This window comes from Pelobates fuscus, chromosome 3, assembly GCF_036172605.1.
Source record: "Pelobates fuscus isolate aPelFus1 chromosome 3, aPelFus1.pri, whole genome shotgun sequence".
NCBI lineage: Eukaryota > Metazoa > Chordata > Amphibia > Anura > Pelobatidae > Pelobates > Pelobates fuscus.
In genome coordinates, this window is record NC_086319.1 from 265,339,611 (window position 1) to 265,411,699 (window position 72,089).

General features: G+C 41.8%; 1 protein-coding gene across 3 annotated transcripts; it reads left to right on the forward strand.

Annotated features, from left to right (window-relative positions):
- The first annotated feature begins 27,264 nt into the window (after window positions 1–27,264).
- Window positions 27,265–38,584, forward strand: LZTS1 (leucine zipper tumor suppressor 1). Of its 3 annotated transcripts, none has more exons than XM_063445521.1 (4): window positions 27,265–27,315; window positions 33,610–34,085; window positions 35,837–36,460; window positions 36,791–38,584. In XM_063445521.1, the coding sequence occupies exons 2-4, from the start codon at window positions 33,720–33,722 to the stop codon at window positions 37,298–37,300; spliced, it is 1,500 nt and encodes a 499-aa protein (XP_063301591.1). In that variant the 5' UTR covers window positions 27,265–27,315; window positions 33,610–33,719; the 3' UTR covers window positions 37,301–38,584. The 3 variants fall into 3 exon arrangements, with proteins under 3 accessions (XP_063301591.1, XP_063301590.1, XP_063301592.1); XM_063445520.1 differs by lacking the exon at window positions 27,265–27,315 and adding an exon at window positions 28,042–28,176; XM_063445522.1 differs by lacking the exon at window positions 27,265–27,315 and adding an exon at window positions 28,418–28,454.
- Window positions 38,585–72,089: the final 33,505 nt, after the last annotated feature.

Below are 72,089 nucleotides of genomic sequence, written 5' to 3' on the forward strand. Positions count from 1 at the left end.
AATTATTTAAAAACTCACTTGCAGACTATTAATGTCCAGTGGTGACAGTATATAAAAAAAATTAAATTGAGGGAGATGCCTACTGACTAAATCAATATATTTCTTCATTTGTTCCTAGAGTGAGTGATAAATATAAGCCTACCTAGGACACAGAGTGGCCTGTGGCATAATTCCAAACATGGTAACATAAAATTCTGCAGAGTACAGTGTATCCTTTAGGCTATGCTTTAGGCAAATGAACACAGTCAACGCAAGAAGGTTTTTAGAGCCTACAAACTATGGCAAAAGTTTCGTACCTGTCTCAGTCAGATACCAGGCACCACATAGCTGTAAGTAGTCAGTAGATGTTATTCAAACAGGAGCAGTGGTCAGTTAGCCACTTGTTAGTATTCAACAGGATGGCATGATTTATATGACAATTTCTGATATTTCCAAATGTGACTATAGTGGAAGTGAGGTATGTTTGAGTAGATGAAGTGCAGCATCATTTGAGAAGTAGCATCATCTTCAAGCCAATGAAAAAAAAAATAGCAGAAATAATTTATAATGTACTCAAGTCAGTAAACAGGGAATTGTGTTGGGAGTGACAGTTGCCATGCAATATTCAGGCCTACACAATCAAATTTAAGATTTTTGTTCAGAATTTCCAAATGAAACAACGGAGACCTTGCAGATATTAAATGTAGATAAATACTGTTAAGTTGATTTGCTAAATGGTGCTAACTCTCCAACCGATTAAATGAGTTATGCCCATATATAAATTAAAGGATCCAACATATTTACTGTTAGAACTTATAAACTGCCATCTGAGAATACCCCAGTCAGCATAGCCATTCTACTGGTGAAAATGCAATGCTCGTTTTTCTTTCTCCAATCCCTTTAGCCCTATTAACAAAATTTGACTAGAGGGTACCAAACCTCTCTGGTCTTAATAATCAAATAAAAGGGAAAGAAGGTGCCCACACTCTTACTTCTTAATACCACAAATAATAAGGCAAAAGGGTACAATATTCCCCCCTGAGTAGCTAGGGATCCCCATGCCCCTACGGCAGTAGCATATCTAAATAAATACAAATACTATTCATTTCATACTTATCTGTTTTAGTATTGTCTTCTATCTTTATCTTCACTGTCTATGTTCCATCTTTATTAAAGGGACACTATAGTCACCTGAACAACTTTAGCTTAATGAAGCAGTGTTGGTGTATAGAACATGCCCCTGCGGCCTCACTGCTCAATCCTCTGCCATTTAGGAGTTAAATCCCTTTGTTTATGAACCCTAGTCACACCTCCCTGCATGTGACTTGCACAGCCTTCCATAAACACTTCCTGTAAAGAGAGCCCTATTTAGGCTTTCTTTATTGCAAGTTCTGTTTAATTAAGATTTTCTTATCCCCTGCTATGTTAATAGCTTGCTAGACCCTGCAAGAGCCTCCTGTGTGTGATTAAAGTTCAATTTAGAGATTGAGATACAATTATTTAAGGTAAATTACATCTGTTTGAAAGTGAAACCAGTTTTTTTTTCATGCAGGCTCTGTCAATCATAGCCAGGGGAGGTGTGGCTAGGGCTGCATAAACAGAAACAAAGTGATTTAACTCCGAAATGACAGTGAGCTGAGCAGTGAAATTGCAGGGGAATGATCTATACACTAAAACTGCTTTATTTAGCTAAAGTAGTTTAGGTGACTATAGTGTTCCTTTAAGTTATCATCTTCCAAAGTAGTATTATTAAATTATCTATAAAAAGTAAGGCTGAACATTTGAATCAAAGCATTGTATAATCATAGTGAAGCACATGAAAAATTGATAGATATATATTGTATCTCAAACCTTGGAAATTTCATATGATCTTCCCTATTGTTTCTCCACAGTAATAGGGATGTCAACATACATAAGCACCTTTTCACATGTGCTGGGGATTCCCTAGGATAATACATTTCTGGCTTCAGGTTATGGAATTTAAAAAAAAAAATGTTCTATGGACTTTCCATTATAACTAGCTACTTTTCTGCTAGCGTATATTTCTGACTAAATATCAGCTACCACCAAAACCTTTATAATCTATATCATAGCAGAAAAAAGAAAATAGATTTTAAGTGGAAATCTGCCAATTATTCCACAATGTTGGAGGTCTATAACATAATCAACTTCCAATAAACCAAAGAGAAATTCTAATGAATTTCCGTTTATATCTATACAAAAATATCAGTTCATCAGAAAACCATAGGAAAACTTTGCTAAAATGGACTAGAATTTTGGAGCAGTTCATTGTATCACGGCATAATACCTTTTGGCATTATTATCACCTGGATATGTTCCTTCTTCATGTAATCCAAGATAAAGTTTGAAGCCTTCAATGGCTGTTATTACATGTAAAAACACACACACATTACAACAACCGATCTACCAAGTATCAAACGTCAATTTGTAAATGAAGCACAAGACAGCCCGCAGGTTGTTACATAGCTTGTGGGCATGCAATTCCTGCATATTAAGATTACATATGAGACCTGTCAGAGATAAACTCTATGCCCAGGGCCTGTTCTGCAGATGATAATTCCTAAGACATTGTACAAATTAACTACTGACATTAATATGAATCTTCTAAAAGAGCCCTAGATTCTGTACCATCCCATGTCCTACTTTCATATACGTCAGTGCTGGGAGGAAGAGAACAGGAAGCTGTGGTCCATGTAGATGGTGTCCCTATCATGAAATCTCTTATGCCTACACAACTGAAAGTTCACATTCTTTTTGCTGCTGTCTGGGTGAACCTACAGATGAGCTTTAGCTGAAATTGAGGAACTACATTATTCAGAGTACCAAGGGGTCATTTCTAAGGTTGTCACTATATACGGTAGCTGCAATGGATATTAACAACATAAATAATTTTTTTTACCGGCTGACCACCAATAACATCTGCTCACAAATACATCTGCTCACAAAGCACAAAAACACAAACTGAGAAAGCTGTTACAATAGCAACCACACCTTGCCCGTAAAAAAAGGCTTACCCGGAACACGATAGAGTTAGGAATACAAATCTGTATTTGTATCTGTCCCTACTGGTAGGACAAATCACCCCATCTGGGTGCAAAATAAATAAATAAACAAAGATTTACTCCCGTTGTTCCAGTGCAGAGACTCCCTCTGCACTGTTTAGCCAGGGCCGGCGCCACCTGTAAGACGACCTAGGCAGCCATCTAGGGCGCACCTTAGCAGGGGGCGCCGGATCCCTGTGTCTGGAGTCCCTGCTGCGGCTCCTCATGCTGCACCGCCTGAGCGCTTAAGCAAGCTCCAGGCGGCGCAGCACTGCTGTGTGAGGGCGGCCGGGTTTGAGTGACCGGCAAGAGGGAGGCACAGAGCGCTCCGTCCTGCCGGTCTCTCAATGTAGCGTGGGATTGTAGGGGGGAGTAAGGACCATGAGGGGAGGGGGGTTAAGGACCATGAGGGGAGGGGGGTAAGGACCATGAGTGGAGGGGGGGTAAGGACCATGAGTGGAGGGGGGTAAGGACCATGAGGGGAGGGGGGGTAAGGACCATTAGGGGAGAGGGGGTAAGGACCATGAAGGGAGGGGGGTAAGGACCATTAGGGGAGAGGGGAGGGGGGGTAAGGACCATTAGGGGAAGGGGGGTTAAGGGCCACTAGGGGAGAGGGGAGGGGGGGTGTAAGGACCACTAGTGGAGAGGGGGGGAGTAAGGACCACTAGTGGAGGGGGGTGTAAGGACCACTAGGGGAGGGGAGGGGGGAGTAAGGACCACTAGGGGAGTGTGTGTGTGTCTGTTAGTGTGTCTGTTAGTGTGTGTGTGTCAGTGTGTGTTTGTGTCTGTTAGTGTGTGTGTGTGTGTGTCTGTTAGTGTGTGTGTCTGTTAGTGTGTGTGTCTGTGTCTGTTAGTGTGTGTGTCTGTTAGTGTGTGTTTGCCTGTGAGTGTGTGTGTATGTTAGTTTGTGTCTGCTAGTGAGTGAGTGTGTTTGTCAGTTAGTGAGTGTGAGTGTGTCTGTTAGTGTGTGTGTGTTTCTGTTAGCGAGTGTGTGTGTGTGTATTTAGAATGCGGGGCGGGGGGAAAGGTTGGGTGGGGGTGGCGCGGGGGGAGGGGGGGCGCCTGAGTTTTGTCCTGCCTAGGGCAGCACAAAACCAGGATACACCACTGAATGCACCCCTTACAGACACATACTGCATTCAATTACCTACACAAAAACACACTTTGCACCCCTTACACACACACTCACACGCAGAAATATACAATGCATTCCTTACACGCAAACACACACTGCATCCCCTATAAACACACTACATCCCTTACACAAATTGGTATCCCTATACACTACATTCCATAAGAACACACACACATTGCATCCTCTACAATAACACATAAAACATCCCCTACACACATACACTTCACTTCCTGTGAGAGAACTCATGGGTGGGCCATGTAGGTATTTATGGGTGGGCATTGTAGGCATACTCACGGTCAAGCCCTGGGGGCCCAGACCTTGAGCTGTGTAATGGGCCCTGTTTGTTAATTGTTGTCTCCAGAGAGCCTCTTCTACACCAGACCTGTGGAGCCAGACTGAGCCCATCATCAGCCTCTTGTCCTCATCTGGTGGTAAGTAGGCAATCCAATATATTATTAGTGGCACTAATCTCTAATTTACCTCACATTAAATGGATACTATAGTCACCAGAGGCACTACAGCATAATGTAGTGGTTCTGGTGTCTATAGCCTGTGCCTGTAGGCTTTTTAATGTAAACACAGTCTTTTCAGATAAAATACACTTTGTGAAGACTGACGTTGGCCCATATGGCAGAGCATATATGCCGCCCTAGAAAATTGTATTTTTGCCTAGGGCGGCAAAAATCCTTGCACTGGCCCTGTGTTTAGCTATTCTCCCTGGTGATGTCATGGAGGAGGCAGGAACTCCTCTACGATGTCCAGGCCAATTCTTCTCATTGAGCACCGCGGAGACATTAAAACGTTCACATAAGAAAGCATTGAATTAATGCTTTCACATGGTGCTTACGTATGATGTGCCTGAGTTTTACTTAGTCAGTGCTGCAGAAGAGTCTCTAGTGGGTGTCAGTATTACTGCCACTAGAGGAGGAGTTAACCCTGCAATGTAAGCAATGTAGTTTAAGGGGACAGGGACACTGCACTCAGACCACTTTAAATTGTTATTTTGTGCTATGCCAGACATATTAATATGTAACATTTCCAGTGAAATTCTATGTGAATTGTTTCTTTAAATGATGCATGCACTATACTTATTTAAAGAATAATTTTTATGTCATGTGTCTGCTTATCTTTAATTTTCTTTGAAGTTTTACAGCTAATGTATTTTTTCCTATATAATCTTACTTACAAAGTAAGAGGCTGCTTTTTAGTTTGAGAATTAGCATTAGCCATTAAAAAGCTTGGTTAAACAGCTGCTGGAAACCAGTCTTTAAGTAGTGGTTAGTGGCTACCATAGAGAATATTGGGAAATGTTATGTGTTCCTCTTTTTAAGGTGCAGCAACCGGTATCTCCCTGTCGCTACTCTTGAAATTTTGCAGTTGCAACCAGTTGCTACTTGCCAACAGTAGTGAGAGACACTTTGGCAAGTAGCAGCTGGACGGTAAATAGTAATGATAATATTTTAAACATTTAATGAATTTTAGACCAAGTTCAACGTTCCACTTTTTAAATTTTTGAACGATGTTATAGTAATACAGAGATATAGGAAACTCTCTGTTGTTCTAAAAAATATTTGTTTTTCAGAATATATATTTTTAAGCCGTACATTAACTAGTATATTTTAGACGTTTACAATCTGCAGATACAAAGACCTGAACAAGTCTCATAGAGAGAGGTCTAAGTAAGTTTCAGCCTTGCAAGTGCTCCAGCAAGGGAAAGAGCCTTCAAAGTGGAGGGAAGAGATGTACAATTGTAATCAAAATGATTCAACCCCCATTGCAAATCAGGCTTATTGTCAAAATGTACAGACTTTCAGCTGTTTGTAATGTGCAAATCAAACAAAAGCATTTGAAATAGCTCAACACAACGCATGCTTCAAGTGGTTTCCCAAAATTCAACCGAAAATGCAACTTATAATGACTTCTCCAGTCTCAAAATTATTCAACACCTTCATGGCAAGCAACTTTAGTACTTATTAGAGCACCCTTTTGCTATGACCTGCTGCAAATCAGATGCATAGCCAGGCAACAGCTTCTGGCAGCGTACCTGAGGAATCTTAGCCCATTGCTCATAAGCAAAGGCCTACAGTTCAGGCCTCCGCCTTCTTCAAATCAAGATCAAAATTTCCCATGGAGTTCAAGTCAGGTAACTGTGATGGCCACTGTAGAATTTTTCAGGACTTCTTCTGCAACCAAGCCTTGGTGGAATTTGAGGTATGCTTGGGATCATTGTCTTGTTGGAAGGTCCAATGACGCCCAAGCTTCAGCTTCCTCGCATGACATTTTCTCCTAGGATTTCCTGATATGAATCCCTTCCCCTTCAATGAATCCATCTTGCCTTCCACACTCTGGAGGTTTCCAATGCCAGCGAATGCAAAGCAGCCCCAGAGTATCACTGAGCAACCACCATGCTTAACTGTAGGCAAGTGCCCTTTTTAGCGTATGCTTCATTCTTCTTCCTACAGACATACCACTGATCCAGTGGGCCGAAAAGTTTCAGTTTTGTTTCATCGCTCCAGAGAACAGAATCCTAAAATTTCTGTGGCTTATATGATTTTGATCATATTGGAGCCGACTTTTCTTCTGCTTTTGGGTCAGAAGTAGTGTCTTGGAGTTCTGGCATGGAATCTTTCTGCGTTTAGTACGTGTAGAAAAGGAGTCAAAGTTGGATCAGCGCTAAAGTGCCACAAATATGAGGATATATAAAATATAAATAGGCAGCATGTGGCAGAACCAACCTCGCCACTGGGCATTGGAGAAGCCTGTTTGCCCGCCTCCTGCCTGCTGACTATGGCCCCTGGGAGATTTGACCCTTTAAATACAGGATTTGGGCAGGTTGTATTGTATTATGCTGCTACTGGCCCTTTAAGAACCATCTGGGGACATACTGTGGAGTTACTGGGTGGCCACCATTTCATGTATCAGAGGCACATGGTGAGAACAATGGATAAAGCACATGGTGAGAACAATGGATGGCGGCCATTTTAACTCACAGACACTGTTGTGACTTTTCTACACAGTGCCATCTCGCCGGTATTTGGTGCACAAAGACATCCTGCAGTAGTTTTCAACTATATAACAGGGGACACATTATACAGTAATTATTTTTTATATAATATGTATATGTTCTGCGGAATCTGCATTAAACTGTATCTTCCAAACTACTGAACGGATCTGGGTGAATTTTGGATATGTGGTTCACCCAGATCCCCCGGTTCTGAGGATATACGGGGGTTATATGGGGTTGTTGCATGTTTTGGGGTCCCTGTGATATGTTTTATAAAACTGTATTTCTCTGTCTGTGATAATTGTATTACCCATTGTGTTCAGTAATCATATCACAGGCAGAGGGGAGGATTTTGTGTGGGAGTGTCTGTGTGTATTGTACGTATTGATTAGTTGTTCTGTAAAACCCTGTGGGCAGTACTATGTTTGTGGATTGGGAATAAAAGAGGCTGTATGTGCCAGTACAGTTAGTTCTGCTTGACCTCAAAACGAAGTGTCGTCTCGTTATTGGGGGAATTGGATTGTATGCTGATTGCCAGGAGTGTAAGCTGATTGTATGCTTTTCCTGTTCAGCTGTTTACAGCATTCATATGCTTGAGAGCATTCGTATGCTTCTCCGGTTCGGTGGTTGTGGTGTCTGCTGCAGTGCTTGGAGTCCTCAGGAAGCGCGAGGAGCATCCTTCAACGGAGGTACCCAGTCGGGGTGCCGGGTGATCCGTTACACAGCACACCTATAAAAAAAGGGAGTACCCTCCAAACCCTTATAAATAGTTAAAATAGAATAAGAGAAAAATAAAAGAAAGTGTGTGCCTTTAATACAGAAGTATATGTATAAATAATAAGCATAAATAATTCCAAATAAAATTTATTATTCCAAATAAAGTCCAGAATAATAGTCCACAGTAAGAGAAGTTCCTGTAGGATAACGGTGTTTCGTCTCAGATGTGGTTTGTATTTTTCAGTTCGCCATATGGAAAGAAGAACTAAAAGAGAGGAAATACAATGGTACAGTATGTAGATATAAATGGATGTATTAGAGTATATAAGTATTACTCACAACTCAAAATAAAATTTATTATTCCAAATAAAGTCCAGAATAATAGTCCACAGTAAGAGAAGTTCCTGTAGGATAACGGTGTTTCGTCTCAGATGTGGTTTGTATTTTTCAGTTCGCCATATGGAAAGAAGAACTAAAAGAGAGGAAATACAATGGTACAGTATGTAGATATAAATGGATGTATTAGAGTATATAAGTATTACTCACAATTTCCAGAGCTAAAATCCAGCTCTGGTATGAAATGCGTGAAGTGGAATGATCCCCACTCAAGGATATATGGAGTAAAAACTTGAAGTTCAGTGATCCAACGTTGGTTTCAGCCGGAAATAAAAAGATAAAATATATAGTGCTCTCTGTTTAACTGGAGTATAAATTAAAAGAAGGTATAAAATGTACTCACAATATATTGAGCACACTGTCTGTGTGTGTGTGACTGTCTGTGTGTGACTGTGTGACTGTCTGCCTGTGTGTGTGTGTGACTGACTGCCTGTGTGTGTGTGTGTGTGTGTGTGTGTGACTGTTTGCCTGTGTGTGTGACTGTCTGCCTGTGAGTGTGTGACTGTCTGCCTATGTGTGTGTGTGTGTGTGTGTGTGTGTGTGATTGCCTGTGTATGACTGTCTGCCTGTGTGTGTAGCTGTCTGTGTGTGTGCGGCTTTCTGTGTGTGTGTGTGTGTGTGTGTGGCTGTCTGCCTGCCTCTGTGTGTGTGGATGCCTGCCTTTGTGTGTGTGGATGTCTGTCTCTGTGTGTGTGGATGTCTTTGTGTGTGTGCATTTGCGAGTGAGTGAGCTTCAGTGTGTGTGTGTGTGTGTGTGTGTGCGCACGCACATCTGCTAGTGAGTGAGCTTCTGTGTGTGTGTGCATCTGCTAGTGAGGGAGCTTCTGTGTGTGTGTGCCTGCTAGTGAGTTTGTGTTTGTGTGTGTGCCTGCTAGTGAGTGAGCTTGTATGTGTGTCAGTGAGCTTGTCTGTAGGGAGCATGGGTGTGTCTGAGCCTGTCTGTGCGGAGCATGTGTGTGCAGGGCCAGCCTTTGGGGTGTGCAAGCTGTGCGGCCGCACAGGGCGCTATGGCAACAGAGGCGCTGGGTCGGCCGACACAGCTCGCAGTCGATCACAAAGAGGCCAGTCCAAGTTATGAGGGGAGAGGCAAGCCGTGGCCAGAATCTGTTGCAGAATGAAGAGGTCTATAGCGTGGAGGAGATGGAGCGTGGGGGCGCAACATCCATGTGCTCCGCCTTCACAGGGAGCAGCGGCAGGATCCACTTGGTGCGTGTGAGGTCGGCAGCTGGAGCTCTTAAATCAGCAACGCGGCGGAGTGGGAAGCTCAATCCAGGGAGCAGCAGCCATTAAAGTGAGTCCTAGTTCTTATTGCTTTTTTTTAAAAACTAAATATATTGCCTTTTATTGAAGGGGTGCATGGTTGTTGGTGAAGAGGGTAGGAGATTGATTAAGGTGGCAGGGTCTGATAAAGGGGGGCAGGGGATTGATGATAGGGGGCAGGAATTGATGGAAGGGGGGCAGGGAATTGGTTAAGGGGGCAGGGTCTGATGAATGGGGCAGGGGATTGATGAAGGAGGGCAGGAGACTGGTAAAGGGGGGGGCAGGGAATTGGCAAAGGGGGGCAGAGGATTGGTGAATGGGGCAGGGGACTGGTAAGGGTGGAAGGGGATTGGTGAAGGAGGGCAGGGTCTGATGAAGGGGGGGCAGGGGTCTAGTGAAGGGGGCAGGGGACTGGTGAAGGGGGGCAGGGGACTGGTAAAAGAGGTCAGAGCATTGATGAGGGGTGCAGAGGATTGGTGAATGGGGACAGGGGACTGGTAAGGGGGTCCAGGGGATTGATGAAGGGTGTCAAGGTCTGACGAAAGGGTGCAGAGGATTGATGAAGGGGGTCAGAGCATTGATGAAGGGATAGCCAGGTATTTTGGTGACAATATTGGCTCGCAATCACCTGAGGTCGGCCCTGTGTGTGTGCAGTGAGTTTGTCTGTAGTAAGCATGTGTGTGATCGTGAGCTTGTCTGTAGTGACCATATGTGTGTCAGTGAGCTTGTCTGTAGTGAGCATGTGTGTGTCAGTGAGCTTGTCTGTAGTGAATCTGTGTGTTAGTGAGCTCTTCTGTAGGGAGCATGTGTGTGTCAATGGACTTGTCTGTAGAGAGAGTGTGTGCGCATCAGTGAGCTTGTCTGTAGTAAGCTTGTGTATATATCAGAGTTTGTCTGTATTAAATTTGTGTGTGTACCAGTAACCTTATCTGTGTGTCATTGAGATTGTCTGTCAATGAGCCTATTTGTGTGCATCAGTAAGATTGTCTGCATGTGAGTATGCTTTACTGTATGATTTAATTACTAATATTTTGAATTAGAAAAAGAAATATACCAAATATATATATATATATATATATATTTATGTTTATAAATATATATATATATAGACAGAGAGAGAGAGATATATATATGTGTGTGTGTGTGTGTGTGTGTGTGTGTGTGTATATATATATATATATAACACACACTACATAGCACAATGACTTGTGGGGCTGGCATAGATTTTTTTCCAGGGCTGCTTCGTATCCCCAGTCCAGCCCTGCACTGCACCCAGACCACTTTATTGAGCTGAAGTGGTCTGGGTTCCTATTGTGTCCCTTAAAATTTGGCAACACATTTGGTTTTGCTCTGCCCATACATGTCCGGAAAGACCGGCCTGTATTGATCTGGGAGTAGTTTACCCTTAAGTTGCTTCATATGGTGGTCCTATACTTTCTGAAGGGTATAATCACTGAACACTGAACACTGAAACACGAAGCAGAACCCACTAAATTGTGTCAGCTCTGGTCCCCACCTATTTTCTTTTCTTTGATAGCTTTGCCATACTGGAGGTGATGATTAAGAACATCACTGGACTACCTTCTTGCCCAACTTTTCCCTACTCAACCAAACCACAATGTTCTTAGGCAAATGTGATAAAGAGAACCCTTACAAAACGTCTAATTGCTGCAGCTAGGAACCTGATCCCATTTTTATACGTCGCAACTTGATCCTCTTGGACCACATTTATTACTGATCCCCACATGGCCACAATGATCACGAGTAAACTATATTCACTTGCCTGGGTGTTGCAGGCTATGCAGAGCCCCAGCTGGTTCCACGTAAGTCTCTTATTTTTTGAGACCAATAACTGTTTGCAATGAAGAAATCAAACAAAAGAAATTGAAATAGCTCAAGACAATGAATGCTTCAAGTGGTTTCCCCAAATTCAACTGAAAATGCAACTGATAATGACTTTTACAGTCTCAAAAGTATTCAACCCCCTGAATAGAATTCCTCACAACAGCAAAAATATGCAGACAGGTGTTGTTTTAAGCACATCTGATGCCACTAATCAAGGGCTTCTTTAGTTGCAGCAGGTGTGCTTGAGCTAGAACACTTGAAATACCTGGCTAGGGTTTGTTGAGTGTCACGTTTGACTGCATGATAGAAATGAAAAGAATGGTCCACAAAGTTAAGAGAAGAGATCATCGCATATTTACAAACAAGGAACAGGATATAAAAAGATAGCAAGGGTACTGAATGTTCCTAGAGACACCGTTTGAAGCATTGTTTGCAAGTTCAAAGTTGAAGGAACAGTGGTTACACTACCTGGAAGTGGCAGAAAAAGGAACTTATCAATGGCTGCAACCAAATTTCTGAGAAGGCTGGTTGTGAAAAACTCTTGGGTGACTGCAAAAGACCTGCAGCAAGACTTGGTGGCAACCGGCACTGAGGTTTTAGTGAGCACAGTAAGCCACGTACGTTTCATTATACTCTACTTGATGAAGCCTTTTGTTGGCGAAACGCATTTAGAGATTGTTTTATACATTTTACTATTGTTATAATAAAGGAATTTTGGCCCTAAATATTTTAGTTGCCATTTTCCTTTTTTAGTTATCTATTTTATCTTAACCTGACTTCTTTGATTTTACCATCTTAACCCCTTAAGGACCAAACTTCTGGAATAAAAGGGAATCATGACATGTCACACATGTCATGTGTCCTTAAGGGGTTAAAGAACACGCCAAAAGAATCCTTAGCTGGGGATTATACCACCCAAACGCTATACACCGAGCAGTATAAGCACAGTCACACACAGACAGTCACACTCACAGGCAGTCACACACACAGGCAGACAGTCACACACACAGGCAGTCACACACACTCAGAGGCAGTCAAACACACACAGACAGTCACACACACACAGACAGTCACACATACACAGACAGTCACACATACACAGACAGTCACACACTCACAGACAGTCACACATACACAGACAGTCACACATACACAGGCAGTCACACATACACAGGCAGTCACACACTCACAGGCAGTCACACACTCACAGGCAGTCAAACACACACACAGACAGTCACACATACACAGACAGTCACACACTCACAGGCAGTCAAACACACACACAGACAGTCACACACACACACAAACAGTCACACACACACAGACAGTCACACACTCACAGGCAGTCAAACACACACACAGACAGTCACACATACACATACTTCAACATTTGCATATAGAGATTATATGAGGCATGGAGTGATTGACTCATCTGTAGTGTCAAGAGTCCCGGTCAGCCAACCCCCGCAAGAGGTATACCACAGTCCCACTCTGGTGCCTTTGTGAGTCTTGGTCTTGGTCGCGGCGTGTGCTCAGGGGGCACCTCGTGTTGTGGGTGTGGGACGTTGTTGGGCTGACCTGGTGTTGCCGCCACTTTGGGCCCTGTGCCTCGCCGTCTCCACTCCCGGTCCAGTGTCGCTCCCTTCTTAGGTGAGGTGAGACCCATCTGGGAAGCCTTCTGCTTGCCCGTAAGCCTCATGCTCCGAGATGCTCCGCGCATTATTCCCTTTCCCGGCTGGTTAGGACCGGTGTGCTGTAGTGTGCGCCAGGGTTTCCGTCTTGAACTCCGCGTTGCTGCACGGGGATTCCCCCTGTGTTACTGCCTTTCACTGATTCGCCTGCGCCTTATGCGAGGATGACCCGGCGGCAGTCGGGCTTCTGCGCCTTCCGTGGTGTCGATCGGGTGTCCTGGTGTTGGGCTGCTGGCCGGCTATTTGGTCGTGGGTTCTGCCTGGTAAGGTCATCACTGTGAGGTGGGGCAGGCTGAAGTAGTCTGCACTCTAGCCGCTGCCAAAACAGTTCAAAGTGTCTGTCAATCTTCGCCAGGACATCATGTGTAGCGTCGGTGGGGCTCTCAGCACCCATGATTTCCGCCATCTTGAGTGGAGCTCTGTGCTCGTGCTTTGTCCACGGGCTGGCCTGTGTTGCTTTGGCCCGCCTCGGGTCGTCTTCGCTTGGTGGACCGGGATCACCCCCACCAGTCCAGGGGGGGGGGGCAGGCTGAAGTCAAGCCTCTGGAGGGCCTCAGTGCCGAGGAGAGCGGCCGCCTCTCCCCTGCCTCAGTAGGCCACGCCTGGATCTCCGTGCTCCCTGCCCCGACGGGCCTCGGGGTAGTGTCTATCAATTCAGCGGGGCACCCCCGACATGGGTGGTGCACCCGTGATGAACTTTGGGCCATGTTGCCCCCGCTTTTTGCCCCGTTTTTGCCCGCTCAGTTGGAGCTCGTGTTAGACACGTCTGCTCAGTATGGTGTCCAGGCTCCGCCCCTCCCGGTGGTATCCCGGTGGGCAGTCCGGCCCTGGTGCAGTATCCCTGTACCCCTTAGTCCTGCAATATAAATCATTGCAGTTTTAGAGACACTGCAGTGATTTCATTGCAGGACTAAGACTGCCTCTAGTGGCTGTCAATCAGAGGCACTTAGTGCTTGCTAGGTGACTTTTGGTCGCCTAACTGACATTGGACGTCCTCACACTCATCCATCTCTATTGATGATTAGTTAATATTTTAAGGGAAATATATAATTATTTATTATTAATATTAATTATTTTGATTGGAGAGATTCTTATATTTTATACTTAGGCATAAACTTATGAAAGAACCTATGCATGATTGCAACTTGAGGAAAAATTTGGCCAAAAAAAAAAAGACATCGAAAATTGGTGTGATCTCGAAATCTCTTGTTGATGCAAAATGAACTCGATTAAGATTAATGTCCTCCCAAAAATACTATGTTTCATTAGAGCCATCACTCTCAAAATCCACATATAATTTTTAAAATGATACATTCAACACTTTATTTGGGATTTATTTGGAATTATAAACCGAGTAGAATTAAATTAGTAATTTTACAAACTACCATGCTACAAATGCAGCAGTGGCCCTTAAATTCAATTTGGACTCACATAAACCCAAATTGTTGGAAATGGAACCAACAAACATTTACCCACTCTTCTATGGATTCCCACAAATTTTAGGCCTAAACTATATTCATTATTTCCAACCACAAAAGCAACTATTAAAGCATGTAATTTATTTTAAAATTGATCAGACCAAATACAAATTTATCAAGAGCAACTCCCTCCAATTTTAACCAGAGATATACCCAATTTTGACTCTGCATATTGGTTCAAACATATTGATAATCCTATAAAAAAAATAACAAATTCCTACCCTTTAAACAATTAAAAGAAAGTAATAATTTAGATGATTCGGGTGCCCCAATTCACAAAAAATTGATTGATTGGATTAGTTTAAATTTTGATGTTTCCAACCTCGATCTGAATAAGAGATCAATATTATGCTCACCTAGAGAAAAAAATATATTTTTCGAATCCAGGAAGGAAACATACCATATCTATTTTTTACCCGACTTTTGAAAACAACAAAAATGAGAAATTAGACTTCATTTTACATTGGGAGCGGGACTTAGGCCTGGCCTTAGATCTGGATGATTGGAATGGTTTTATTTTATCATTGAAAAATACTACACAGTGCGTCTCTCATTATGAAACCCATTATAAATTATTATTCAGATGGTACCTAACCCTTCAAAATGACACAATTTCAAATTATTAAATTCAAACAAATGTTGGAGGCATTGTGGACAAGTGGGGTCTTTAAGCCATATTTTTTGGACATGCCCTTTAATAAAACAATATTGGGATTTGATTTATAAAATAATTACAGATTCAATTATAATCCTAACCTCCGGAAATGGGTTTATTTAGAAATCTCCCCCAAATTTACCCAAAAACAAATCAATTATATTAAAGCATGTATTAATTGCAGCCAAATGTCTGGATCCTATCCTGACAAGCAAGACTTTTGTTCCGTTTACGTATTGTGTTTCTTTAACCCCTTAAGGACACATGACATGTGTGACATGTCATGATTCCCTTTTATTACAGAAGTTTGGTCAAACAAAGTTCCTACACTGATTATGTTCCACCACTAGTGGAACATACCTGCATCAACCTCACCTGCCTGGACTAATTAAGATCCTACAAAAGGCTACACCCAACTCACCCCATGGCCTTTACATTGAAGTTGTTGATTTGCCTGAAACACTTCAGATCCTGGCTCTTGTAAACTAACCTGTGGACTTGACTTCAAACTGGCTCCATACCAACCTGCTCCAGACTTACCTGAACAACTCAGCATTCCTGCTTAACTTACTAACCTGCTCCATACCAACAAGAACAACTCAGCATTCCTGCTTGACTTCCAATCTGCACAATACCTACCTGAACTTCACAATTATCCAGCTTTATCCTGCCATCCTGATTGATACCTGCTTAATCCATACAACCTCTCTGCTCTATACCAGCCTGTATAACACCACTCTGGACTTTGCCTTAAAAGTAATATTACATGGTGTTATTTTCCTGCTTGAGCAATTCTCCTTCAAATAGGGGCCTACTAACTAAAGTTCTCCTTTTCCTGTAATTCTGCAACATTATTGTTCTATTCTATTCTGTTCTGTTTATTTGTCCTTCTATTTTAACCTATACTTTTATCTATAGGTTTTCTTATTATTTACTTACATTCCTGTTATATTCCTGTTTCTATTTAAGGCATATTGCCTAAATCCTTTTATTTCTGTTTTCTCTATCTCTCTCTTTCCTATAATTTCATTTATAGGTTTTCCTGTTTCTTTATGTCCAAAATCACCAATAAAGTCTCCTATCTGACCTGTTCAAAACCATGACACCAACTCCTTAATACCAAAATATTGGAAATCTACAAATATCCCATCCATTAAAGAAGTCTTCTAAAATTTAAAGATGTGAATAGTTTTTTAGACTAAAAACTGTAATAAAAAATGTTTTAATTTGCATCATGAGAGTATTATGGATGCATATATTTTTATTGTTATTTCCCCCATATTCTAATGTATATTAATAGTTTTTTATCATTTCTGTAATTTATGTATTTTAAAACTCAATAAAAACTATTTGAAAGGACATTCAGCACCAGTTAAATCCCCATAGGAAAGCATTGAAGCAATGCTTTCTCTGTGAAAGGCCTAATGCACTTGCCGCACATAAGCCCCCCTTCTTCGCATGACGTGAGGCTCCAACTCAGTACCAGAGGAGATCGGTTTTGAAACCGGATGGGTACAGAAAGGTTATTTTTTTTTCAGTGCTGGGGAAGGGGGCAGAGGGATCTATAGTGTAAAGAATACAGGTTTCCTTTCAGGACTCCATTGGGCTCCCAGTTGTGCTAGTCCCCATAAAGGATGGTACTTCCAGGTTTTGTGTTTGGTTATAGGAGGCTCAATTAGAAAACCCTGACAGACTCATAGCCAATGCCCACAGTAGATTGTTAAATCATTGCTAACAACAGAGAGTCCCACGTATCAACAGATACCTAGAGCTCTTCATTGTCTGCTGCAGCCATGTTTAGAGGCCCCAGACTTTTTGATGAGCTGCTTGTAGCGCTGGACGTTAATGCTGCAAGCAGCTTTTTAAATAGGCATTTTAATGCCTTTATTTAGATCCCCAATACACACTGCATCCACTACATAAACACACATTCTGCATTCACTATACACACACCATCCGCTACACACACACTCTGCATTCACTATACACACTGCATCCACTACACAAAACACATACTTGGCATCCACTGTACAAACTGTATCCATTACACAAAGACTACATACCCTTTACACACACCGCATCCACTACACATGCACTCTGCATCCACTATACAAACTGTTAGCATCCATTATATATACACACTCTGCATACACTCCACACACACAAACGGAGGAAAGGGTGGGTCTTAAACAGGAAGAGGAGCAGCCTTGACAGGAAGGGGTGGGGCAAATTTAGATTGTCTGGGTGCTCAACTTTAGTCATGCCTAGGCAGGGGCGGGCTGGGCCGGGGGGCAGGGAGGCAATTGCCCCCCAGGCCGCCCGAAATTCCTTTAGGACCGGCCGCGGCGGGCCGGCCCTTTAAATGCTGCAGCTGCCGAGCGCTCTGTAAAGAGCGCTCAGACGGCTGCAGCAGCTTTTCCCTCCCTCCCCTCCCCTGTAGGTGGCCGAGCTGCACTCCGTCCGCGGTCCCGGCCGGAGTGATAGGAAGGTGCACACTGAGTGTGCACTTCCTGTCAGTCCGGCCGGGTACAGGAAACAGAAACTCCTGTTCCACGCGGAACAGGAGTTTCTGTTTCCTGTACCCGGCCGGACTGACAGGAAGGTGCACACTGAGCACCTTCCTATCACTCCGGCCGGGCACCGCGGACGGAGTGCAGCTCGGCCACCTACAGGGGAGGGGGTAAGAAGAAGGGGGGGGAAGTAAGAAGAGGGGAGAGGGGAAGTAAAAAGAGGGGAGGGGGGGAAGTAAGAAGAGGGGAGGGGGGGGAAGTAAGAAGAGGGGAGGGGGGGAAGTAAGAAGAGGGGAGGTGGGGAAGTAAGAAGAGGGGAGGGGGGAAGTAAGAAGAGGGGAGGGGGGGAAGTAAGAAGAGGGGAGGGGGGGAAGTGAGGGGAGGGGGGAGAGAAAGAAGAGGGGAGGGGGGAGATTAAGATGAGGGGAGGGGGAGAGTAAGAAGAGCGGAGGGGGGGAGAGTAAGAAGAGGGGAGGGGAGGGGAGGGGGGAGAGTAAGAAGAGGGGAGGGGGAGATAGTAAGAAGAGGGGAGGGGGGAGAGAGTAAGAAGAGGGAGGGGAGGGGGGGAGAGTAAGAAGAGGGGAGGGGGGAGAGTAAGAAGAGGGGAGGGGGGAGAGTAAGAAGAGGGGAGGGGGGAGAGAGTAAGAAGAGGGGAGGGGAGGGAGGGAGAGTAAGAAGAGGGGAGGGGGGGAGAGTAAGAAGAGGGGAGGGGGAGAGTAAGAAGAGGGGAGGGGGGAGAGAGTAAGAAGAGGGGAGGGGGGGAGAGTAAGAAGAGGGGAGGGGGGAGAGTAAGAAGAGGGGAGGGGGGAGAGTAAGAAGAGGGGAGGGGGGAGAGTAAGAAGAGGGGAGGGGGGGTAGAGTAAGAAGAGGGGGTGGGGGGAGAGTAAGAAGAGGGAGGGGAGGGGGGAGAGTAAGAAGAGGGGAGGGGGGAGAGTAAGAAGAGGGGAGGGGGAGAGTAAGAAGAGGGGAGGGTGGAGAGAGTAAGAAGAGGGGAGGGGGGAGAGAGTAAGAAGAGGGGAGGGGGGAGCGTAAGAAGAGGGAAGGGGGAGAGTTATAAGAGGGGAGAGGGGAGAGTAAGAAGAGGGGGGAGTAAGAAGATGGGAGGGGGAGTAAGAAGAGGGGGGAGTAAGAGGGGAGGGGGGAGTAAGAAGAGGGAAGAGAGGGAGTAAGAAGAGGGAAGAGAGGGAGTAAGAAGAGGGGAGGGGGGATAATAAGAGGGGGGTAAGAAGAAGAAGGGGGGAGTAAGAACAAGAGTGGGGAGTAATTAGAAGAAGGGGGTAAGAAGAAGAAGGGGGAGTAAGAAGAAGAGGGGGTAGTAAGAAGAAGAGGGGGTAGTAAGAAGAAGGGGGTAAGAAGAAGAAGGGGGGGTAAGAAGAAGAAGGGAGGGTAAGAAGAAGAAGGGGGTAAGAAGAAGAAGGGGGTAAGAAGAAGAATGGGGTAAGAAGAAGAAGGAAGGGGCAAGAAGAAGAAGGAGGGTTAAGAAGAAGAAGGGGGTAAGAAGAAGAGGGAGTAATACGAAGAAGGGGGTAAGAAGAACAAGGGGGGAGTAAGAAGAACACAGGGAGGAGGGGGTAAGAAGAACACAGGGGGGTGAGAACACACAGAGGGAGGAGTGAGAAGAACACAGGGAGGGTGGAGGGGGGATGAGAAGAGCACAGGGAGGGTGGGTGAGTGTGAGAAGAGACCGCTAGGGGAGGGTGGGGGAGAGGAGAGACCACTAAGGGGCAGGGGAGAGCTCTAAGGGACAGCTCTATAGGACAGGGGGCAAGACAGGGAGCTCTTTAACACTACGTGCACACACACACACACACAATGCATCCCTATACATACACAGACACACACAATGCATCCCTATACATACACAGAAACACACAATGAATCCCTATACATACACAGAAACAGAACATGCTTCCCTTACACACAGAGAAACACACAATGCATCCATTACACACACACACAATGCAACCCTTACACACAAAGACAATGCATCATTTGCACACATACACAGAAACATACAATGCAAACCCTTACACACACATGCAAACACACACACTGTTTTTCTCACATACACACAGAAACACAATGCATCTCTTACACTCAATGCACACACATACAGACACACACCTTGCATCCCTTATGCATACAAACACAGATTCACACAATGCATCCCTCACACATAACCAGAAACACATAATACATCCCTTATACACAAATACACACTGCTTCCACTACACACAAACACACTGCATCACCTGCACAAACTGGTATCCCTATACACTACATACCATAAGCACACATATTAGATAACACATAACACATCCCCTACACACTCCACTCCCTGTGAGCGAGCTCATGGGTGGGTGGAACATATAAGTGGACTTATGAGTGGGCCTTATGGGCATACTCACCGTCAGGCACTGGGGCCCAGACCTTGAGCTGTGTAAGAGGCCCCCCCAAAATGGAGCTGCTTCCAATTCTCCCAGAACGTTGAATTTTGTGACCACAGTTTCAAACAGCCTCCAGAGGTCCTGTTCTACACCAGACCAGTGGAGCCAAACTGCAGCCCATCATCATCCTCATCTAATTGTAAGTAGGCAATCTAGTATATTATTAGTGACACTAATCTATAATTTACCTCACATTAAAGGGACACTATAGCTTAATGAAGTGGTTCTGGTGTCTATAGCTGGTCCCTGCAGGCTTTTTAATGTAAACACACACTGTGTGCAGCACTGGCGTTAGTTCATATGGCAGATCATATGGGTGGGGCATTGTGATGTCACATGGGGGGGGGGGGCGGCAAATTTATATTTTGTCTAGGGCGGCAAAAATCATTGCACCGGCTCTGATCTACTGGTGACCCACAGGAGGGGAGTGCACTGATTGCACTGCACTCTCCTCCTGCCCAGACCCGTCTTGACCGCAGTGCAAGTGCCCTCTGCCCCTAATTTACAGTGGCTCACACTCACAACAAGCAGTGCCTGGAGCCCTTTGCAGAGACGGAAACAAAGAGGTTCTGCGGCAGCTGGCCGTCCTGCAAGCATTACATTAAACAGCTGTTCCCCATGCAGCCACAGGTGGCGTTGTGCTGGGAGACTGTGATTACTCTTCACTTCCTCCCAGCCTACAGAGCAGCGCATGGGGGAGAGAGGAGGAGGCATGATTTAATCTTGAATAAATCCTCTAAGCAAACCTTTATAAATTTGGGGGGATCAGCTCTGTTTCCACAGTTTATTGGTGTTTACTCTCATCTCTGTATTAATATTGAGGGATGTCTAAGTAGTAACATCAGTGTGTGTCAGCAGGGCCAGCCGTTGGGGTGGGCAAGCTGTGCGGTCACGCAGGGTGCCATGACAACAGAGGCGCCCGGCGGCCAACACAGCTCACAAGTTGGGTACACCAGCATATTTAATTTAAACGATTCACTGGTGGTCCACTGGTGCGCACCAGCAGTAGGTGCAGTCAGATCATATCCTCTCCCTCGTGGTTCCGGCGCTCAGTTAGTGAGTCAGAGCACAGGCTCAGAGATTCTCAGCCTGCGCTCTGACAACATTGAAAGTCAGAGCCGTGAAGGAGCGGGTATGGCATAGAGCTACTGATTAGCATAACATCAATATCCGTTATAAAACCAGAAAAAGGTGGGCATGGATGGTGAACTGATTTGGTGGCGCAATGGGCCACTTGACTGGTTTTGCCCCCCAGGCCTAAGGCTGCCAGCCCTCCCCTGTGCCTAGGGTAGCACAAAAACAATATAGTAGTAGATGTGTGTATGCAGAATTAGTAAAGGAAGTTGGGCGTCTACTGCATTAGTGGAGGTAGCTTCCTGTATATTTGATTATATTTGATTAGCGGAGGTAATGCATGAAGCTATTGTGTGAGTGCGTACAGGATTGATTAGAATTGCATGAGGGTGTGCATGAATGGTAAATGTGTATGCTTAGGATAATGAGCGTTATGTGCACTGAGTTAGCTATCTAAGTACAGGAATATTAGATTTAACTGTGTATTCACATAATAAGTTGTGCTAGCTGTTTGTGTGTAGACCTAGTACAGGAATAGCAGACATTGCTGTGTTTACAATATATATTTATATATTGGTGTATGGGGGAGGGTTGACTTTCCAGTTATATAACACTCGTTACTGCTAATTATTATTTCTAATGATTCATCTTCAGATCTAATTGTGCAGAAGACGTAGCTGAGAAATCGTTGCCTTTTAGGAGATGTGTAACAGCTAGCGGTGCCTCACTAAAGGCATGTGTGCATTTCATTGACAGATAGCTCTATGTTTCCTATGTGTCTGACAGGTATGTTTACTTCAGTAACATTGTTCTTTCTAAAAGGTAAATTTGTGTTTCTACACAAATAACTGCATCTGGGTGTCATTTAGTGACATATAGCTGTGCATCCAGGGTTTGGCAACTGTTTGTCCCTCAGTGACAGATAGCTATTTAGTTAACTACACACATCTATAAAAGCCATTCAGAGACAGATAATAGTGAATGTATCTTAGTGATACAGAACATGTACAAAGAATGTTGCTGATTTAAGTTAAGAGGTAGTTCCATGCTCCACATATGTACGGTTCTCACTTCGGTGATACTCTGCCGGACACAGTTTGCTTCTACACACTGTTGGGCATCAAATGAAAAGTGCTGCCAGGCAATACTTATCATTCATATAGTATCAGAGAGAAATACATTAATTGTCAAGGGATTCCTTAAGAATTACTTTCCATAATTTATTTCCCTTGGGCCGCACATAAAAGTTATTCCTGTCAGGCTGTATTTTGCATGTTCTTTCTATTTATATTGAATTAAATACATGTACCAGTTCACTATAGCATAAGACTGAATAATCACTGCATAATGTTGTGGTACCTGCTGTTCCCAGTCATTATCATGCCACCCCCCGCACTCCCACAACATTCATCTCCACTGCCATGCCATCTTCATGCACCCCTTCCTTATCCATTTCTTCCTTCATTTCTTTTTGACTCCCACCTTCCCTTACTTTGGATACTAGCTTTAGGGGGCCTTTTTGTATTAGTTTGTTCTCTTTCATACCCCTTTTCACTGTCCCTCACACTCCCGTCTCTATCGTGCTATCACCTAACCCTCCTGACATTATAACTCCATCTCCATACCCTTTAATTATTCTTTCCTTTCACACCACCTCCCTTTCATATCATATCTCTAGTCTCTATTGTCCTTTTCTTATACCTTCTCCCTACCCTCTTTTCATTTTTATGCCATCCCACATTTGTTTTTTTCATGCTGATGTGCCCACGTCTCCATTTTATTCCATCTCGTTACGGTTCCTTTTTCATAGTATCTCTCCATTCCACCTTTTTATGCAATTCTTCTTATCATCAGCATCATGCAATCTGCATATTACTTGCCACCTCACCTCATTTTAGTTCTTTGCAATTCCTGCACAGTTTTTACTTTAATGTTGGCATCATTTTACAGGAAGAGAATCAAACATATGTCATTGTCTCAGGGTAAATGGGCAGGGCGTTCCAACTTGCTGTCATCAAATTATGTTCTTTTTGAATCTCTGCTTGAATAAAGGGAACTCGCTTAACTCTTTGAGATATGGCAATGGCATATTTATTTTTTTGAAAGTAAAAGGAGTGGTGCAGCGCCTAAAGTGTCCTTAAAAAATATATATAAAAGCAGAGAGAAAAAGGAAGAAAAAAAGGGGGTGGAAACATAAGCAGCTCTGCGGATATGGGCTTAGGATATTATAGTGTAGTGCCCACTTGTAAGTATAGATGATGGTCTTTTCCCTCCAGAAATATAGGAGAAAAAGGAAAAAGAAATGTGGACTAGTGATGTCGCAAACATAAAATTTTCGGTTCGCGAATTTCCGCAAATGTTCACGAACCGGGCGAACCGCCATAGACTTCAATAGGCAGGCAAATTTTAAAACCCACAGGGACTCTTTCTGACCACAATAGTGACTGAAGGGGGGGGGAGAGACCTACTCTCCTTCCCCCCCCCCGGCCCCCATCCCTGGGCGGCGGGTGGGGGCTATAAAGATAATGAGGGGGGGACATACTGTCTTCCCCCTCTCCGGCCCCCACCCCTGTGCGGCGGGTGGGGGCCCTGAAAAACAGGCATGTAGGGCATGGCACGTTGTATATGTTTTATGTATATTTTTGATGTTTATATGATTTTATGCTGACACTATACTTTAAGGGCATATTGTGGGTGTGTTTTTGGGCGTGTTTACTGTACACAGGAATTGTATATAAGTGGGCCATCAGGCCATAATAAAACAGTTCTTCACTAAGTCTCAACTAGTGTTTGGGTGGTACCGTGATCATTCTTCAGCATGCGACTATAATTACTGGCAAATGGCTATAATCACTCTGGAGCTAATCACAACTGTAATGGGCGACCCTAGGCGGTAATAACCCATCTTCAAGAGGGTATACCGCCACATGGACTGAAGAAGGGAGAGTCAGGAGAGAGAAAAGCCAGTTAGTAGTTTATTGCAGTGGCAGAGACAAGAAATAACAAAGGAGTGGATGAGTTGCTTACTGGTATCAGCCCTGAGAAAAGGAAATATTTTGTAAATATTGCGTAGGTGGTTGCAGCAGGATGAACAAACAAATTGGATGTGGGGGGTGAAGGAAAGATTGGAATGAAGTGTAATTCCAAGGCAGCAGACTTGGGGTTATGGGGAAATGGTGATATCGTCAAAAGAGGTAGAAAAGTCAGAAATTGTAGTAGAGCTAGAGGGGGGGAATTAGAAGATTCCCATATTGATCTTTAGGTGGCGGGAAGCCATCCAGGAAGCAATGCCAGATAATCAGTCACTGATATTAGATAGGACATAGAAAGACCTGGGGGTGGAGAGGTATATCTGAGTGTCATCACATAAGGTGATATTTAAAGCCATTGCTGTTGATAAGTTTTCCCAGTGAAGAGGTATAAATGGAGAAGAGTAAAGGACCTAGGAAAGAGCCTTAAAATACTCCAACTGATAGAGGCATGGAAGAGGAGGAGTTACCAGCAGTTCTTTGTTCGTACTCGCAACTCTGACTCCCACCTTCAAGACTTTTGTAGGGCTGCGCTGTTAGAGTCTCACGCAGTCTCCGTTCCTTCAAAAGATCATTAAAAATGCACTTCTTTTGGTAAACATATCAATTAAACTGTTAAAAGCTTTCTCTCCTCACACGTTGGTTACCCACCCTGCTTCCTTTCCTGCAACTGTTATCCAGTAAACTAACCCATCACTGTAAACGATTCTAGTACTCTACTTTTTTCCGTACATAAAATACATCCCACTCTTACCTCTTGTGCCACTATACCTATCTCCCTTTAGAACAGGGCTGCCCAACAGTTAGATCCCCATTGGTTGTAGGACTACAACTCCCATGATGCTTTGTCATTCTAAATGCATTCTAAAGGCATGCAAAGCATCAGGGGAGTTGTAGTTCCACAACATCTGGGGAATCTACCTGTTGAGCAGCCCTGCTCTAGTATGTAAGCTCATTTCAGCAGGGTCCTGAATACCTTCTGTTCTTGAGCATCCAGCTGCAAATACCTGCCAGTTAGTCCACCTATTGTACAGGTGGACTTTTTATTTATAAATAATAATAATAATAATAATAAGTATAGAGTAGTGGTCATTATTTTTAGCAGAAAGGTTGTTAGTAACTGAGGGCAGCTTCTGTTGATTGTTGGGGATGGAAGCCAGACTGCAGACTGCAGGTAGTCAGGCAGGGGAAGACAGGAAGTGGGTTAGGCGGTTGTTAACTAGTTTTTCCAGTAAATTTGATGATAGGGGAAGCAGTGAAATGGGTGGTAGTTTGCAGGAGAATTAGGGTCAAGGGAGGGCTTATTGAGTATGGGAGTGACCTATGCGTGTTTGAAGGGGGATGGGAATGAACCGGTAGAAAGGATAGGTTGAAGATGTGAGTGAGAGCAGGTGTGAGGGTGGAAGACAGAGAAGGTATTAAATGGGACAAAATAGGGTTGAGTGGGCAGGTAGTGAGGCGTAAAGAAGACAGTAGAGAAGAAACTTAATCTTTGGTGACTGGGGGGAAGAAGCAGAGAGTGGAAGTGGTGGTGACCTGGGGTGGAGCAAGAATGTTGTACGTTTTTGTTGGAATGTTACTTTTTATAATAAGAGGTTTTTTTTTAAGAAGTAGTCTGCAAAGTCTTGGGAACTGAAGTCAGATGATTGTGGTGCTGCAGGTGAATAAAGTAGAGAGCTGAAGGCAGAAAACCAAGCCATTGATGGTTGGCTACGTGGAGGGCAGAAATATATAAACAAGAATGAATTTGGAGTGGATTAAATCAGCATCAGAGCGGGAATTTATCCAGACACACTCAGCAGTATGGGAGCATTTTTGCAAGTAGCACGTTTGCTGTGAGTCCTGGGGCTGTAACTACAGGGTGGGGATTTGCGCAGTTGTGGAGGAGCAAGTGTGTCTGTCTAGTACAGAGGATAGAGTGTTGTTATAATGGGCTGTTATCAGGGCAGGTTATGGAAGGAGTGTGAGGGAGGAGCTGTTGAGTAATTTTGGAAATTTGGAGGGGATCCACAGTGTACAGATTTCTACAGTTGCAGAGGTGAGGTGGAGGAGAAATGGGTTTAGTTGATATATTGAAAATTATAGGAAATAAGGTGATTGTCTAAAAGAGGAAAAGAGTGACAGGTGAAGTCAGATGTAGAGCAGAGGTAGGAAAATACTGGGTCAATAGAGATACTCTAGATTCAGGACACAATACTTTTAGTACATAACTCCCTATCTATCCCTGTCTAGGCTTGTGCCTTTGCAGGTTCACCTGCAGTGGGTTATGCTTCAGGTGATGCTACGAGTATAGAGTACCACAACATGATGAGCCACCACTGCACCAGCTGTAACCATTGCCTTACAGTGGTGATGGTAAGGATTATTAACTGCCTGCAAAGCTACATTATTCCTAAACTACACAGCAATGTCTGAATGTCAGTCTTAATTGTATGATGCTGGTTGCCGTGTCCTTGAATTACAGCGTGCGCAGTAATCAGAAGAAATATTCCATTGGTTACCATGGCAATTACTCCATATTCAGTATGTTGCTCAATATTTTCGCAAGTTTGAATATTATTAACCTTATTTTATCTTTACTCCTTAACCAGTCATACTAAACCTAACCCTACACTTCCAGATAATTATCTTTCATTGTGATATGTGTTGATAAGTAATTTAAATAATCCACCTGCATGCAATGTGTGGCCCATGTAGTATGTTTAACCTATGTCTTCGTGTATGCTGTAAGATCACATAGACCTAGAGTTAGTTTCAATGTTATTTTCCCTACAGAACAAATCTATGCAAAACTAAGAGATTAAATTAGGAGGGCAGACAGGCATGACATGAAAAGAGAGAAGGAAGGGGAGATGTATGTAGGGGGCGTGGAGAGAAGTGTGTGGGAAGAATAATGAGGAGTGAATGAATGAAAAAAAGCAAAGAAATAAAATGATTTAGGTTGATGTAAAACAGAGATCTGTAAGAGACTTAGAGATCATGGCTGGCAGAGCATCATGGGACATGTAGTCCACAACAGCAAGAATCTAAAAGGTTTGTATAAAATTGACAGTAAAATAAAAAAGGTTGAGGTAGGGGGTTGGAGGAGGGTGGGTTTCAGTGTGTGAAAGGTGGTGGGTGAAAGTTAGGTTAGGTAATAGAAAAAGGGATTTAGAGTAAAGGAGGAATCTAATGAGGTACATAATAAAGGATTGTGAACTAAGAGGGAGAAAAGTGATGACTGCGGAGTGACGGAGGAGATCGAGAAAATAATAAAAAGAGGCTGAGGTAGGGTTGTGAACTATGAGGGTGAGAAATAAAAAATGGTAAGGGGTTGTGGAGTGAGAGGGGAATTCCACAAGTGAGCATGGAAGTAAGGAATTAATTAAAAAAAGGGGGGGGGGAGAGGAGAAATAAGGAACAATAGAGAAGTATTTTGAAGGAAGGAATAGAAAGAAAGAGAAGATGGGTACAAATGTGTATGAGGGTAATGGGGGTAGAAGAGACAACTAATGATTATTTATTGAGTGTGAGGGTGGATTAAAAATAAAGTAAGATTGTGAAGTGACCTGAGAGAGGATGCTGTGGTAACTGAGTGTTTGTGGGGAGGTGGCTGAAAAAATAAGGGGGTGAAAGGGGGAGGGGAGGAGGTTATATAGAGTGATTGCTGAGGTAGAGAGTTTGATAAGAGGATAATGGGGTGAAGGAGGAGAACAGAAGAAAAGTGTGTGGGAGTCAGACAGAGCTTTATGTAAATGTTGCCTTTTCTTATAGCCAATCAGAGCATAGATGTGGTCTCTGGCTCTGCCTTCTCATTGCTTGCCAATTTGGCTACCAGACCCTGCTGTCAGTGGATAAACGAATCTTCTGAGCTACAGGTCTGGCCTCTGACCGACGTGGAACACATGGGATCTGGTGAGTGAAGAGGGACACGAGAGAGCAATGTCCCGCAGAGATGCTGTGCTTAGAAGGGGGGTGGGGGGGAGGGAGGGGGGCTTTTTTAGGTTAATGTGTGGGTGGTGAGAGGAGAAGCAATAGAAAGTATAGATAATATGCAGGATAGGAGCATGATAGTCTGCAAGCAATATATCTATGAGATAGATTCTTGAAGATAAACTGAAACATTACACATTGTATGCAATATAGGAAGGAAGAGGCAATGCTCTGCAAGAGTGGACATTGGAGATCCATAAGTAAGATGATGCATAAGGAAGATTATGAAGGAGTAATGATCTGCAGTATGAGTTACAGTCTGAATATTACTATATAAGGACAAGACGAAGTCTGCGCTGCAGGTCTCTGGGAGCAGAATAGGTAAAATAAAGATAAGATCCTGCATAGTCACAGGGGAAAGGGTATACTATTAATGAATGTTATTTTAAATGTGTACGTTTCTTGTTGGCTAGAGACAGTGAAGTAATGTCTGTAAACACTCAAGAAATGGCTCAGATTAACTATTTTCTATAGGTTTCTTCTTATGAGTTAATAGGGCGATTTCTCTTTAAAGAGGAGTCATTTTTTTGGGAGAACACTGTTAAACTGAGTATTGCTATGTTGGTATCTGACATTTAATGCAATCATGGGGCTGCATGTTTTTCATGGAATGGTCAGGGAGTAACACTGTGCAGATTCAACATGGGAAATAGAAGGGATATTGTACAGATCCATCGCCAAACACTAAACTATGTGACAATATTAATTAATTGACTCATTAAAAAATATATATAAATGTCATCCTACACATCTATCGGTGGAGGAAAGGGTAGTAAAAAGAGGCAGTTCCCCACTGGTCTTTAATGCCGAGGGATGCTGTCCGTGCTATAGGGACTCTCTAGTTATTTGAAATATTAAGGATATCAGTGCTAGAACGGTGCTCACGTCAAGTCAGAGTAAGCCAATAGGTAGCCATCCAGCTGGCGATTTATCATGAGTATTGTAGCCCCACAACAACTGACAGGCTACCAGCAGGCTGTCACTGTCCTAAGTGCTGAACAGCAGATTGAACCTGATCTGAAGGTTCATGGACCAATACTTCGCAGATAAGTGTCACTGCATGGATTCATTGAATGGTTTGCAGCACTCTGAAGTCAAATTCAGAAGAACATAATAAGGCAAAACGTATGCTTCATCTTGTCTTAAAGGGTCTTAAAATCCTGTCTTAAAATCCTGTGCAGGGAAAGGAAGGGTGTGGGTCACTGGCGGGTTATTGGTTAATGGATTTAAACTCCCCAGGTTGTTTGATGCAGGAAAATGAAATGTATGTCTGGACAGTGAAAGGGTTAATAAAATGATACTCATGTGGAACTATGGCCGGTGTAGTGTTTGAGCAATACTCTGTATTTCTTTGACTTGAGTTAATATCGCAAGCAGGGTTCTTTTTGGTTACTGGAAGGTAAGCATTTATGAGATATTTAGGCAAATTCAGTATTTTCCCGTGTATAATATATCAAATATGTCATATATCAGAGATGGTTTTTTTTTTAATTTAAATTTAATTTATATGTTTATCTATTTTTATTACTGTACTTTTCTAAGCATGAAAAGGAGTTAATAAAGCGATTCCTATATACTGCAAGAATTGAATAGATGGATGAATGGAGCCGTTTTGAGTGGGAGACTGGTAGAAGAGAGGTTTAACTGTGACGCTGTGCAGGTCTCTTATTAGAACAGTTGATTGCTCAGCTTCGGCAAGGAAAGGGTTAATTGAATGATACTGTGCAGGTTTTGAGATGTGGTGGGAAGGTAAATGGTGTGCTGGATTAATGAACATGAGGCTATGGATTGTAAATGGTTAAAAAGAGGCATGCTTTACTGATATTTTATTGTGGAGGGGTTGCGTGTTTCAAGCAAGGAACAAGTTAATGTTCTGTGTTTCTTTAACCCCTTAAGGACACATGACATGTGTGACATGTCATGATTCCCTTTTATTCCAGAAGTTTGGTCCTTAAGGGGTTAAAGTTCGTTAGATTAGCTGAGCATCTGAAGGATTTTTTTTTGGTATTTTTTCAGGACCGAGTGTTACATAAGAAAGTAATGCCCTGCATATTAAGCCCCCTCCCAACAATTAGCAGCATTGCATCACAACACTACATCCTTTCCTATTCCATTATATTCTACCAGTCACCTATATCATAAAAAGCTTTATCCTATGATCTGTATAATTACACCTTTACATTTTCTCTTGTCAGAGACCACAAGTCACATATATAAAATATATTATTATTTCATATTAACGAAGTGATGTTCTGCAGGTAAATGGTAACACTGTATGTTATTGGTAAGTGGAAAGATATTCTGCAGAGGTTAGCGTGTTGTATGTATAATTTTTATTAAAAGCAAAGAGTGAAGTTTTGCTGGTGCCAACCAAGATACATATACTTACTGACTGTTATCAGTGAAACTTAGCTGTGCTGCTTAGTGGCCCAGATGTCCCTAGAAGAATAAATGCCAATGAAGTCTAGATTAAAGGGTATGAGTGAGGATGCCGATATAGTGAAGGTTAGTTGGTTTATATCACTTCATAAATTAAAACAGAATGTGTGATTTATGTTGGGTGCTAGCAGGAGATTGTTTAACGGATGCTTTCCATCTCTCCAGCACAGGGTTCCTTGAATGATTTTTAAACTTTGTAGGTAAACGGTATGTTCTTTTTCTGAACTGAAAGTGTGGCAAAATGCCCAGCTGTAATAAAACTACAACTCCCATAATGCTTTGTTAGCATTACATCTGGCATATCATCACAAGAGTTGCAAGTCAGCTGGGGATCTATGTTTTGGCCATCCATGGTTTAATGGTATACTGGTTTTCTGATTTGTAGCAATGGGTTAACGGAATTATGGTTTTCAGATTTCTAGCAATGGGTTAACGGAATGATGGTTTTCAGATTTCTAGCAATGGGTTAACGGAATGATGGTTTTCAGATTTGTAGCAATGGGTTAACGGAATGATGGTTTTCAGATTTCTAGCAATGGGTTAACGGAATGATGGTTTTCAGATTTCTACCTATAAGTTAAGTGAATTGTGTTTTTCTGATGTGTAACATTGCATCGTGACAGTAGCACCACAATGAAGAAATGCATATTCTCAGTGTGCACCCACTTCCCTGTTTTTTTTTTTTTTAATCAAGCATTGTGCCAAGGCTTTTGTGATTTCTTTCTATTACATAAGATACATGCATCCTTCACGTTCAGCCTTTCTCACATCTGTTTATGCTGTTAATCCAAAGTCCGTAATGTTTATTTTTTTCTAAACATATTAAAAATAGGATTAATAAAGTTAAGTTCCCTAGATTTCTAGCAGTGGGTTATTGAAATTATGTTTTCAAAATCTCTAGAAATAAGAGATGATGCTTGTCTGATGCATATAATGTATTTATACCAAATTTACATCACAAATGTGTATCTATAAAATAATTAGCAACACACCGTGAAATATTGTTATACATATATAGAGCAGCACTGTAATGGTTGCAAGCACAGAGGAGATGACCTTAGAGTGCCCCAAACCCCATGTAAGCGAGGGGCCAGAGCCTCCTTCACCCTTCCTTTCACCCAACCAGGGTGAAATTTCAAGAATCCATGTAGGTATTTGTACAGATTTATTGTAGACAAATTTACAAGCAATAAAATAAAATGTAAATGTTAAAAAAGAGGTCCAACGCGTTTCGTCCACCTAGTGGACTTCTTCAGGGACCACAATTAACCTCTTCAAATAGTTACCGGGATCCTTGAGATCTATAGCAATGGGTTAACGCAGGGGTGGGCTGTGGGCATATGGTAGATCCTCAAGTGTTGTAGAATTGCAAATTCCATGAAGCACTGCCATTTTAAAAAGCATAATGGCGACTGAAACAACTGGAGATCTACATTTTGCCTAGCGCTGTCTTAGTGAAATTATGGTAACTATACCTCCAGCAATTGGTTAATGGAATAATGGAGTCCCGATCACTAGCAGTAGGTTAATGGAATGAATGCATTTAGGTCTATAGCAGTCAGGTAATGGAATGGTTCTATCCATATCTATGGAATGAGGGTCTCCGGGCCTCTAGTGATAGCTTAATGAAAGACTTTAAATCCTAGATCTGTGACAGTGGAATATGTATTGGAATTTAAGGGATGGTTGTATTTCTGATCTCTTGCAATTGCTTTATATACACATTTTGGTTGAATGATCAGGATTGGTTCATGAAATTATGTTCTAGGAAAGGGATGAGAAAATAAATTTCAAATCTTCTGAGCAGGCAAATGTCATGATGTTAGTCAGTGATTGCCACATAGTGCTATACTAATTGATTATGCTTTTTCAACTATTGGCATGGATAACCAAGGAAGGGTGCTGCTCAAGGAATGGATTTATGACAATAAAAGTCAAATAAAGAAACAAATAAAACTCTTATCTTCTTCTTGAATCTGTTTGTGGAATAATATTCTTCATATCTTTACGGATGTGGTAATGGGCTGATAGTTTATAAATGACGTAAAATAACAATTTGATTATTTAGTGCTTTGGGGTGTAAATGATTTAGATAATGATTAGTGCATACTATCAATACAGGAATGTTGGAAGCTATCCATTGTTTTAGATGCAGAACATGATCAAATATTAGGGTGCTATTATAAATATTTTGAGGTGTGTTTCCTGTACTGTTCCTGCCATGTTATCTTTTTAGAATGTGTTAGGTTCTAATAAAGAGTTTCTGTTCCTGACAGTTCTCCAGCCTGACTCATGCTGCACAGAGTGTGCGTGGGAGGGACACTTACCTCTATGACTATACAGATAGAAAATCAGGGACACTGCCACCTCTAGGACTGCATTCAAGAGTGTGTGGGAGCACAAAACATGTCTCTGATAGACACTACCTATGTTAGTGACATAGCAGGCCAAATAAAAGAATGATTGCAGATAATAAAAAATGTTCACCTCTATGACCAAAATAATGCAGTTAACCCTTTCCCCTGTAGTTACGCATTATCTTTTGTCCCGTTCAATTCAGGAGGCATCAAAATGCCTGTTGCCACGGAAACAGGTAGTGTGTGTATCATAAAACACAGTGTACCCTTCACAAGTGTATTATTAACATTGCTATTGTGATTTGCCTCTATTGAATCACAATATATCACAGGAAGCCTATTATATTATAAATGTCCTAGAATTTTATCATATTATTAGTTTATCATGGATTGAGACATTGTAATATATCACAACATATACATATTTTATTACATCATCAAAATACATTAATATTTATATTTAAATAATCATATTATCCATTATTGGACAATGTCACAACTTCATGGTATTTACAAATGTACATATTAATTCTCAAATACCCCTTCTGTTCTCCAACAGGTTTTTTTCCCCCGAGGGTCGGGGACCCTTGGATATGACCCCAACTCCTTCTACTTCTATATCGGTTCCTCATTTGGCAGGCTACATCTTCTGGCCATACTTTAAGCACCATGGGCAGTGTGGGAAGTCTTCTATCTGGGCATGGGTTCAATAGCAAACAGAGCCGAGGATCGCAGCATCGTGGGAGGAAACCTCCACACTTGAAAAAATTGAGTCGCTGCTCAGATGGGATTCTCAGATTCGGCTTCTCACAGGAGTCTGGGCATGCCAAGGGTGGGGGATCCAAAATGGGCAGGAGTGAAGACTTTTTTTACATAAAAGTCAGTCAAAAGCAACATGTGGGTTCCAGACAGGAATACCATGGTGGAGTGACCAATACAGAACCAGAAAGCCAATCAAACAAAGAGTATCCAATCCCAACCAGCAAGCCATGTAACCCACCTAGCATGATCCATTTCCCCAACCGACTGGAATTGGTAAGTCAGAACATCTTTGACATCAAAGAGTATCTTCTTCCATGTTAACTCAGAAATAAGGCCATAATGATTGGACATCTAGAGAACATTTATTTGCAGTTTATATTGCACTTTATGTTTATGTCTTTAAATAAACTAATCTTACAGCACCTACTGACAGGTTTTTGCTGTAATGTAAATATTACAATGGGAAGAACTATATAGATGATAGACCAGCAGTTTTTTGATAGGGCCCACAATCGTTTTATTTACTTTCAAAACTAAGGTAAGCAGAGTCCAGCTTACATTTTATCAAAAATGATGGGATCTCAATGGCATCCCAGAATTGTCAGACTCAGCCTTAGTACTGCGTTTAAGCAAAACATTAACATGACATTTGTGCATGTTTTAATAGATATATAGTATAAAACAGTGATTCCCAAACAGGGGCCATGGACCTTCAAAGAGCTCCCAGTTAGTACTCGGGGAGCCATTACTAATTTGTACAGTCACAAGAGTTATTTGTGTTTCCTGCCTGGTCCTGTGAGAAGGCCTTGAAGGAAGTAAGTGAGTTTTCTAAGCAACCTTCAGTAAAGATGTTTTTTTTTAGTGGGCATTTGTAATCTGACATGATGTAAGGAGTCTACAGGTATAATATGTGACATCACAGCGAGTCAATATAACTCATTTAGGTATGTGCGGCTGAAATAAAGCAATACATGTTGTCAGTGTAATCTGAGTATACAGTGCCTATAAGGTAAATACCCTGAATTGTACTTGAAAAATGCATAGTTTCTTAAAAGTACATTTAGGTGGAGCAAAGCTAGTGAGAAAAAAAACAAAACAGAGGTAAGTGTTGTAACAAGTATCAAGGAATGGAGAGGAGCAATGTAAGGAGAAAAACAGCAGGAAACCTTGAAAGTGGGAATAAGCAGTGGCAGAGAGCAATCAGAAAGAGGTGAAGGCAGAGCAGACAGAGGCAGAAAGCTATGGAAGAGGTAAGGAACCGTAGAATAGAAGAATAGAATGAAAATGGAATGAGGGATCTAATAGTCGGTATGGTGAGAAATGCATGTAATACAAAAGAAGAAAGAGATAAATTGAATAGGGGGAAAACACATAGATGAGATATGGAAAGAGTATTGAAAAAGAGGATGACAGCAAAGAAAAATTTGCAGTAAGGATAGAGCTGAATTGGAAAAGGAGCTACGGAGTTAACAGTGTTAACAGAGGTAATATAGGATCTGTTTGTAAGAGGCCATGGGATTGAGGTTCCATCAAATTGATTTGAGACCTTGGGCCTGATCAATCTGATGGTATAGTGATCAGGAGCTTAAAACTTAAAATGTTAGCAATTATGGTCCCACCACATTATTGGAGATCCAAAGGGTACTCCGTAGTCAAAGTTTGCAAAACTAATGCTATTAAATATATACAAGATCAAAGTTATAAGGATTACATTTCACAAAGCTATGCTAAAGCAATAATTTTGGTTTTGTAGACATGGTGTAGTAGGCGTTGAAATAGATTTGCACATATGGGCAAATAAAGTATTGGACTGTTAAAAAAATAATTCTTAATAGGTAGAAGTGGGATTGGTGTGCTGTGAAATGGACCAATTTAAGAGGTATGAAGAAGATACAAAAACTACTTGAATTATAATGTAAGTGAATTGAAAAGGGTAAGTGGGAGGTACAAGTAAGTAAATGTTAGGTAAATGTATGTGAGAAAGGAAACATACAGTCAAATAATATTTTTCTTCTCAAATTCAGGAGATGAATGCCCTCCGCCCAACTCCACTGAAACCTGGAATGCGCAGAAATTCCGCTGTCACATGTTATCCAGCTGAAGAGAGGGGACCTCAGCTTTCCCATTACTACCGTCCAGACAGAGTACGTGAAGCAGAAAGTCGTGGAGGGCATTGTATTGGAGGCATGTCTGAATCTGGTAGAAACTCCATGTCCAGCCTTCCCACTCATCCTAGTAAACTGGGCACGGCATGCCAGTTGGATGCCCTACTGATGCCAACTGGAAGATTTGGGGGCAGTGCCCACAACATCACCCAGAGTTCCAGAAGCAATATGCTGAGTCTCAGAGCCATGTCTCTTTCAGATGGTGGAAATGCAAACAAGATTCTTAGTGTACCACCTAAGCCAGGGCTCAGATCTCCACCATCCTGTGACGATATCGCACGAGCTGAGCCTGGTGAAAGCAATGAGGAAGGACACAGAGGCATACCTAGGTCTAGACAGAGTTCGCAGAGAGGCCAAAGAGGGCAGCATGTACTACAGATCCAGGTGGCACAAGAGAGAGAAGCCAAGGAGAATAAGATGCGTGTATACGAAAAGGAGAAGAAAATCACCATCAGTCCATCAATGGATGAAACACAATGGGAGGTAAGTAGAGTGACATTTAAAGGAAAATGGAGTTTATGACATGATGAGAGAAGACCTAACAAAGCCATTACTGACAAGGAAAAATAGGCACTGTTGAAGAGTAAGGAGAGAATTAATGATTTATCACATGAGAGGTAGTAATAGATGTGAGATTAAACAACAGAAACACAAACAGGTGAAATGCATCAATGTAGGTTTAGATGCAATAATGTATGCTTGACAGAGAGAACATTTTGCAGGATTCAAATATGCATGAATGTGATGTATAGCAGAGAAAAAGGAAAATTTGTGGAAAAAATAGAAAAATCATGTTCCCTATTTCTTTTATAGGTATGTCAAAAATCTGGAGAAATTGCTTCTCTTCGTCAACAGTTACGGGAAACTCAGGAGGAGTCTTCTCTCCGAGCCAGTGAGATCCTCAGTTTAAAGGCTCAGCTCCGGGAAACCAAGGGAAGAGCTGAAGCCCAGGAACAGCGGGCACGGGAAGCTGAAGAAAGGCTGCGGGCTGCAGAGGAGGAGCGGGAAGAAAGGGATGAGACAGCCTCTAGTGAAGCTGAGATGGAAACCCTAAGAACAGAGCTGGAGGCTGAAAGACAGAACAATGAGCAGATGACAGACGTGTTCCAGCGGGAGCGCAAGACATGGCGAGATGAGAAGGAAAAAGTAATCCGCTACCAGCGTCAGCTACAGCAGAATTACTTGCATATGTGCCAGCGATGCCAGGCTTTAGAGCAAAGGCTGCGTGCTCTGACTGGGGGTGAAGATCTGGATGATGGGCCAATCCTCACTATGCCTGATATGGAGCTCTCCTTCCAGGACATATTAGCCACAGAGATATGACAAGAGAGGGAGTATGAGAGCGTATGTAAGAATGAGAGAATATTTGAACTCAAAGGCAGAGTGCCTGTGAAGTGAATGTAATTGTATGACTGCTACCGAAATCGAGAATTAGAGTGAAGACAGAGCATACATAGTGTGTATCCTGTGCGTTTGTGCTTACAGTCTGCACTCTGTGCACAAATAGAGCACATTGTATCTTGGCATGTGAGTAAACGCACAGTGTGTTTCATGTGCATACAGAGCCTTTATTATCACACCCCTTGTGCTACACTTTGTTTCCTGGTCATTTCGTGCAAATTGCCACAAGAACACAATCAGTCCTTGTTTTGTGGAGTTTGTGCCGCACGCAGTATGTGTGTGTTCTGTGCACTTGTCAGTGTAAAAAGTCACACTGCAGGGCTCTACTAGAGTGAGTCCTAACACATCGCTATACAGCAGGTGTCTGGGATCAGAAGGATAATAGGAATAATGCTCTTCATGGCCGCAGCACAAAACTGATTAGAGAGTTCATGTCAACTGAAATTTTCTCCCCATAAATCATTTTAAAATAACAACCCCAGCGGGTTAATATTTAATATTTATGACCAAGCTGTAGAAAGCTATAATTACCACCTAAAGATGTGACGATTTTATGATCATCTTTCCAAACTTCCAATGACAAGGCTGCAGAGAGCAGGTGACACCAGCAGCCAATCCGAATCTGAGATTTGCAAATTAACACCAAGCTTCCCAACATGAGCAAAGAGGAAAAGGTTTTTTTTTTTTTTGTTTTTTTTTAATTCTGTGCTGATTCTCTGTGATCAGCATGCGCAAGGTTAGCTAGCAATCCTTCAGTTTGTATGTATTAAGAAAAAAAAGAGAAACAGAATTAAAAGTTATCATTATCATACAAGATGTAGGCAATTTTTATAGTACCATATGATTGTGCATAAGCAATTTCTAATGACAGTGTCACTTTACTATTTGTGTGCTGTAGGGAATGTTCAGTAAAAGAGATATTGAAAGTGACGGACTCAAGGAACTACCAAAAGGGTGTAATGGAATAATGGGGTTAATATAAGATGACTATGTATATGCTATAGCCATAAAAGATGCACAGTTGTAATGCTAAGCCTTGTGGTTAGAGGAAGGTGATGTCTCTCCAATCCTATTGTTAATATATAGGGAAAGATTATATGGTGGGTGGTCAGGGTGGGGATGTAATTATTTTGTGTCTGTGGCAGCCTGGCAGCTGCTAAAGGGGATAAAATAATCTGAGATTTGATGTTTATATTCATTTAAATAAAGAAAGTTCCTGGAATCTGTACAAGTGTATTATATCCAGAAATATGTAGCACAATATGCATCACTAGTGTTATATATGTACGTAATAAATCCCCGTGGAAACCAGTGGGTTCCAACATAGCTACAAAAAAGCAAAGTATGGGGAAATGCTGCAAATGAATAATTTCGTTTGTGTATTCAGAATGTGTACTTGAATATTTTTGTGTTGGTGTATAATATTTGGCAGTTTCTCAAGTAGTGCTATATTTTACAATTCAATTGTATACAAAAAAAAAGAGACTGTCTCCAATTTGATATACTGTTAATCTGTATATCAAGAACAGAGAAGATCCTTCCATTCTACATCTTCTAGAACCAAGGTTCTTTCTTACTGTCCAGAACAGCAACGTGAACCTGTGTAAGGTATGTACTATTGTCCTGGACACAGAAAAGGTCTGATGGTGAATGAATCCTCTGTTCCTAAATCTCTGCAATAGGTGCCTCTTGCTTGAGCCCAATAATTCATAAAAGACAATGAAAAAGTCTAGTTGTCCATGGGGACTATAATGCATGTGAAAAATAGAAGCAATAGGAAAATACATTTCTTAAAAACACATGACATCAATGAAACAGGGTGTATACAAAGATTAACGTAGAACGATTCTTCGTACACCGGTATTAAACTCTGCAGAGTTTGACTGCTTCTTGTTCAGAGGTTACATTTCTCTATGTAGAGGATTCAGTATTGTTCACTAATGAGATCATTTAAAATCCAAGGTAAAAAAAAAAAGAAACATTCTCTAAGTCCGTTATACTTTCACTTCGGCTACTTTGGCCTTAAATTTGAAATTAACTTGGAATTTTTACTTCAGTAAATAACCCTCCATGTTTCAGCTGTGAATGTGATGGATGGACCTACCTCTAATAACATCTTATTGCTGCTCAACCAATATCTTTCTATATATGACCCTTGAGTAATTACATTCAACTCGTAAAACAATAGCAGCAGAAATTGATGTCAGATTTGGGAGATGAGTCTAGGGCCTTTGTTTTTAAATTACCATCTTTGACTCAGGAATTCTGGTAATATTCAGTTATCTTCCAATGTGTATATAAATAAACCCTGGTGAGAGGATTGTATGAAAATTCATGTGAATTTAGAAATAGAAAATGTATTTTTCATAAAAAAATGTCAGTCTTATACATTATATACTCCACATATAATGTTGAAAGAGCGAAATAATACACAGAAGGAGCTGTTCTCGTCTTATTTTAATAAATGAAAGCCTTGTTCAAAAAGTTACATAATGACTTCCCTTACAGACAATATTTTTTTTCATAGATGTGGGCTACCGATAAATCACATAGAGCCCAGAGAGTTGAACAATCATTTACACATTCTAAATCCTTTGTTCACAAACAAAACTGATATTCACACATTTACACCACAAACAATGCTACCCGCTATGAAGCATACATTGCGTAACTGTGAAAGTCCCGAATAACATGTATGCAGCAATCTAGCACATTATATGTGTTGTGCAATTATTGGCAGTGTCTGAGATAAACTAGGCTGGTTTTATGGTTTATTAATGCCATTTAAAATGTAGATACATTTACAAAAATAGAGATAAATCAGGGTATAACATAATTATGTTTCAGATTTGAACAACTAATCAGATTAAATCAGAATTTCCATCCCATTTGATATTCAGATTAAACAGTGACGCTTTTATTTTAGTCCAATTTTGTTAAAAAATAAAACAAAAGAGTCAGAATTTACCTTCGAGAGACTGGATGTTTTATTTCCATTTTTTTCATACTAGCTTTTTGACAAACTGTATTTGATTTTTGGATATCGTAATGTTACATATTCTGACACCCCTTCCCCAATAAAAAGACTGCAATGCAAACACAATGTATATTAAATACTTAGTAACCCTGCCATAGTGGCATTGTAAGCACCGTGAATAATGCAGTTTATTTTGTTATAGTACAAATAAGCTTTTGATGCCTTCCCCCATTTTTTGTGAAACAATTTTTTTTAAATAAATTCTTTATTTGAAAGGGTTTGTTTTATGGGGAAGGGGGTACAGAAAAAAGAGTCAAGGGGTTAAAGTGTATAATACAGTCTTCGCATAACATACAGAGAGTTATTGTGACAGTCATACAATTCGAACAGGTATGCAGGTGATTCGTCGGTGGTTTCAGCATATGTTTTTTTTTTAATTCTTTATTTTAAAGATTTTAGTGTTTTGTTTTTTTTCCTTTTCCTTTTTTTCCCCTCCCTCCTCTTCTTTTTGGGGTGGGTACAGAAAAAAGAAACTGGGGGTGTGAGTTGTCAATGTTTGCATTATATAACAGACATAATATCAACGTGACAGTTAAACAGATCCCCCAAGTGTGCATGGGTGACCATTTGTAGTTACAGCCGGCTTGTTTCCTCCCCTCCCCCCCCCCCCCCACCCCGTCCTTCCCCCATTTCGTTGTTGTCATACATTATGCTTGTTTGGTGGTTTGAGAGGAGGGGTACGGAAAGAGAAGTCCGGGGGTAGCATTGTGTAGTGGAGACAGTTCGTGACAGTGACCAAAGTCGGCTTTGTCTCTGTTAGTGCCGTGTTGGCCTGTGGTGGGTACCGCTGGACATGCGGTTGTTGATGCAGTCAGTTGGTTGGTGTTGTCTGTCACTGATGTTTTCCAGAGTAGTTTGGTGTGGTTCAGATCTGGGCGGTCTGGGCAGTCTGTTGGTCTGGTCTGGGTGTAGGGGCGGGGTAATTGCGTGTTTTGTCTGATAGAAGGGGGTAGTGGGGTCCTCGTGGTGTGCAGTGAGTGTCGTCTGATGTTTGTGATTGGGTGTGTGGTCTGTGTCGGATGATAGGCTTGTGATTGTCGTCGGTTCTGTGGAGTGTGTGTGGTTTGGGTTCACCAGCGTTTCGTGTCGGTAGTATCGTATTGGTGCGGTGATGGGTGCCTGTAGGTATGCTTGCTTGTGCGTGGGGGTGTGTGCCAATTTAGCTATCGAGGGGTTGGAGTGGGTGGTGGCGTTCGTCTCCTTGAGAGGAGATGTGGGTGGGAGTGGCCGATGTGCGTGGGTGTGAGGGCCTGGGGTCTCTGAGTGGGGACGGGGGTGGGGGGGTGATAAGGGAAAGGGAGAGAGAGAGGGAGAGGAGGAGTGAGAAGTAGGGGAAGAGAGAGTGGTAGGGATAGAGAGAGGAGAAAAAAGAGGGGGAAGGGAGGGTGAGGGAAAGGTGAAACGATTTTTAAATGATTTCCAGCTAAATTTTGCCTTTTAAGGTTGAATGGCTCATGTGGTATTTCACTTCTTCTTGGGAAGAATCAAAAGCATTGTGTAAGTTGGGGGTTATATAGAGCCAGACCACTCCCACAAATACAGGCAAACTGACATTAGCCTGTTTGGTTAATAAGGTTTAAATTAATGTTAGTTTAAAAAAGTTTTGATATAAAAGGGAGCCAGGGATGTACCTTTGTTATGTGAATGATGATAGAAAGATGGTATTACGAAAAGTAACTAAAGAAACACTGTTGGCACCATAACCACTTCAACTGACTGAGGTAACCATGGTGTCTGGAGCCTATGGGCACCAGGTACTACATCACTACTAAATGGTTTGAGAAGATACTGGTGCTATGAAGGGGGTTTAGATAAATGCTAGTTTTGTGAAAAACAGAATAGAGAGGTACTGGTGTTATACATGCCAAGATATGTAGGTGCTGGTGTTAGGGGAGCCAGCATTGGTGGATGCTTATGTTGAGAAAACACTGGAGAAATGGTTGTAGGAAGTGTGACAGAGATTCTTGTTTTACTTAAGGAAAAAAGGTGCCGGTGTTGACAGATACTTCTGGAAAGACAAAGGGGTAAAAAGGCATGGAGTTATGAGAAATTAAGAGATGGCTAGAGTCAGCATAAATATGATGATTCCAAGAGAGGGTTGCTGATATGAGAACTGGAGGTTGGACCATTGGAGAAACAAAGCTATGCGGTTGTGATATTTTGAAGCTACTGTAGAATATGCAGTATGAGGTTGTAACACTTTGAAAGCTGAAGGAGGAAAGCAACTTCATATTTTTTCATGAGATCTGTAGTTGTGATAGTGGTGAGATCAAAGTATAGTAAGGCAGTTTCTTCTAGAACTACATTAGATAATTGTCTTAATGAATGTTGGGATATTTTGCAAATATGGGAAATTATAATGTTGGACAATTACAAAAAGCAAGAAGGGTAATAGGCTTTAGTAATATGAGACATGGAAGCGTAAAACTCCGTAGTAACTGTGAGGGCTGGATGATCATACAGAATAAGGACGAAGAAAATGTGAGGGATAAATAGATCTTAATGGACACCTGATGGGATGAAATAAACTTTCAATGAAATATCACAACCCCCAGGACTCCTCTAAATCCTCCAAACGCCATATAACAAGGGAGGGGAGATACTAAAATAAGGCTGCAAAACTTCTCATAGGGCAATATGTCTAAACAGAAACTCGAAGTGCTACCGTAAATACATTCACAATGTGAGATGCTTTTAACGGCATATCACCAAATGTCTTGGCCAGTATATATGGTGCCACAATAGTAAAATACTGCTTATAAATAGAACCATGAATGCACTCACAATGTGAAAATGTTTAAAGGAATATCACCAAATTTCTTGGACAGCACTTTTCACGCAATGTCTACTGACTATGATAGAACTATGATAGAAATTTCTTGGGCAGCACTTTTCAGGCACTGATGACAGTGAAGTGTGCATGCACAAGTTTGTATTACAAGAATGTACATAACAGCATTAGTCAAAACGTAACTTGTCGGACCACTGCATGAAGGAGTTTATAGGACTTATTTTAATCTCTTCCTTGGAATGATGGCGATTGTAGTAGTTCAACAATTTGTTGGGGGACCACAGATTGCAGACGACACAAATATATATATAAAATGGATAATAGATAGATAGATAGAGGGTGTATATATGTTTGTACGAATACATTATATACGTAGAGAGCTGAGCTCTTGCTTTTCCAAGTGTTACATCATTCAGCCCCAGTTGCCAGCCCACACACAACAGATGAATATGCTAATACGTTGTAATTGGTCGTCAGAGAAAGATTTACATGGAGCTAATTATGGAGGGGAGAGAAAGCCGGCGCTTTGGGACAGACAGAACACAGCGCTGTACATATGCTCCCTCTTAATATAACTGCACGCAGATAAATACAGAGTTCAGGGAAGAAATAGCACTACATAAACACAGATAGGTAAATACATTCAGGTGATAAACACACAACTACTTACAGGTAATTATCTCAGGGACAGAAGCAGGTGTATTGATATCTTCTAAATTTATTTACATATATAGAGCCCATAAAACATAATCTTGCACGCTACTCTTGGTTCCTCAGAAGACATTGCCTTTTATACTTTTAGTTACAACCTACTCTGTGATCTCTCTCATTCTTCACCTCTACAATGTATAATCTGAATAAAACCATATGCAGACACACAGTTACATTTGCAACCACTGACATAGTAAACATGCAAATGCATTCATCCACCAACAACACTGGTCCAATATGTCCACTAGGCAGCAAATCATATTCATATGGCCTACATTAATATTGCATGAGGCACCTTTCAATTACACACCATCCATATAACTTTTACCACTCACACAGCTCTCATCTATCATAACTACAGCACCAACCATTTTGGTCTTACTCAGACTAATATCTGTAAGGTATAACTGGAAAAAAGTAATACACTTAAATGAAAATGGTAGCTAGCACTTCATTTCCCTTAACCTGAATAGATCCGGAGCATTAGCAGCTCACATCTGGGGCTTAACGCGCACCTATACTAACACAAGTGGAAAGAACACACTATTAGAAACATAGCTACAAGACTACATATAGATAATCACTGAGAGGACATTATGTACAATAAGCACGTCAGGTTAGGAGAAAGGGAGCTTGGTGTTTATATAACATACTGCTGCACAACCACAAGTAAACATAACTACACATAAATAATCCCAACTGGTAGGTGGAAAGAAATAGTGTAATATAGTACCAGACACATCAGTACATAAATACACACACTTTCAGATAATTACTGAAAGGAGATGGAGAGGAGATCAGAGAAAGACAGCATATGTTACTACACAAATGTACACGTATGCACATAATTACAGAGGAAATAAAGGTCATTGCAGATGTTGTGGACTACATCTCCCATAATGTTCTTATAGCCATAATGCTGGCAAATTATCAGGGGAGATATAGTCCAAAACTTCTGGAGTGACGAAGGCTTCCTGTCCTTGATAGAACTATGGTAGGGTTTTGGCAGATGTTTACAGGTAGCTGACTAATAGAGGCACCAGTCTTACAACAAATATCTATAAGTTTGCTTTTAAAAGGTATAAAATTACATATAAAATAGTATTGTGTCTACTGCAACATCTCAGAGTGAATGGTGGTTTGGGAGTACCTGTTTTTCAAAGTTATTATTTTGCAACGAATGCCGCACAGGCCTTTAAGTTTAATCTGACTGCCGATCTACCTTTATGGTTATTAACTGAAAAAGAAAAGTTACTTCCACATTCAATTCAAGAACTTTTATGGTTACCTCATATTTAACGCCTTACAATCGTGAAAATACTTCCCACAACTTCCTGAGTTATGGTGAGATACAGTGCTAGAACACTGTGATAAAGGGGTTAATTAATTGGCAACACATTAATTTCACAAAGGGCAGGGCAGCAACTTTAACTATGACCCTACAGAATGAATGTGATCGCTATATTTATAAACCTGTTCAGATATAGTACTACATATTATATGGTGGCTGTACACATAATAATTAGGAGGAAAGACATTCGGTTGCATTTATCTATTAACACTGATGCATACTTTCTAATTGTCCCTATTTAGGAGGGACAATCCCATTTTGGTACCAAATCCCTCTGTCCCTCTCTGTGTCCCTCTTTTCTAGGAGATCCATGCTATTGGTGTGTCTGAGTGTAAAACACAGCTCTCCAGCAATAATACTGTGTACTACAATAATTGTGTTTATAAATTAGTCTTTGTCAATTAGATAATTTTTTATTGTAAAATTACATTTTAGTTGTATAAATTGTTAGTAAGTCACCTAAAATTTCTCAGAACAGCCTCTCCCTTGGCCACCCCCTCATCCACACTCCTAAAATCAAAATGTCCCTCTTTGTCTGCTTGAAATGTTAGGAGGTATGCTGAAAAAAAAAAACTAATGCTAAAACTAGTTTTGCATTTACAAAGTAAGGATCTCTGGTGAACAGCAATAAAATGGCCAAGATAAACGAACAGGAAACACTTCCGCTGGCTGTTATGGCCTAAGTGTTGCCATTTGGATTTCAATTAACCATAATTCTGTGAATCAGTAAATTAACCTATTTATTATGTATATCTCACATGTGTGCACATCTGTGCATAAACACACACATACAGATAAATATGGCATGGAACCTTACACATACTGTATTCTCTGAGTGTTCATGTTTCACCACGATAATTAGGCTATATCTTTTTATGTTCCTTAATTGCTTTGTTAAATGCTTACAATCCTTGTTAAGTGACAAAACAACTGTTACTAATTAAGCTGTCACTTGCAGTGTGTTGCTTACAGTGAATCTTCCACCGTGTTCTGCAAGACTAACAGCTCCCTGCAACCTGCTCTGTGTGACTCCCAGCTGAAGGCAAAACTCCCAGCAGCTGCCTTCCCAAGTCTCTGTGACTCCTGGTTCCCTGCTAACACTTCAGTGAGTGATTTCCTGCTATCATCAACAGTTACTCTTTGCGCCTTAGCTACAGGCATCCAAGGTCGGTGTGACCCATGGTTCCCTAGTTAAAACCAAGAAGGATCAAAGCCTGCAAGTAGAGTGTTTAAAACTGACCATGGGCACCTGTCATTAGAACTGGGCCCCCTGGGGCAGGGCCAAGATTGAGCTCCTCTCTAATCTTGGCAAGAAACATTCTTTTCAGTCTCACAGAGCTCAAACAGAGTAAATTGCTGCAACTTACCGAACCCTCAATATAGTTGAAACCCAATGCAGCGGTTTGGCATTTGACAAGACCTCTCTTAGTGCACTTACGAGAGCATGTGGCCTAGTGCACACCAAACGGGAGAGGCGGCCGATCTCCCGCTCTGGTGCTGCCCAGCAATCTTCTGCATTAAGCAGGCACCCTGTTACCTACCTCCTGGGTGATCCCAGTCAACCTGTAGGAGGCTGCACTGACCTAATAGGAACACGGGGAGAAACCATAAAGGCTGATAGAAAAGCTAGCAACTCACCTAATATAGTGGATGCTATGTGGATCCCTGGCATCATAGAAGAACAGCATGATGTCTTGTCAAAGATGGACAGAATTTTCGACAACTTCTGATGAAAGCTTAAAAACAGAAGGCATCCCACTGCCCCATGACAGTCGGATGGACACTCACCTAGAGATCTGACTCCTACCTCACAGAACATGTCCGTGGCTCTGACAGTCACCAAAGCCCCAAGATGGCGGAGAAGGTCCTGTCGGTGGCTCACTTACAAGACCAGCAGGGAGAGTTCCAAGCGGGAAGGAGCCAAGAGAGAAGCCCTCTTACATCAAACACCTACTACATCAAAAACACCACAGCCACTAAGCCTTCTACTTCACCCCATTATCTGGGACTGCACCCTGCCCTTGGCTGGCATAGGCACACCCAACAGGGATGAATTATGGTGGAGTTATGGTGTCCTTGCTCCTTAGATTCATATGATGATTGCTTAAACGTGTGCATCCTGTTGTGCTGTTTTTCTTTTTACATTCTGTGGTTTGCCTTGCATATCTTTCTCCCTCTCATCACCCGACCAACCTGGAGGCATCCTCAGGGATTATCCTGTTAAATTAATCGATTCATGTGTTTCACAATAATTAAACATGGTTAGAATATGGGGCTTAATACAAAGGGTATGTTTCGAGTAACCTTACCAATTGATATAACATGCACATATGCCTTCCTTTACTGCCTAGTCTAGACTGATACAGCCATGCTACCATTCATACTGCTATCTGTTCTTTTATTACTTTTACAAATGAGATGTCTTTATCACCCAAAAATGAATATAACTCAAATTGTGTATCATTCTAGTGTACCAAGCTGTCATATCCTGGTATTATACTGATCTTTGTATGTTTCATGCTACCATCTTAATAAAACAAAGATTGACAAAAATAAATAAATAAATAAAGAATTGGGCCCCCTTTTTTGACAGATGCAGCATAACTCTGAGCATCAATAAGAACTCATACCACTGGAGAGGAAGGTTGAAAAGGAGGATTCAGAAAGTAATATTGGGTGGCAGGAATGAGGACAACAACACAGTTTAAACTGACAGGTCACATGGAGAAGTATGATTGGACATGTGACATGCACTGAATTGACGTATATATGTGACATGGCAAAAGACTGGCTGGGGCAGGTGATCCAGTAATAAAACACGCTGTGCAGTGACTCACACAGCTTCATACCTCTAAAACGTACAGCAATAGGTGGTGTATATGTATATAGAACACTGCACCAATTTAATTCAATACTATATCATGTGACTCCCAGCTGGCTCTAACCCCTGATGCATAGGGGGATGAGAGGCGTAAGATCCCCCCAGTCATGGTGGCACAGCTTTCAACAGCAAATGTTTTACTGAAAGAAAGATAATAAAAACATGTATATTAAAAGATGAAGTCAGGTAGTTTACAAAGGTCTATTCTATTCTATTTGAGAGTCTATCTGCCCTTTTCACCTAGTGCCATGGCTCAATATCCCCCATGCTCTGCCTTAGGATGGTAGTAGTGTAGGCAGAGCATGGGAGATATTTGGCCTAATTTATGTCAGGGACATATTTATGTCAGGGGCATCTGAAAATAGCAGGCTTACAAAACCACCTGCCTGATTGCTCAGCTGTATTGGTAGCTTCCTTTTCCATGATAGAAGGGTATCCCTTATGAGCAGCTGATATAGAGCCTTGCTCCACAATGAGAGGTAGTGAGGTTGTGCAGAATCAGATACAGCACCAGTGGATCTTCTGCCTGCTCTAGAATCTTCTCTTTCTGTTCTTCCCCCAGTAATACAAACTTCTACACAATCTGTTAGCTTCAATCTTAGGACTTGTGGCTGATGAAGATGCAGGTGGTTTGCATCTTTTGACGTTGACACATAACGGGCCTCTACACTAGCACTTGGTTGACTAACGCTAATAGGAAGGGACGTGGTTGTGTTAGCTACTTCTTGTACTGGTACGAGATGATGCTCCAACTATTTTCAGGAAATAAAGCAATTTATGCACCAAAGTGCTGAATGCACACTAGGTGTAGTGGACTACTGCCTCTTTGTCATAGTTGATTTCATCTCAGAAACAGACTTAAACAAATGTCTTTAGTAATGATGGAAAAAGCAATATCATCATCACTTAATTCCTCAACACCAACACCAGACACTGTGGACACTACTTGGGTACTCTGCTCTAACTTTTCAGTAAAGAGAGGCCCGGACAGTACCGACAAAGTCTCTGCTCTCGCTTAGTTGCTTCTTTGGAGGTGCTACAAGAAATATGGGGTAATATAGGCTATGGCAAAAAGTTGCGCAATATAACTCAGGCAAAAACTTTCAGAATAAAAAAGAAAACAACACCCAAAGGGGAAAGTTGAGGGTATACTATTTCAATTTGCTGGTGAGTGATAACCCTGATAATATAGAATATATATTAAATACATGTTATGGCGGACCACCGTAATATCTCTGCCAACGATTCAATTTCCTGTAGTGTTATAGCTCCTTTCAGACGAAGTAGTGATTATACCTGGTATAGCTATCCCCCATACATTAGTCAAGACTTAATGCTGGAAGTAGATATGGTTTTATTAGGCTCAACACAGTCATTTATACATGGACCCCCAGCATGGGATCCCTATTCACAATACTGTCATCCCGCCCTGGTGCCTCTGAGTCTGAGTCTAGGAGATAATTGAGTTGAGACTCTCTAAACCAGTGTTCCCCAACCCACTCATGGACCACAAACAGTCCAGGTTTTGTCAGTATCTCCATTTGAATACAACAGGGAAATAAATAAATCTTGGACTGTTGGTGGTCCGTGAGGACTGGGTTGGGGACCACTTATCTAAACTAATTATTTCTCAGATCCAGAGAGCACAACACAAAAACACCCCAAAAACATAATAAAAACATACAGGAACCCCACACATTTTATATCCCAGGATGGCTCCACGGAGAGATGACAAAACGTCACCGGAGTAAAGTTTTGACCTGCTGCACACGTGGTCCATGCCAGTGGTGTATTTTGTATGTGTGCTGCCCTAGGCATGACCCCTAATTTGAATTTGCCCCCCCTCCTGTCAAGGCCACACCTCCTACTGTAAAAGACAGGCTCCCTCACAGACACACACCCCCTTGTTTGCCCCAAGGCAAATACAGCCCTGGTCCATGCCCAAAAGAGTTCCAGAGCGATTAGTGCTTTGGCTGGTCAAATGTCAGGAGTTCCTGTGAATGAAGTAATGGCCGCTCCTCCTGGCTCCCAGGGAGCGATTGTTCCACGTAGTCTGAGGCACATTTCCTCCAAAAAGTGCTCTTATAACTGGTGTGGAAATGGGGGAAAACCGGAGTGGTAATTGACCAGGAGTTGAGACTAGCCATGACCGCACTGGAATTCCAGACGAATTATACATATGTCCAGCTATAGTCTTTGCGGCTTCCTGGACGCCGGTTACGGTGAGAAGAAGGGTGCTCCAGGGCATTTAATTTGCAGAGGAAGGTGCAGGGAACCAGGAGTAGTGAAAATCGTCTTTTGGGTGACACAATGCAAAAAAAGTCTACTAAATAAGGATGATTTGTCAACGTGTATCTAGTATTGTTGCAACCATTATTAAAGGTAAATAAATATAGATACTAATTACAGTACCACATCAACCTGGAGAATATTTGAATGCCTTCTGAAAAATGGCTATACCTGAAATATAGAGGCTCCTTTACTAAATACAGAAATATACTATTGTATATAATAATTAAAAGGAATGGCTGCCTTTACTAAAAAGTATAACAAACACATTTTAACAGATAATTTAAATGTTTCATTGGGAACTATTATACAAAGGCATTTAGTCTACTTGTTTTCTTCATAGAGGCTTATGATTGTATATAATGATCAGAATGAGTAACTAATAAAACTAAGCAATAAACTGGATATTCTCAAATGACTCATGTTCAAAGCTAAATTAAAACATTATTGATACAACACTAAAATAAAAACAGTTGCCATGCTACAGAGAGGAAAGTTCCACACAATTAAAGAAATAGAATGGCCACGGAACAAACATATATTAAGTGAGAGAGGGAAAAGAAAATGTGAAAAACTGTTAAAATAATATATAAAACCATGTACAACTAGATATTAGTGGGAGTATAGTTTATATATTCTAATTCTGACATTGTAATCTTAATTCCAACTGTTAATGTAACATGTTACAATCAGCATGCCGAGGCTAGCCTTAATGATTAAGCTAATGAAATCATAGGTTAATCCAGGTCCCACTATAAGCTAATACTGGAAAAATATCTAGTTTAAAAATCTCATTGTTTGATAAATTTCTATATATCTCCTCTTTGTTTTGTTAGTACAATTCTCAGTTCGCTGAAAGGAAAAGTAATGAAGATCACCTCTCTATTTTTGAAAATGTCTGTTAACAGGTGATCCTTTGTCGTTCTGCTCTGTTCTTTCATTCATTATGAATTCTATCCTACATATTGGATATTTGATATTCACATTGTGACAATGTTACGGAAATGCAACTTATTGGATACATTGATATGACACAAAGAAAATGGAACAGCGCTGAGCAACTGGACAAATAAATGTATGAGAGGCAGCACTCTTGAAGGTAAGGGTACCGCTCTAACCCTTAGATAACGTAGGATACAAAACAGAGAATATAGGTTGCTGTCATGGGAGTCGTACCCCCACACGCAGGAAAGAGGAAACCCACAAAAGGTGGATCCGAAAGACATATTACAGAGCCTTAGAATGGCCGGACTTAACGTATTAATGCAACAAGGAACAGGGTCAAGATAAGTCAAGGTCAGGATTACAGAAATACTCAGAGTCTAGACAAAGCCGGGTCAGGATACCAGAAATCACGAGTCAAATACGAAGTCGGGGTCAGGATACCAGAAATCACGAGTCAAATATGAAGCCGAGGTCAGGATACCAGAAATCACGAGTCAAATATGAAGCAAAGGTCAAACACAGGAAATCACAAGGGAATCTATGGAGCACTAAACGAGGTTCTAACAGAAACTACAAAAGGGCAATGAATGAAGGCCAAAACAAGCCTTAAATAGGCTCACAAGAGTTCCCATTGGACTACGTCATCTCTGTGACCCCAAACAGCATTGGGTTGCCTAGATGATGTGATCCCTTTAAGGTCATGACGTCATGGCTAAATATTTTTATATATATATGGGCAGCAGTTTGTCCCACGAACCAGCAGAGGGAGCCGTTTGCAGGACCAGAGGTAAGTTCTATCTATTCAGGCCGCGCGGCCATGTGGAGCATTCGTGCCGCGCAGCCCAAGGACAGAGGCAATAAGGCCACGTGGTGCGTTCTGTCTGTGCTGCCGGAGGAGAGGAGCGGCGCAGGCGCAGGTAAAGGTAAGTTTGTGACAGTTGCACAAAGATATCAAATTTAAAATGCTAATAGCTTCTAAATGTACAAAAGAGAAAGGTGGTAGATACCACATATAAAATGATAAGAAAAAATAGTCCAATGAAATACCAAAGGTAAAAACAGTCCTAGAAACACAGTTTATCTTCAGATACACTTCATCTTCAGAGACACACGAACACTGGAAGCAGCCGAATAGGAAAAGCCATACGAACAGCTTACACTCCTGGCAATCGGCATACAGTCAAATTCCCCCCAAGAATGAGACGACACTTCACCTTCAGGGTTAAGCAGCAACAACAACCGTTTATTAACACAAGTGGCTTATAAAGGATTCTCCCATGCAAGGGAGGGATTTACAGTACACCAATCACACATGTGTTACCTCCCACACATCTCCTCCCCTCAGCATGATACATAATCCCCTTAGCCATGTCCATTACTTCCCCACTTTCTGGATGTACCCCAAATACCTGGGGTACACTCCTAAATAGGGGATCCCCTGCTAGCCCTGATCTGGGTGAGCAACATACTCAAAAATCACACAGATCAGACTAGGGGTTCGAGAGTTATGGAAGTTTAAAGTTTTGACCGACCGCACAGGCAAAGTGACCGAAAATAGTTCCATGAGGTTTGGCCTTGCGGTCGGTCTCTGTTAACGTATTAAAAAGTCCCGAACGGCTTGCCATCCGTGGGTTTCCTTGTGTTCGTTAGACTCCCCATGTGAACATTAGTCTTTCTACCGAACGGCGGCTCGTTCAGTAGATGCGGCACGAATCCACGGAAGTCTGGAGGTCTCAGCGGTGTTTGCCTAGTCAAGTGTCCGATTTTAGTTTCAGACACTCGACGCAAAACACCGCTGTTCGGGAGTTTAAGATGGCCGCCGCCACGTGTTCGTTTGACGAACAAAGGCCACCCAGCGTTCGTCAATTAAGCTGCGGTTAACCGTAGCTGCTGGGTGGTCAATTGATGGCACACTCCAGTTCCCAGGTGGTCCTTAGATCGGTACTTTGTTCGGTAGCTTGAATCTACCGAACACCCCGTCAGAAAGGCACAAATCAGCCTTTCTGCAGGGAAAATAAAGGTTTGAACTGCAGGGCCATAGTCTAAAGGGAGCAGGCGAGCAACCAGGCTTCTCCAGTGTACAGTGGCGAGGTTGGTTTCGCCACAATGTAGTTATCAAGTGAAGATATTTCCCAACTAGCTCTTATTTGTTGTCTATATAATTTATTTAGTGTGTTAAATACTTGATTGATATCTGACGGTGTTTCAGTAGAGTTCAATTGTTCGTTTGAAAATACATTTTCGGCATCTTTGCACCATAGGGAACTATCTGGTTTAATTGCCAGAAATCCTGCCATATTGGCTATTTTTAATCAGAGAATTTGTTAAGGAACAACCTAGATATTGAAACCTAGAAAAGCATAAAAAAAAAAAACTAGACTCTCCAGGATGCCCGATTGTCTCAGGTGTTAACAATCTTACACAGAATGGCAGCATTTATTTGGATAAAATCTTGCGCCCTTTTGTGGAGTCCCTACCGTCCATTATTCAGGACACGAAACAAACCCTGGCACTTCTTTCGAATCTTGAACTCCCAGAACCTGTAAGTCTATGTAGCCTTGACGTTGAAGCTCTTTACTCCTCTATACCACACGAAGGAGGCATATGACACGTCAAGTACTATCTAGACAAAAGAGGAACCAACTCTGAATTTATCTTGGAACTTTTGAGATTTATTCTAACACACAATTATTTCCTCTTTAATGACAGGTTTTACCACCAGGTGCAGGGAACAGCGATGGGGATGGCTTGTGCCCCATCATATGCTAACCTACACCTGGGGTGGTGGGAAGAAACTATCATTGGATCAGAAAAATGTTCACACTTTACCTCCATGATACATCTATGGGCTAGGTACATAGATGATATCCTAATAGTGTGGAAAGGTACGTCCAATGATTTTGACCAATTTGTGACTCTTCTTAATGAGAACAACCTCAACCTAAGGTTTACTTCCGAATTTGGTGGAAAATCTTTTAATTTTCTAGACTTGACAGTCTCAATTGACAAGCAAAGATCTATCCAGACAACACTCTATAAAAAGCCAACAGTGTCCAATAGCCTCCTGACCTGGGATAGTTTCCATCCTAAGCCCCTAAAACAAGGTATACCCATTGGGCAATACCTGAGGGCACGCAGAAACTGTAGTACTATCCAGGAATTTAAAATCCAAGCTAATATCCTACGACAACAATTCAAACACAAAGGTTATCCCAACCGTTGTTTGAAAAAGGCATACAGGAGAGCTATGGAGTCGGATAGAAAGACACTTTTGACCGACAATAAACCAGCTACACCTACTAACCCTCCTCCACGTCTTATTGCAACTTATGACTCAGGATGGGAAAAAGTGAAATCTGGGATCCAGAGGTTTTGGCCCCTTCTAACTGGTGACACCCATCTAAAAAAGATCCTAGGTCCCAGAGTGGAAATGACAGCACGAAGAGGAAAAAATCAAAGAGACCTCTTAGTTCCTAGCCATTTCCAATCACAATGCATCAATACGAAGACATGGCTAAGCACTCCAATTGTTGGCTCTTTCCAGTGTGGGCGATGTGTCGCCTGTAAGTACATCAAACGGGATTCTAAAATGTTATCTGATAGTGAGAATAAACTATTTTTTAATATCACCTCATATTTTAACTGCAACACCGCAGGTTTAGTGTACTTACTCACCTGCGATTGTGATTGCAAGTACGTAGGCAAAACCTTTCTCCCCTTCAAAGAAAGGATCAAGGAACACGTCAGGTCACCTAAACTTAGCATTGAAACTTCAATAGCTCGCCACCTAAGGGAACACCATTCAGGCAAATCCCACGGTTTACGTTTTTGTGGTCTAGAATTGGTGAAACTAGATAAAAGAAGACAGGTTCCTTAGACAGCGCAAAAGCTTCTGGATTTACCGTCTTAAAACCTTACAACCCAATGGGCTAAATGAAGGTTTTTCCTTTGCACCCTTTATCTAAATAAAATACTTTTGAGTATATAGTGTATGAACTGTGGACTTGAGTATTTTCACAGAATGGATCATTCTTCTGAGTGGCCAGTTTTTATCTATACTTGTTGTAACCTATTTGTATGTAGTGAATTTGCTTTAAGCAATATCACATCTTACTCATTATACATTTGGCTTGTACAACTTATCATTCTGTTTTAGTTCCATCAATACTGACTACTCTGGATATCAAGGACAATGATCTGTGTTTTATTTACAACCTATAATTCACTTTTTATTTATCCATCCTATACTCAGTCTTTAAAACTATATACATCTATTAATCAGCTGAATTTGTTTTCCATAAATTAACTATATACATACATATGCTATTGATCCCCTGGTTTGGGACCAACAATACGTTTAGACCACTCTGGGGCATTGTGGGGGTTAATATTCCCCTCATGCCGAAATTAGATTATCGTCACTCCCCTAGCCCCGCCCACTATTAGTTCCGTCTAAAGATTACCATGACATCACGGAAAAAGGGGCCGGCAATAGAGGGTTTAAAAAGTGGCGCTTTTTCCATAACGGTTTAGCTCTTGACAAAGGCGCAGGTTAGCGCCGAAACGCGCGTTGAGTTTAACCTTGTACACTATGTACTGTAATTAGGATATCCGCTTTCATCACTACTTTGGGTCTGGTTTTGGGGACTTCTATAACTTGTAATATTCAGTAATTGGTTCACTTTAGAGATCGATACTCGTAGGGTGCGGGCTACTAATATACCGGGATTTGCTGGAATTGTCGTTATCTACTTAGGCTAGCGATAAAAAGAGCAGTATACCCATATATGGTACACTGATTCCACCGAGCACCTTCCTTTCTATCAGAGTATTTAATGACCAAATCCTTATTACTGATAAATGCTCCTTACGGGGAAACTTTAGGCAGTGTATAGGGCATAAGAGATTTATGTTCTTCTGTATAAGTGTCTGGTCGGACCTATTAAACTGCCCATTCTCACTGCATTAAGGTAGCTCATATACTAGGGCAGGCATATGCAACCTTCGGCACTCCAGATGTTTTGGACTACTTCTCCCATGATGCTTTGCCAGCATTATGGGTGTAAGAGCATTATGGGGGATGTAGTCCACAACATCTGGAGTGCCGAAGGTTGCCTATGCCTGTACTAGGGTGCCGACGGAGCGTGGCGATATTGCCATCTTCCACTCCAAACCCTTTTGTATATTATTGACTTCTAGAGTCCCCACTACCATAAGAAGCAATTTAATTGCCAGTGTTGCTCCCATCAAAGTTACATTTACAAGTGCAAGTATATGCACGTGACTTTACTAAAGGGATTACCGTTATTCACTCCCTTATTAAGCTACACCGTATTCTTTTTAGTTTACAATTTACACTAAACATTGTTGCTATAGGTAATTTTGTTCACTCGAACTATCAACTATAGCCTTTATCCCTTCTAACCTCAAGAGTGATCATATATTCTGTGATTATATCGCAGTTTAGCGGATTTACCCCTTCTTTCACTACTTTTCCTAAATATCACTGTTTATACTTATTTATTTTTTTTAAGATAGTTTTGTCTTTTTTCCTTTTTTCTTCCCCTAAGGGGGTTTAATAAAATGTATGATTTTTTAGTTCCATTTAGGCTCCTAAGACTTGCAAATTACTGCTCTATACTAGGCGAGCCGTTGTATTCAGGGTATAGAGACTGTATCTAGGAGCACTGTTTCAGTTTAACCCATTTCAGCCTCTTCTCTATTTATTACTCCTTTGGGTTATGCCCTTCAACCTATACATTCCTGGTGATTGACCTTTTAGGTCATTTACTTCGACTGTACTATTTTTTAGACATTACACACATGACATGCACACCAAAATTGAAACCAATGTGGCTTAGTAGATAAGTAAAACAAGAGAATAAAAATAAGGAAAGGGCATTTAAAGCATTTAAATCGGACAAATCAGAGGCATCCTATATAAGATATAAGGAAGCCAATAATGCTTGCATTAATGCAAAGTGGCTAAACTAGAAAATGAGAAATTAATAGCAAAAGAATGCAAAACCAATCCTAAACATTTTTTCTAGTGCATCAATTCTAAAAAAACAAAAAATGAAAGTGTAGGTACAATGGAAACAGAGATGGGTCTGTTAGCTAATGAAGACCAGGAAAAGACATACATTTTAAATAACATTTTTTCTTCAGTATATATTAATGAGGATCCAAATGATTGCTGCAAAAAACTTGCAGATAACTTGTGATTGGATGACTCGAGACAAGGTGCTACAGCAGTTAAAGAAAATTCATGTAAATAAAGCTCTGGGTCCTGACGGTATTCACCAACGAGTACTTAAGGAGCTAAGTGGGGAGATAAGTGAACCTCTGTATTTAAACTTTCAAGATTCTTTTGCTTCAGGTATTGTACCGGAGGATTGGAGAAAGGCAGATGCCGTTCCTATATTTAAAAAGGGTCCAAAATCCTTGCCTGGAAATTATAGACCTGTGAGCTTAACTTCTGTGACTGGGAAAATATTTGAAGGGCTATTAAGGGATAATATTCAGGAATTCATTGGGAAGAACTTTGTTATTAGCAATAATCAACATGGTTTTATGAACATAGGTCATGTCAAGCTAACCTAATTGCATTCTACGAAGAAGTAAGTAGAAGTATAGATCAGGGTGTTGCAGTGGATGTGATCTACTTGGATTTTGCCAAGGCATTTGATACAGTTCCTCACAATAGGTTAGTCTTCAAACTAAAAGAAATTGATCTAGATGAATATTCTTGTAATTGGGTATGACATTGGCTTAAGGATAGAGTACAACAGGTTGTCCTTAATGGTAAATTATCAGGCTGGACAAAAGTGATAAGTGGTGTCCCTCAGGGTTCTGTTTTGGGACCGCTTCTATTTAACGTTTTTATGAATGATCTTCAAATAGGCATTAAAAGGTCCTGTTTCACTGTTTGCAGATGACACAAAACTTTGTAAAGTAATAAAACGTGAGCAGGATATTCCTTTGCTGCAGAGGGATTTGGATAGATTGGTGGACTAGTCACTAAAATGGCAGATTAAATTTAATGTAGTGAAATGCAAAGTTATGCACTTCGGGGTCAAGAATGCACAAGCAACTTACACCCTAAATGGTAGTGAATTAGGGATAACCACACACGAGAAGGATTTGGGAATTGTTATAGACAACAAATGAGGCAGCAATATGAAGTGTCAATCTGCAGTTGCTAAGGCCAGTAAGGTTTTGTCATGTATAAATAGGGGCATAAATTCTGGTGAAGAAAATATAATTTTGCCTCTTTATAAATCGCTGGTAAGACCACACCTTGAATAAGATGTGCAATTTTGGGCACCTGTTCTAAAGAAGGATATCATGGCACTAAGAAAAGTGCAGATACGAGCTACAAAATTGGTACAAGGAATGGAACATTTTAATTACGAATAAATGTTTAAAAATGTTGATCTTTTTAGTTTTGAAAAACGGCACCTGAGAAGAAGTATGATAACATTTTACAAATATATTCGGGGCCAGAACAAACCATTTTCTGAAAATCTATTCATAAACAGGACTATACATAGGACACAAGGTCACGCATTTAGGCTGGAAGAAAAGAGATTTCATCTAAGTCAAAGAAAAGATTTTTTACAGTAAAAGCAATAAGGATATGGAATTATCAGCCTGAAGAGGTGGTTTTATCAGAGTCCATACATATGTTTAAACTGCAATTGGATAAATACTTGCAAAAACATAACATTCAGGGATATAATTTCTAAATAGTAGGGTAATAGCTGCTTGATCCAAGGAGACATCTGACTGCTATTTTGGGGTCAAGAATGAATTTTTTCCTAGTTTGTTGCAAAATTTAAAGCTATACAGACTAGTTTTTTTTGCCTTCTTTTGGATCAACAGCAAAAACATATGTGAGGAAGGCTGAACCTGGGTCCACAAAAATGCCTCCCAACTCAAGTGACAATCTCATATCTCCCACTCACAATGTTCTCTAGTGCTCCTGGCAGTACTGGCTCAGATACTGCATAAAGCTAACATTAGATCTTTGACAATACCACCTCAACCAGGTAACCAATTCATGTATGCACTACACATTAAATAGCAATATTCTATAGTGCAACTATGAGTTATGCACCATTAGCGTGACAGGTAGGTTTTATATATGTGTCCACCTCCCCTCCATGTGTTTCCAACAAGCACCTCTCTCTGCCCCGTATCCTGACCATATACCTATCCAGAGCACTTCAGACTGTTTAGCGGGACTTATCCATATATTGCATGGAATTCCGGTTCGGCCATGCACTACACCTCGTCCCTGTCATCTGTACCTATGTTTTTTTTTTTTGTAAATATGATTTTTAATAATGTATATGCAATGTATATTCATCAAGAAAACGGAGGGGTGGACTTGCAGGTCCCTGGAAACAATAACAAAGTATTCGCATGTGGGCTTGCAGGCCCCAATGAGCTATGCGGACTCGCAGGTCCCACGTATTCTTTCTTTTGTGAATATCGTTGCGATTTTCAGTTTCAGCTCGTATGAAGAAGAAGTCAGATGTATGTAGTTTGTGACTCGCAGGTCACCACGTATACGGTAACTGAAGAGGCGCGCAAGCCTCTGAATCAATTAGTGGTTATTGTTTTTCAAGACTCGCAGGTCTCCCCAGGTTTAACACGTGAAAGAGCTTCATGGTGGACTCGTAGGTCCCCTTCGTGTATATACAGTTATATAGCTTAGTTAGTTGTCTCACTGTGTGTCTGATATTCACATGACGTCTTGTCAGTTGGGGGTGTATAGGGGGAGAGGGATTGTTCGGTTCCCCGATCATGGGGGGGGGGGTCAGGTGGGATTGTCATCGTGTCTAAGTAGGAGTGGAGACGTGGGTCTCTCTGTTGCGTATTGATGTGTGTGGTGACCCTACTTGTAGTATGTTAGTGAATGGGCCAAGGTCGTGTGTCCCCTATATTCGGGGGTCGTGATCACCACCTTGGCTTGTGGGGTTTCGTGGCTGTGTGGGTCACACAGTCTCTCTGGTCGCCTGGCTGCCTGTCATTAAGAGATTATCCACTTATCTGGTGTCCTCGTTGTTAGTTACAAGTGGGTGTCCCGTTTATGGTTTTTGCGAGAACATAAGGTATGTGTATGGCTAGGCAGAGTGGTTCAGTTCTAAGCGTCAGGAATATCTTTGTGTGGGGTGAGTGGTGTATATCATAAGACCCTTTTTCGTGCGGTTTTGGCCTTTCGTGTCCAGTTGGGTCACCGCCTTAGGGTCTCGCCTATCAAACGGTCTATTTTCAGTGGCTACCGTAGCTTCAGTGGCCTCCGGCGTTGCATTCGCAATTAGGAACATGGAGGGGGGGGAGTGTGAGTGGTGAGGAGGGTCTTCGGGTAATGATTCGGTGGGGCTTGGGGGTTGTGGGCACAGTGTCCTCAGTCTGTGTCGCGGTGGTCATTGGGTCTGTACCTATGGTTTTAAACCCGTTCCCAGCGACCTATAAGAGCGCTATTTGGAGGGGAGCTACAATCCATCAAGGAGGACAATTGCTACCTATGAGCCAGGGGGAGCTCCCCTACTTCGACCCGCCAGAGATGTAGTTAAAGTATTGGTGAATGACTGTAACTGCCTGGAACTGTTTTCGGTTAGAATCACTCTAGCAGCTGGGCTAAACTTTAACAGGGTGGCATTTCCACAAACTCCATGGGTAAGCATAAAATTTATATTTTGACAGATTGGGTGTTCCATTAAGGGCTATCCAGGGATGTAAGACTTGTGGGAGGTTTGAGATTGTTTTCCATGTATTCTTGGGGTTTTTCTGTGTTAGGCTTTCTGTAAAAAGGAGACAATTGATTTAGCGAGAGGTGACACAATTATCTCCCAGACACAGAGGCGCCTGGGCAGGATCTGTATGTTGTGAATAGAGACCCCACGCTGGGGGTCTGTGCATAAACGGCTGCATTTTGTACAATAAAATCATTTGTTCTTCCCAGCATCATGTGCCGTCCGATGTCTGTGAAATCACTGGAAGGTATCTGTTCCAGCTGAGAGGACAATCTAGCAGAGGTATCCAGTCTGGTCACCAGCGTTCCGCTACACTGTATCAAAGAGGAAACAGTTTCTTTCCTGTATTCTGCTTGATCTAAAATGGAGATGGAATGATAAGTTAACCTTAATATCTTCTCCCGTTGTGAATCAGGGAAGACGGAGTAAAATCAGATGAGGACAGAGTAAAATCACAATTAAAGCTGTGGGTCATATGTTTGTCCACAAGTACAAGAGTTTATGTAGTGTGATCAGAGATCAAAATAGGTAGTAGGGTGATACTAAAGATAGAAGAGAGGTGGTCTTGCTGTCTTTGGTGTTAAATGGGCAAGAGTGAAGTTTGATCTATAACTAGAAGCTGAATAAGCTGCAAAAAGAGGTCATCTTTAAACAAATGGAAGTTCAGGAGATAGAATTGTGGAGAAGCAATTTTTTAATATAAATATGGATTTTCTACAATAAAAAGGTGACGAGTAAAAGTTAAAATAATGGAATTTTGAGAATCTGATTATGAAGTTAAGAGGTTGTAGTCAAGGACATAGTTTGTGTGGGAGGCAGCCAAGGCCACGAGGCAAAGGAAATAGAGATACAGGCTTGTTTGACCAAGACCGAAGGTTTACAGTTAGAATGGGTGTATCATTCCAGTAGTCACAGATTGCATGTAGCTGACTGATATATATATATATTATATATATATATATATATATATGGAGTAGGACCCCTTTTAAATTTATTGGCTGCACTGTTCTCTGGTCCTTGCGCCATTTTAAGAAAGAGCTAGCCTGAGAGCTAAAAAAAAACTTCTTTGTAGGAGATGGTGGCAAAAGCTATTAAAGCTGCGAGTGTATGTGTAAAGGCAGTAGCTGGAGGCAGGGGAGGCACAGGGGTTGATACCTGAGTGGCAGAAGGAGGACAGATAGGGGGTTACTGCCTGTCTGGGAGTAAGAATACAGGCAGATGTATCCATACCTGCCTGGGAGAAGGAGGACAGGCAGAGAGGTCCATAGCTGCCTGGGAAAAGGAGGACAGGCAGAGAGGTCCATACCTGCCTGGAAGAACAAGCCTTTTTGGAGGGCAGCCCAGCCAGGGTAGATATAGCTACTGTCTTGACCCCTATTAAGCCTAAATTGAACTCTCAGATAAGCTTTTTCAGGCTTGAGCTAAATGCCATTTTTCCTAATGTCCAGATGATTTTTTCATGATGCTCCCGGTTCCCCAAGGGTGCTTCCTAATTGGAAGATATCCTCAGATAAGCTATCCCATAAGCGGCCCTTCAGTGCAGGTTTGAAGTATTCTGGTCACCAAGGGTGGGAGTGACACCATTTTATTTTTACCATGTACTTGTGACACTGCTAGCCACAGAGAGCGCTGGCATCGAAGATAAAGTAAAAACTCATCCAGACAGCTGGAAAATGTTCCATAACGGGCTATTTTGTGACAGAACACAAGACAGGCTCCCAGGTGCAAGAAACTATTGCAAAGTAGCACAAATGTAGCACAATGGGACTAAAAAATAAATATTGGTAAACAGCGCACATTAAAGTTGAGTTGTTTAAATGTGTAGCTCGATAGTTCTAAAAACTGTTTAAAAAACACTTGATTTCCTGTATTCTATACACTTTGTACAGCAACAATAGTAGATAAAACATCTAAAATGTTATTACCCACTATACAATACACAATATTGCAGTGTAAGGCTGGTGCCAAATCTTCAATATTTTTTTATCTACTTTATTTTTGACCGTATTGTAGTAAAGTAAAGTAAAATGCACACAATACATCATTTGATGTATTTAAGCAAAAGGCAGCTTAAAGCTGCTGTAGACACCATCCTGAGTTTAACCCCTTAAGGACACATGACGTGTGTGACATGTCATGATTCCCTTTTATTCCAGAAGTTTGGTCCTTAAGGGGTTAAACAACATATTTAAATTCCTACTGCCAGTGGTAGCTTGTATCTGAAAAGGATTTTTGTTTATTTCTTGAATGATGCCATAAACCTATAATTGTTTGGTAGGTCTTTTGGGGGAGGGCGGGGGGGATCTATAATATATTGGTTATTTTAGTTGTTTGTGTAACTTCCTCTTTAAATGGAGGTAGGGGCTTTCCTTTTCCGATGCCTTTTGTAAGGTTTTGCATCCATATTAAGAGGAACCAGGCTCTATGACTCATGTAATTGTGGATATTTATGTAGCTTAGGAAAGATTACAATACGAACATCATTCATACAATGACGGAAATATTGCTTCTGAAAAGCATAAAAGGAATTTTTTTTACAATTTATATATAACTAGATTTTTCATCATAATATGTTCCATTCAGATGGAAACGCATTCGAACCTGGAGTCTCTTAGCCCGGAAAATACATGCCAACCTTTTAATTTCTACTATAATGACTGGAACAAGCAATTAAATTGAATTAGGTAAGTAAATAGGCTTGCTGCTTGGAAGCTGAATTAAGGAGTCTTATTCACTAAACAGTTAGTTGACAAGGTGCTTGCAAAATTTAGGCACAAATAGGGAATGTAAAAGTAAAGAAATAAACAAACTTTGCCTACTCATAGATATTATGAAACTAATCTAAAGTGTCATAAATTATACAAGTTATAGAAATAGTGATATCTGAGATCAATTGAGAAAAATAAAGGAAAAAATCAAAACATACAAATTTATATGAGCTATAAAACCACTTACTTGATTATTCTCTAAACAAAATGGCAAAACTGAGTTCAAAATAGCCATGATGTTATTATACCTATTTTTGCCTCAATTTTGTCATTCAATTCGATTTATATTTGGAAGTTAGTGAATTACCATATTACTTTTAAAAAGGTCAGTGTCATCAGTATACTGCTTTCTTTTTTTTTTGTAAATCTGTTTTTATTAAGATTTTCGTAACAAATCAGAAAACAGAGAAAGGTACAGTGTGAGACTCGCATGTCTTAATTACAAGGTCAACAAGAGAACTAGTTTTGCAGTGCACGAGTTATCACCTGCCTACAGGAGGGAGGACAGACCCATCGATGAAGTATCAAGCCTGAGTCTAGCGTCCGAGGGTTCCATCCACCTCCGCAGAAAGGGGCTTTATGGTCTATTATCTTCAACTTGCACGTGTTATCGTATGCCAAGGTGTCAGAGCCTATGTTGCGTGGGGACCCTTTGACACCGTCCCCTGCGGTGCATTTTCTGGAAATACTGTTTATGGGTGTTATTTCCAGGTGATTTGGTGAGGGTGTAAGTAGTGTTAGCATCTGAGGGATGTGTAATCTGAGCCAGCGAGTAGCTCATGTTCAAGCTTGGTGTGTGTGTGTGTGTGTGTCGACCAGCTGACCCTTCTCCTATGTTCTGCAGTCTGTTGCAATCTGCAGAGCTTTAGTTTATGAGGGCTGGCAGCCGCAATGAGCGGGCCACTAGGGTGAGTAATTCCAGACTAATTGAGAATTGAGTTGCCACCCAGAGTGCATGCCAATCCTCTTGTCATCCACCCTCCAGGTCTCCGGTGTCAAGGGTTATATAGCTGGATATATAAAGGCAAGATAAGAACAGTAGAGAAAAGTATAGTGGGAGAGGGCAAATTATGGTCCATGCTATATGGGGCCCATACCCGTTGCCACGCCATCCCTGGAGCCGGGAGTCCCCCCAGTCACGGGAGTCACGGGCCATGTATAGGAACCAGGGCTGCCACATCTCTGCGTGTCTGGTTTCCCTTCCAGTCAGGGAGGCATGGAGTGCCTCCTATACTGCATTCTTTATTGGCTGACACAAACTTTTCTCTAAAGCGAGTAAAGGAGTCAATCAAGTAATAAAAATGTATCTCAAACCCTGGCCTTCCAGATGTTGCAGAACTTATACCCCTATGATTTTTTGGTCATCTATTGCATTCAAAGAATTTTGGGAGTTGTAGGCCATTAAAATTCATGGGGGGCATCATTGTTATAAGAAATATGCCAAACACCATAGCCACTTTTGTTGATAAATCATCTTGAAATAGGATCCAAAAGTCATGTTAGTATTTGCTAAAGATACAAACTATGTAAGTTAACCAAGTCTAAGCAGAATGTTACCCCTCTATAGAGGAATTTGGATAAATGGGGACTGGGCAGGCAAGTGAAAACTGCAATTTTACTCACCGTAAATTCCTTTTTCCTTAATATGGTGGCAGTACAATAGGGATGTACTCTTCCATCAGGACAAGCATCTGAAATAAATAATTAACATAAAAAGTTCCTCCCCTTACCAGGTATAAGAGACCCCACCAGCCCTAGGACCTCAGTACGTACCAAGAACACCACAGTGGATCCATAGAACACCAAAAATCAATATATACATAAAGGGAGGGAATGTTGTACTGCCACCATATTAAGGAAAAAGGAATTTACGGTGAGTAAAATTGCAGTTTTTCCTGACATATGGTGGCAGTACAGTAGGGATATATCGAGATCCCAGACTAAGGGCGGAAATTTAGGCAATAACAGCTTGTAACACCTTGTGCCCAAAATCAGCGTCAGAGGCAGAGAATACATCTAGTCTGTAATGTTTGACAAAAGTGTTGAAAGAAGACCAGGTAGCCACTTTGCATATATCTTCTGGAGAGGCACACGCTTTTTCGGCCCAAGAGGCAGCCATAGAATGTGCTTTTAAGGAGGCAGGCAAAGGAAAATTCGAGGAAGAATAAGCCATTTTTATAGCATCCACCAGCCATCTTGCCATAGTGGCCTTGGAGGCAACTTGGCCTTTAAATTTTCCAAAGAAATTCACGAATAGATGATCAGTCATCCTATATGCAGAGGAGCGGTCTAAGTAGATTTTCAGAGACCTACCCACATCTTGTTGGTTCCAATCAAATTCCCAATCTGGTTTAGACAGACCCATAAAGGAAGGAAGAAAAATAGGTTGGTTGATAACCTTGGAGGAGATGACTTTCGGAAGAAAGGAAGGCTTAGGGAACCACTTTATCCGGATAAAATGTCATAAAGTCAGGAGACGAAGAAAGGGCCTGGAGTTCCCCTATTCTCTTAGCTGAAGTAATGGCCACTAAAAACACAGTCTTCATGGACAGATTCTTCAACTAAGCTTTTTCCAAAGGTTCAAAAGGCTAATTACACAGAGATTTCAAAACCAAAGACAAATCCCAAGAGGGAAAACAGATTTTCTTAGGAGGCTTTAAAAGCCTAACCGCTTTAAAAAATCTCCTAATGAGAGGATTAGAAGCCCAATTTTTTTTACCAAAAAATGACTTAGAGCAGAAACTTGGACTTTAAGGGTAGACAGACTAAAATCCTGATCAAGACCATCTTGTAAAAAATTAAGGATAGTATCAGTAGAAGGAGAGGATCTTATGCAACGATTAGAAATGCACCAGTGAAGAAATCTCATCCAAATCTTTAAGTATATAGAAGAGGTAGAGCTCCTGGTAGAACTTAATAGTAACTGAAACCTCTCTTTCTTAATACCCCTTTTATGCAGAATTAGCCTTGCAGCAGCCAGGCTGTCAATTTGAACATGTTCAAAACTCCCACCGGAATTCCCTCGTCTTCCAGAAGATCCGGTGTTACCGGAAGAATCCAGTACTTTAAAGTAATTTTCTTTAAAACCGAGAACCAGCTGCGGTTTGGCCAGTAAGGCATTATGGCCAAAAGACGTGCTTAATCTGATGAAACCTTTTGCAGAATTCTAGGGAAATTCCCACCGGATCAAAAGACCATTTGATAAGAGGCCTGTCTACCTTATTATTATTATTATTATTATTGCCATTTATATAGCGCCAACAGATTCCATGGCGCTTTACAATATTATGAGAGGGGATTTAACTATAAATAGGACAATTACAAATAAACTTACAGGAACAATAGGTTGAAGAGGACCATGCTCAATCGAGCTTACATTCTATAGGAGGTGGGGTGTAAAACACATTAGGACAGGAATTTGCAATCAAATAAGGTGGGCTGCCCTTTAGGAGAGGGCAAGAGACAGGTATGTGAGGTAGGGGTTAGTCTTGGAGGCCATAAGCTTTCCTAAAGAGATGGGTTTTAAGGCACTTCTTAAAAGATGCAAGACTAGGGGAGAGTCTGATGGCGGTAGGCAGGCTATTCCATAGGAAGGGAGCCGCCGGCGAGAAGTCCTGCAAGCGCGAGTTGGCCATACGGGTGCGGACAACGGGCAGGAGGTGGTCATGGGCAGAGTGGAGAGACCGAGAAGGGACATACCTATGGATCTGTGAGGAGATATAAGAGGGGCTAGAGTTGTTCAGTGCTTTATAGATGTGAGTTAGTACCTTGAATTGACTCCTATAGCATACAGGAAGCCAATGTAAGGACTGGCAGAGGGGTGAGGTGTGCGAGAAACGACTAGAGAGGAAAATCAGTCTAGCAGCAGCGTTCATTACAGACTGTAGGGGTGCAGTACGGCTTTTGGGAAGACCAATCAGGAGAGGGTTACAATAATCCATGCAGGAAATTACTAGAGCATGGACAAGCTCCTTGGTAGTATCTGGTGCAAGAAAAGGGCGGATGCGGGCTATGTTTTTAAGATGGAATCTACAGGATTTGGCAACATGCTGGATGTGAGGCTCAAAGGTGAGACCAGAGTCAAGTATGGCGCCAAGACAGTGCGCTTGCAAGGATGGACTGATATTGGTAACACAAACTTGAAGGGAGAGCGAAAGAGGAGGATCAGTATTAGGAGGAGCTCAGTTTTTGAGAGATTGAGTTTCAGAAAGCGAGAGGACATCCAGTCAGAGATGGAAGAAAGGCAAGCAGTGACACGTTGCAGGACGGCAGGGGAGAGGTCCGGGGAAGGAGAGATATAGCTGGGTGTCATCAGCGTACAGGTGGTAGTGGAATCCAAAAGAGGTAATAAGTTTGCCAAGAGAGGCAGTGTAAAGATAAAATAGAAGGGGACCAAGGACGGAGCCTTGGGGGACTCCAACCGAGACAGGGCGAGGGGAGGAGGTATCATTAGAAAAAGAGACACTAAATGAGCGTTGGGAGAGATAAGAGGAAAACCACGAGAGGACAGAGTCACAGAGACCAAGCGATTGAAGAGTTTGAAGAAGGAGAGCATGATCAACGGTGTCAAAGGCCGCTGAGAGGTCAAGAAGAATTAGTATGGAGTAGTGGCCTTTGGATTTAGCTGCGATTAGGTCGTTAGTAACTTTGATAAGGGCAGTCTCTGTAGAGTGGAAAGGGGCGGAAGCCAGATTGAAGGGGGTCAAGGAGAGAGTTGGAATTGAGGAAATGAGACACATGGGTAAAGACAAGTCTTTCCAGAAGCTTTGAGGAAAAAGGGAGCAGGGATATGGGACGGTAGTTAGAGAGGATGGATGGGTCGAGGGATGTTTTTTTTAGTATAGGTACTACAGTGGCATGTTTAAGGTCAGCAGGGACAATGCCAGAAGAGAGCGAGCAGTTAAAGATGTGTGTTAGAGAAGGCACGAGACAAGTGGAGAGAGATCTGATAAGGTGAGATGGGACAGGATCAAGCGGGCAAGTGGGGGGGCGAGAGGAGCAAAGAAGAGCAGCCACCTCTTGGTCAGTAGCTGGGGAGAATGTCTGAAGGGTAGGAAAGGCATGATCTATGTGTGATTGAGAAACAGAAAGGCAAGGAGGGGAGAATTCTTTCCTTAGCTGTTCAATCTTGTCAGTGAAGTAACATGCAAAGTTATCAGCAGTAAGGTTAGTTTTGGGGGTGGCCACGGCAGGGCGAAGAAGAGAATTAAAGGTGTCAAAGAGACGCCTGGGGTTGCGGGAACATGAACTAATGAGAGAGGAAAAATAGGACTGTTTGGCAAGGGCAAGGGCTGCGCTGTATGAACACAATATGAATCTATAATGGAGAAAGTCTGATTGGGTATGAGACTTCCTCCAGGAGCGTTCAGCACAACGGGAGCATCTTTGCAGGTAGCGCGTTGATTTAGTATGCCATGGTTGGGTGCGGGTCCTCCTTGAGGTGCTTGTTTGGAGTGGCGCTGCAGTGTTCAGGCAGATGTAAGAGTAGAGTTATATATGGAGATGGCCAGTGAAGGACAGGAGAGGGAAGGGATGGACAGCAGTTGTGAATCAATGTCAGCTGACAACTGTTGGAGTTCAAGAGAATTAAGGTCCCTCCTGAGTTGAGGGGGGTTAGGCTGAGGTTGTTGGGTGAGGGGGTACGCGAGAGCAAATGATAAGAGGTGGTGATCAGAGAGTGGATATGGAGTGTTGCAGATATTAGATACTGTACATGCATAAGTGAAGATTAGGTCAAGGGTATTGCCAGCTACATGGGTGGGAGAATTTGCCCACTGCGATAGCCCGTGGGAGGAAGTAATTGAAAGTAGGTTAGTGGCTGCAGAGGTCAAAGGTGGGTTTATAGGAATATTGAAGTCCCCGAGAATTAGTGATGGAATGTTAGAAGAGAGGAAATAGGGTAGCCAGGCAGCAAAGTGGTCAAGGAAGAGAAGAGGGGAACCAGGGAGATGGTAAATAACAGCAATGTTAGCAGAGAAGGGTTTGAAAAGGCGAATTGAGTGTATTTCAAATGATGGGAAAGAGAGGGAAGGGGGGTCGGGAAGAGGTTTAAAAGTGCAGTGAGGGGAGAGGAGAAACCCAACACCACCACCTTTACATTCAGAGTTTCTTGGATTGTGGGTAAGTTGGAGACCACCGAAGGACAAAGATGCAGGGGTGGCAGTGTCAGAGGGGTAGAGCCAGGTTTCTGTTAAGGCTAGTAAATCTATTGAACGAGAGATGAAGAAGTCATGGACAGCAGTGGATTTAGTTATATTGCAAACAGCGCGTGCGTTCCAGAGGGCAGTATTGAAGGAGGATTTAGAGGAACATGAGATGGGTATGAGATTAGTGTGGATCCTTAGGTTAGTATGTGCTGAGTTTGTTGAGAGGGGACCGGGGTTTGGAGAGACATCACCAGCTGCTAGGAGCAGAAGGATAGAAAGGAAGTGAAGGTGGGAGTAGGATTTGAAAGTTTTGTAGGAGGGTATGTATGTAGAGGATTTGGGAGGAGTTGGTGGAGATAGGCTGGAGAGGTATGTGTAGAGTGCATGGGATGAATAGAGAGGGGAGGGGAGTAAGGTGGAAGTAATGATGATGGTGTTGCCAGGGACAGGTGAGTGAAAGGATAGGGATATTTTAGTGATGAGAGAAGTTAGTGTTATCTTCCAATGATACCTCTGCTCTGAAGATTCAGCAGGACTTGGTTGCTTGGGAGTGCTGGGTGTTAATGCTGTTTTAAGGGGCCCTGTCTGAAATATAAGGTCTGAGGTTAGGCAAACAAACTCACTTTTGCATTGGATCTTCTTGCCATAAGATCTATGACTGGAAGACCGAATCTCTCCACCAGCTGAGCGAAAATTTCTTGATTGAAAGACCACTTGTTCTGGGACCATTTTGATCTGCTCAAATCATCTGCCACCACGTTGTCTATACCATGAATGTGAACGGCTGAAATGTCGTCCAGATGACTTTGAGCCCAGGACATAATCCGTGAGCAAAGTAGATACAATTTCTTTACTCTTGTACCGCCTTGTTTGTTCAGGTAGGAGACAGTAGTCTGATTGTCCAACTGGATTTGTACAGCTTTCCCCAAAATGAAAACTTTGAACTGCTGAAGAGCGTAGAGTACTGCTAACAACTCCTTGAAATTTGAAGATTCCTTTGTTTCCTTTTTTGACCAAACACCTTGTCTTAAGTGATACAGGAGGTGAGCTCCCCAACCTGTGTTTGAGGCGTCTGTTGAAATCACGATCCAAGATTTTTGACAAAAGGACAGGCCTTCTGAAAATAATTTTTCCTCCAGCCACCAGGAGATTTTTTCTTTTGTAAGATCTGATATACTCATTATTGCATCCAAGTCTTCTTCCTTCTTTGACCATTGGACAAGAATTCCCCACTGTAAGGGCCTTGATTCCGCTCTGGCCCATTTTACTGCCGTCATTGTAGAGGTCAGTTGACCTAAAACCTGCATGGCTTTCCTCACCGAACATTCTGACATCCGAAGAAGGTTCTTTATCAAAATCTTTATCTTTTTCCTCTTTTCTCTTGTCACATGAATCAACAGAGTGTCTGACTTGATCAAAAACCCTAGAAACAGGATAGACCTTATAGGGGTAAGGTGTGATTTTTCTAGGTTTATAATCCAACCATGTTCTTCCAGGATTTCTAGTGTATAGGCCACATCTGATTCTAGAGCGCCTCTTGAATCTGCCTTTATCAACCAGTCGTCCAAGTATGGTACTACTGTGATTCCTTGCAACCTTAAAAGAGCTGTGACCGGTGTGAGGACCTTTGTAAAAATCCTGGGTGCCGAAGCTAGCCCGAATGGAAGGGCTCTGAATTGGAAATGATGGATAGCTTTCCCTTTCCTTATAGCAAACCTTAGGTATTTTCTTGAGTTCACATCCATAGGAATATGCAGATAGGCATCCTTTAGATCCAAAGTAGCCATGAAATCCCCTTTCCGAAGGATATGAGTGACAGACCCTATAGTCTCCATTCTAAAGTGTTGGTAAGGAATGAGCTTGTTCAGGGTTTTTAGATCTAAGAATGGACGAAAAGACATGTCCGGTTTTGGTATTAGGAACAAACGGGAGTTTACCCCTTGATAAACTTGGGAATTTGGAACCCTTTCTACCACACCTTTTCTTAATAGGGAGACAGTGGCAGAAAAAAAGGGCTTGTTTTTTTTT

Coding starts and splice junctions, on each gene's coding strand:
- LZTS1 (XM_063445521.1), top strand. CDS start 33,720: ATGGGCAGTGTGGGAAGTCTTCTATCTGGGCATGGGTTCAATAGCAAA. Junction 34,086..35,836: donor TCCCCAACCGACTGGAATTG/GTAAGTCAGAAC, acceptor TCTCAAATTCAG/GAGATGAATGCCCTCCGCCC. Junction 36,461..36,790: donor TGGATGAAACACAATGGGAG/GTAAGTAGAGTG, acceptor TTTCTTTTATAG/GTATGTCAAAAATCTGGAGA.